Source organism: Nicotiana attenuata, unplaced genomic scaffold (genome assembly GCF_001879085.1).
Source record: "Nicotiana attenuata strain UT unplaced genomic scaffold, NIATTr2, whole genome shotgun sequence".
Taxonomy (NCBI): Eukaryota; Viridiplantae; Streptophyta; class Magnoliopsida; order Solanales; family Solanaceae; genus Nicotiana; species Nicotiana attenuata.
The window spans coordinates 15820-87908 of NW_017672140.1; the positions used below are offsets into that span (position 1 = coordinate 15820).

Consider the following 72089-nt stretch of genomic DNA (forward strand, 5'->3'; position numbering starts at 1 on the left):
ATATATATATATATATATAAATATAAAAGCTATATTCGATATACATTACCTAATATACTTATACTTAGTGCAGAGTATAGCGTAAGTATCTATATTATATATATATATATAAGCTATATTCGATATGACATTACCTAATACACTTATACTTTGTGCATAGTATATCGTAAGTATATATATTATATATATAAGCTATATTCGATATAACATTAGCTAATACACTTATACTTAGTGCGGAGTATAGCGTAAGTATATATATTATATATATAAGCTATATTCGATATAACATTACCTAATACACTTATACTTAGTGCATAGTATAGTGTAAGTATATATATTATTATATATATATATATATATAGACGCACACGCACGCTTCGTAGTACTATTCATCCCTTGTATTACAAAAGTAGTAACGGCTTATATTTATATTATTTAGATAGTAAATACAAAAGTGATTTTTAATTTTGACCATTGTTGACCTGAATAGAGACCAACATTGGTCGCTAATTATACATGAATTTAGTTGGCGACCAAAGTTGGTCGCTAAATTTAAATCAGATTTATTTATATTTTATGTCATATTTAAATTAATTATATAGTTATTAAAATTTTATAACTGGGTCCCACCTTAGCGATCAATGTTGGTCGCTATCTGCCTTCCCTTTAATTAGCAACCAATATTGGTCGCAAATTTTAAATTATATATATTTATATTTTATAATTTTTTTAAAATAATAATATAATTATTAAAATTTTGTAGGTGGGTCCCACTTTAGCGACCAACTTTGGTCGCTAATCTCAGTAAACGTTTGACCAAGCAAGTCTGACCAGTCCAGTCAACAGTTTGACTAATTTAGCGACCAATTAGCGACCAACCATGGTCGCTAATGTGTTTCAACTATTTATTTTATTATTTTCGCTTGTTTGGCGACCAACGTTTTGTCGCTTCTTGCCACAGACCAACTTTGGTCGCTTTTTTCCGTAATTCTAGTAGTGTCAGCTGACTGCACCTTAATTTACAACAACGACAGTGAAGCTATTGTCAAGTCACGAATGACTCTCTCATTTATATAACGAAAGTAACTTAATCTGTAAAAAAAAAAAAACAGGCAGCATTTCCCCTGATTTAATTGCTCCCTCCATCCTACTATAGGTGAGACAACAACACAATACAATTAGCAACCCAAAAACAAGCTATCTACTATTCGGACCTTTAATACAACAAAAAACCCAAATATACCATAACACACCCAATCAACAAATTTTCAATTAGCTTGAAATTGCAACGACAAGCGACCAGCACACTACCCTAACACATGTGGCATTTCTCCACACCCTTTATCCTTCCAAACTCCATAAATCAGCAGCACAAGAGTCCAACACGAGTGGACTAGAAAACAGTCCACTAAAAGTGGAATAAATCGAGCTCACCGCTTTCGATCACGTCCCGTGAGTTCTAACTATTAGGAAACGTATTTATCAACCTTCCTTGATATTTTAAAGCTTAAATACAAAAAGTAGGCACTTTATTAACTATGAAGTACCTTCCAAAACTCAAACTACAAAGGAAAATAGAGGCAATAGAATGATACTTACGTAGTAGGGATCTTTCTAATGTTATTGCTTCTTGATTTCGTGCCCGGGATGTTAATACTTTTTGAAAACATTGTAGAAAGCTTAAGGGTAAGTTTATGATCTTTGTTTAGTCGTGGTCTGTTGAAAAATGAAGAAAGAGACGACATAAGGCATATATATATATATATNTATATATATATATATATATATATATATATCCACTTTTGAAAAGTCAAAGAGGTGCTAGCATGGCACCCTACATTGGCCCTTCTTCCCACGCTTATATCTTTTTATCCGGATGTCGTATGAACAATCAGTTAAGAGCATTGGAAACTACATTACAAGACCTTCAATTTGGTATATAATATGTCCCAAGAAGACCTCATATAACACACGAAATGTATTGCTCAAAAAAGCTTCGTTACAAGGCAAATCCTTAGTCTGTTTTTCCGCAACTTAAATCCGATTTTTCCCAAACTTTATATTTTATATACAAACATCATATATAGTCATATTATGACTTCACACTCATTTTGATCATGATTAACAAGTCTCATACTCATTATACGTCACCTTGGGACGCACAAGGTGTAACAATCTTCCCCCTGTAGAAACATTCGTCCTCAAATGTTAAACTGCCAGAGATCTATAGAATTTTTGGCAATGTCTTCTCCATAACGGTACTACTACCAACTTGTCACGCAGAAAATCCAACTATACAAAGCCACACAGTACTACAATTATCAATAAAACCAATGGCCTCACACGACCATTGATAGTAACTAGCATAAGAATCTAGTATCATATACGTATCTAAGGGTTGTGATGTCTCAGTCCGATCCTCCCCCGAAAGCGGAAACAAGTGAGGATACCTAGACTTCATGTCTTCTTCAGCTTCCCAAGTCATCTCCTCCACATTCTTGTTTCTCCAAAGTACTTTAACTGAAGCTACGTCCTTAGTTCTCAATCTCCGAACCAGTCTATCTAGTATAGCAATGGGAGCTTCCTCATATGATAACTGCTCTATGACCTGAACATCGTCAACTGGAACGACTCTAGAAGGATCTCCGATACACTTACAGGGCATAGACACATGAAATAATGGATGTACAGACTCCAAGTTGGAAGGCAAGTCTAACTCATATGCTAGCTGGCCTACTCTGCATATGGTCTTATAAGGTCCAATATACCGAGGGCTAAGCTTTAATTTCTTACCCAATCTCATAACGCCATTCACAAGTGATACCTTTAGGAATACCCAGTCGTCTACCTGAAACTCCAAGTCTCATCATCGATTATCTGCATAGGACTACTAATGACTCTGAGCTGCTAATAGCCTTTCCCTTATAAGATTAATCTTCTCAACTGCCTGTTGTACCAACACTGGTCCTACTAACTTAGTTTCCCAAACATCGAACCATTCGATAGGTGACCTACACTTTCGTCCGTAAAGAGCTTCGTATAGAGCCATCTGAATGTTAGAATGCTAGCTATTATTATATGGAAACTCAACAAGAAGAAGATGATCATCCCAGCTACCCCTGAAGTCTATCACACAAGCCCGTAGTATATCCTCAAGTGTCTGAATAGTATGATCGGCCTGAATATTTGTCTGGGGATGAAATGCTGCAGTAAGACTTACCTGAGTCCCCAATACTTTTTGGAAGGACCTCCAAAAATTAGTTGTAAACTGAGCACCTCTATCTGAGATAATAGATATAGGGACACCATGAAGTCTTACTACTCCTTAATGTAAAGCCTTGCATAATCCTCTACTGAATATGTAGTCCTGACAGGCAGAAAATGGGCTAATTTTTTAAGTCTATCAATAATCACCCATATAGAATCGAACTTACGCTGGGTACCAGGTAAGCCTATGATGAAATCCATATTAATTTCTTCCCATTTTCAAGTCGGCATCTCTATAGTCTGCAACAATCCACCAGGTTTCTGATGCTTAATCTTAACCTGCTGACAATTAGGACACTGACCAACAAACTCTACTATATCCTTCTTCATTTCGTCCCACCAATATATTTCCCTAATATCAGATACATCTTTTTCGCTCCTGGATGAACAGATTAACAAGAATAGTGAGTTTCTCCCATAACTATTGGCGCAGCCCTGCCACATTAGAACACAAGATCGACCTCGATATCTGAGGACTCCATCTCCTGTAATCTAAAATGGTGTCTTCTCCTTTTGAGGGGCTGTATCTCTATAATGAGCTAGCACAGGATCCTCATATTTGCGTTCCTTCACTTCAGTTACTAAAGAGGATGTTACCGTGTCCTGAATACTAACCCCGGTATCACCTGAATCTAGTAATCGAACAGATTAGCTAGATGATGAATCTCATGGGCTATCTCACTCTTCTCTGGTTGTAAATATGATAGGCTACCCATAGATCTACCACTGAGGGCGTCAGCTACTACATTCACCTTCCCTGGATGGTATAAAATATCAACATTATAGTCTTTCAGTAGCTCCAACCATCGCCTTTGACGTAAATTCAATTCCTTTTGCCTGAAGACATATTGAAGGCTCTTATGATCCATATAGATATGAATATGAATGCCATACAAATAGTGCCTCTACATCTTTAGTGCATGAATCATCGCGGCTAACTCTAAATCGTGGGTCGGGTAATTCTTCTCGTGCTTTCTTAGTTGTCTAGAAGCATAAGCTACAACCTTACAATATTGCATCAGTACACAACCCAATCCAACGCCCGACGGGTCACAATAGGTAGCATAACCATCTTTTCCCTCTATGAGTGTCAGAACCGGTGCTGAAGTCAATATGTCCTTCAATGCCTGGAAACTCCTCTCACAAGCATTAGTCCACTGAAACTTAGTTACCTTTCGAGTCAACTTTGTCAATGGTGCTGACAAAGTTGAATCGTACGAAGCTCTTGATAATGTCGGATGGCTCTATACGAAGCTCTTTACGGACGAAGGTGTAGGACACCTATCGGATGGTTCAATGTTGGAAAAACTAAGCTAGTAGGTTTTTCCGCAACTTAAATCCGATTTTTCCCAAACTTTATATTTTATATCCAAACATCATATATAGTCATATTATGACTTTACACTCAATTAAATCATGATTAACAAGTCTCATATTTATATACGTCACCTTGGGACACAAAGGGTGTAACAATGAGACTAAGGCCTATTATAATGATGGAGAGGCAAAAGGTCGACAAAAATATTAATACCTTCAACAATGGATAGGTTGAGGGTTAGTGAGGCTAAATCTGCATTCTCTAACAACTCGATTGATCATTTTGAGCTCTAGCATTTTATTCTATTATTTGAGATGTTGAATATCTTCATATAATGTGTTACGACTTGCGTGTATGGTTTGTTTTTATCTTTGAGAGATTCAAGGGTAATTTATAAGGATGATGCTAGTTTAGAACCTTAAATTATAAGAGTTGACCAAAGGTTTGGCTTTTGAGTATACGACCTCAGACTGATGATTTGATAGTTCCAATAGGTTCTTACGGTAATTTGGACTTGGGAATATGTCCAGATTTGATTTTGGATGTTCCTATAAGATTTTGACTCTATTTGTCGAAAGTTGATAATTTGAAGAATTGGAGAGTTTATAGGTTTGACCGGTAATTGACTTTGGTGTTATCCGACTTCGATTTTGATTTTTAGACTTTAGATAGGTTCACTTGATTGAATGGGACTTGTTTGCAAAGTTTGATTGTAATCCAAAATGTCTAAGTATGATTCGAACGCGTATGGGAAGTTGGAAAGTTTTAAAGTTAAGAGATGGATTTTGATCTTCGATTCTCGGTTTTGAAGTTATTTGTGGTGTTTCGACTCTTTGGATAAGTTTGGATAAGGTATTTGGGCTTTTTGGTATGATTGGATGGGAGCTCGGGAGCTCGGTGTATTTCGAGTTGGTTTCGGACAATTTTGGGATGGTTTGATGTTGCTGATACTGGCGTGTCAAACTTGCGGTGCTTGTTGCGCAGGCGCAAGGTCGCTAAAGTCTTTAGTGCACCTGTAAGGGGTGCACTTGCGTACTCGGTGCACATCTGCGAAATTTGGCTGGGAAAGGAAGCATCTTACCTGCTATTTGGATGTCACACCTACGAGGTTGCAGATACGGAGTTATGGTCGTAGATGCGATCGTTAGGTTGGAGCTGGTTTCTCGCGGATGCGAGCTTTTGGGTGCAAGTGTGAAGATGCCGTATAATATATTATATTTTGAGTTTTGACTTACTTTTCACTATTTCTAGTTTTGGAGCTCGGGAAAAGGTAATTTTGGAAGTGATTTTTCACCATGATTTTGAGGGTAAGTGATTTATACTTGATTTTGATTATATATCTTGTTCCCTATGGATTTCTACGCTCTAATTATGGAATTTTGAAGAAAATTTTGGGGTTTTTGTCTACAACGTAAGAGCGTATATCTTGGGAGGAACAGTTTACTAAATATGTCTGAGTCATTTCCATCATCCTCTTCCCTTGCAAAGACGAATATGTACCCTACTCAATATAAAACCTTGTCCAAAAAATATGATTATTTATATGAAGTAGATATCCTACCCGATGAAAAAAAGTAACTCCACCGAATTACCTCTCATAAACCCTTCCTCACCTTTTGCCAAAAAATCATTTGCCTCATGGTCTTAAATTCGTTCCTTGGTCGACCACAGACCAAAAGGAGTAAAGGAATATGTTTCTACTTCAAAACTTGACCAAAAAATATGATTACCTATATGAAGTAGATATCCTACCTGATGAACAAAAAGTAACCTCCACCGAATTACCCCTCATAAACCCTACTCAGCTTTTGCTAGAAGATAATTTTCCCCATGGTCCCAAATTCATTCCTTAGTCCAACACAGACCAAAAGGAGTAAAGGAATATGTTACTGCCTCAAACCTTGACCATCATCCTATTCTTGCAACTAGAGAGGTACAATTCATCACCCTTTAAATCCTGGATGATTTTCCCCGACAATAAAATATCATGGTTTTACCCATATCCATTTTGGAGCTGTTCGACTCGCTTTGACATATCATGGAAGGAAAGGTCAACCTGTTGTTACTTGCCTTTCTCTTCTGGATACAAAATACTATGAGTACCAACATGCAAATCCGGGTACTGCAGAAGTTAACTTAAATGCTGAGACTATCTTCATAACTATCTTCCCAAATTTCAACATGTCCCTCTATGATTCATACTTAACCGAAGCATTAAAAATCCAAGTCCAAATCCAGGGAGCTCCACAAGCCAAAGATGTGATCCATGCCACTCTTCATTAGCAACTATCGTGGCGGGTCCAAAATCATGCCATGGATCTCTGCCTTCCCAGAGGAGGAAATATTTTACTCTTAAATAGTGATGCTACCAAAGGAAACACCATGTGCACTCAAATACCCATACAAATTTCTAGAGATGAGCTCGTCAAAATCCTTCTTGATTTCTGGATCGCAAATTATGAAAGGTTAAGAAAACTAGAGGAAGCAATCTGGTAAGCCAACTTTTACCAAAATAAATGATAAAACCATTTCCATAAGCTTTGACCATTTTCATCTTAAAAAAACCCCAATAAAACTATCTTTTCCTGCCAAATATTCCAACCCAAAGATAGAGACCTTGAAGAATACGTTTGTATGATGCTTTTGGACTTGGGTGTGTGTTCGGATTGAGTTTCGGGGTATCCGAGCGTTTCGGCGCTTAATGTTGAAAGTTGGCTCATTGAAGGTTTTCAAGTTCTCTAAATTTGGTTTGAAGTATACTTCGGTGTTATCGAAGTCCGTTTGGGATTCCGAGCCTGGGAATTGGTCCGTATGGTGATTTATGACTTGTAGGCAAAATTTGGTATCATTCCGAGTTGTCTAAATATGATTCGACACATTCGGAGCTAGTTGAAGAGTTTGAAGTTCATAAGTTGATTCAATTTTGTTTTGGTGCGATTCTTAGTTTCGATGTTGTTTTATGTGTTATGAAGGTTTGAGCAGGTCCGTATTATGTTTATGGACTTGGTTGTGCATTTGGACGGGGTCCCGGGTGGCTCGGGTGTGTTTTGGACTGCCCAGAGCTAAGTCAAAAACTATCGATATGCTAGTTTTGGTTTCCTTCATCGCGAATGCGAAGTTGGTGTCCCATTCGCGGAAAAGGAATTGGGGGACTAGGCAATTTACTCTTCACGTTCACTGAACCCTAAGCCTAAGCAAAGGCTAAGCCACCTGACCTCCCCAGCCTGACACAAAACTTACGCGATCGTGACCCACAAAATGCGAACGCGGAGCTTCAGCTCTCCATAGTCCGCGATCGCAACCTCACCTTTGCGAACGCGAAGAACAAAAAAAGGCCAGCCACAAAACACTACGTGATCGTGATGAACACCAGAAAACCACCAACTCCAAACATGAGAGAAACGGTCTGAAACCATCATGAAACACACCCAAGGCCCCTGGGACCCCGTCCAATCACATCAACCAATCCCAAAACATAACATGGATCTACTCGAGGCCTTATATCACACAAAATAACATCAAAATCATGAATCGCACCTCAATTCAAGCTTAATGAACTATTTCAAAATTCCAACTTTCAAACTTACGCCAAACATGCCTAAACAACTCACAATGACACCAAATTTTACAAAAAAGGTCATAAATCACCATACGAACCTATTCCAAGGTTCGAAATCCCAAATGGACATCGATAACTATAAAGTCAACTATGAGTCAAACTTATGGACTTTTAAACCTTCTAATTGCCAACTTTCGCCAATAAGAACCAAAACAACCTAGGAACCTCCACATGCAAATCTTGACATATGCCCAAGTCCAAAATTGCCATCTAGGCCTAACGGAACTATCAAAACTTAGATCCTAGGTCAAATACACAAAAGTCAAACTTAGTCAACACTTGTAATTTAGGCTTCCAAGCTAGGAACTAAGTGTTCCAATTCAACCAAAAACCTTCCAGGAACCAAACCAACCATCCCCATAAATAACATGACAACAAAAACACATACGAAGAGCATCAAATAGGGAAAAAGAGATCAAATACTCAAAATGACAGGTTGGGTCATCATAGGATATGGAGATTCTGGTATTCTTGAGGTTTAGAGTTTGGATATTCTCGTAAGCAACTATTCCTTGATTGCGGACTGTGAAGATATGTTAAGAATTAGACAACTGATGGTATATGTTATGGATAGCTTAGTATGGACTTTTGGAAGGTTATTTACCTATTTGGGGATGATCAAAATTGATTTGGGAGCTACTTGGAGGCTTAATGAGAATGTACATTCTATGTTAGATCGGGTTTGCTTTCTTACGCAACTTTTACCGTAGGTATATCATCGGGCAGAATTGATGTTATTCATGCCCTGGTCTATGTTATGTTTTTCTCTCTTATGCTATGATGGGTTGTGAGGCTACTTAATTATTCACGCGCATGTTGTGATCCTATTTAGGCCTTGTGGAGATATGTGGGCGAGATGGCTCTTGTGATGTTGATTTTCTTATTGCACCTTAGTCGTGCCTGCCTTTTTCTGTATTGTATTATGCCTATTCATCTCCCCCACAGTTATATTTATACACTCTATCGTGCTTGATGTTGACGCACATGTTCTTAGTGAGCACGGGCATTATGGCTCGATGGATATCTATATGTGGATTGATATGTTTGGGATCGGGTTGCACGCCGCAACGGATTTATGTGGGATACCCTTCCTTGTGTTTATTTTGTGTGTTTTGTGTCCCTTTGTGGGAAGAGTTCATGGAATTATGCTTTTGTTGTTATATTAGTTGCACTTGTTGGATAGCCCTCTTATCTTGTTTTCTTTCTATTATTGGATGTATCTGAGTTATTGCTTGCTTGGTGTATGGACCCCGTTGTGTGAGTTTCCATGCAGCCTTTAGTGAGATTTGCTAGCTGAATAGCTTGTACAAGTGAGATAAGATCATTGGACCTGGAATTAGTGCAATAGGACTTGGGTAAGTTATGTTTGGATAAGAATGTTATTAATCAGCTTAGAGTTAGGAAATGGTTCTTGTCGGGCGAGAGAACTCCACAACTTGTTGAGTGGGTGAGTGGTTATGAGTTTCTTACATCATTAGCAGTGTTGTGAAGGTTTAGGACAAATTTTATTTGATATACGGTTTACTACCGGTACCGGGATATATATATATATATATATATATAAGGATCGGATCATATAGGGGATTCCGAATATTGGAATTTGGTTCCATGCCCTGTGGGCTAAGGTCGAAGGAAGAATCTTCAATCAAGTGTTCCTGGACTTATATGGACCAAGGTGGAATTGGTTCACTCACGATTATGGGTATAATGAGTTTATTAAGCTAATTGACGGCTTTGGAACGACTCTTGGCACGTTCGAGGACGAATGTCTGTGTAAGTGGGGGAGAATGAAACGACCTGACCAGTCGTTTTGAGTATTAGCTTCCCTTTATGTGTTTCGAGACTTTTCATAGCTCTATTTGATAATTTTTGAGTTGTGTGTGTGGTCCGTGTCGACTCCAAAAAATTTGAATATGAATTTTTAAAGAAAATATGATTTTTTGGCTTTGAAAATGTCTAGAGTTGACCATGGTCAACATTTTTGGTAAACGATCTCGGATCGGTGTTTAGATGATTTGGTAGACTCGTATGATGATTTTGGACTTGTACGCATGTTTGTTTGGGGTATCGGCTGACCTGGTGACCCTAGACTATTTCGGCGCTCTATGTGAAAAGTTGAAAATTTGGGTTTGGCTTTGAAATTCTTGAGTTTTTTTGTTTGCCTCTTGATTTTTGATGTTAATTTGATGAGTTGAGCTTACGAGTGAGTTCGTATGATATTACTACACTTGGATGGATGTATGGATTGGAGCCCGAGGGGCTCGGGTGAGTATCAGATGCGTTGTGGATGGTTTTGGACAGTTGAGGAAAATGCTAGTGTTACTGAAATATAGGTCTCACATTTGCCAGGAACTATTCACAAATGTGGGCCTCGCATTTGCGATGTCAGGCTCGTGTTTGCGATGACTGGGATTGAGATGGGCAACTTCGCATCTGCGAAGCTTTGCTCGCATTTGCGATAAGGGCAGTCTTCGCATTCGTGAATAATGTATCGCATTTGCAACACTGGGAGTCTGAGGCAGCTTCGCAATTGCGAAGACAGGGTCACTCTTGCGGTAGGGGGACTTTGTAAATGCGAAGGTATTGTCACATTTGCGACATCTCGGAGGCTCAGGAACTATTCGCTTTTGCGAACGGTGGTTCTCTTTTTCGATCATCGCAATTGCCAACAAATGTTCGCAGTTGCGATATCTGCGGCTGGGTAAAAGTTGGGGATTTCGGAACTTGACTCATCTTACACCATATTTGAGACTAGACTCCACAAAAACGATTTTTGGAGAGCATTTTTTTCCTAACTTCACTTGTTTTTATTCAATTTCCATTACTTGAATATGGTTCCTTAGGTCGTATTTGATGCCACGAAAAAATATTACGACATCCGGTTCCGGGGGCCGGGCCCACGGCAGAAGGCCTGGGCTATAGCATACAAAAATATTGGAACCAGGCGGAATTCTAGTTTTATGGCCGTTAAACGCCAAAAATGAAGAATGTCATTACCAAATCTAAGATTTATAAATTAGAAATTGGGCGATTTCGGTAGAAACTAGAGATTTTGTAAAATTGAGATTTAGATCTCAAATGAAGGTCGAATTTTGAAACAAATCACATATTTGGACTCGTGGGATTATGGGTCATCCGGATTTAGTCTCGACTTCGGATTTAAACCTTGTGCGTAGGGTTGAACTTTTGTTGACTTTTGGGATTTTGACAAAGATTGAACATTTATTGATTAGGGATGTTTCCTTTAGCATTGTTTTACTTCCCTAGATGTTATTTGATTAGGTTTTGATAATTTTGAGGAATATTTCTAAGGAAGACGGTATAGGATTGTGAAATTTGATCCGGAATGAGGTAAGTGTCTTGCCTAGCTTTGTTGAGGAAATTTTTTCTAATAAAATGATATTTGGTTCTACATGTGGGGTGATGTATATGCGACGTGACGAGCGTATATGCATGTTCCAGGATTATTCATGCTCGGTGTAGATTACATGATTCTTTTTGCCTTGTTGAACTTTGTGATTTTCTTAACTTATGTTTTACATTATTTCAATGATAATATGAGTACAAATATCAATGATAGGGACCATGCTTTAGCTTATTACAACTTGATTAAATGTGATGGAAAATTTGTGAGATTGTTGACGTAATAAATTCGGTCCTAACAATACCAATACCATGAACACATGTCTATGTCCGTTATTCTTGAGATACTTGGGTTCCATATTTATCTTGAAGATCATGTTTGAGCTTCGTTGAAATACTTGAACAATTGGGTTCTTGAAGTTTATTGATTTGTTTATTGGTGCAAAATCTTTGATTATCGTTCAAGTGGTGTATCATGCTTAATCACTCTTCTTGATGTTATCGGCGTTTTATGTGAAAAGTTGGAAAATTGAGTTTAATGTTGAAATTCTTGAGTTTTTTGGTTTTGCTTCTTGAGTTTTGATGTTAATTTGATGATTTGAGCTTAAGAGCGAGTTCGTGTGATGCTATTACACTTGTATGGATGTCTGGACTGGAGCCCGAGGGGCTCGGGTGAATATCAGATACGTTGTGGATGGTTTTGGACAGCTGAGGAAAATTCTATTGTTGTTGATTTGCAAGTCTCGCATTTGCGAGGACCTGTTCGAAAGTACGGGCCTCGCATTCGCGATGTCAGGCTCGTATTTGTGATGACTGGGATTGAGAGGCAGCTTTGCTCGCATTTGCGATGAGGGCAATCTTCGCATTTGCGATTAATGTCTCGCATTTGCGACACTGGGAGTCTGAGGCAGCTTTGCGATTACGAAGCCAGGGTCGCTCTTGCGGAATAGGACCTTTGTAAATGCGAAGGTATTGTCGCATTTGCGACATCTGGGAGGCTAAGACATTATTCGCTTTTGCGAACAGTGCTTCGCATTTTCAATCATCGCAATTGACAACAAGTGTTCGCAATTTCGATATCTGCAGTTGGGTAAAAGTTGGGGACTTCGAGACTTGGCTCATTTTACACCATATTCGAGACCTAGACTCCATAGAGACGATTTTTGGAGAGCAATTTCTTCCCAACTTCACAGGTTAGTAACTTTAACTTGTTTTCGTTTAATGTCCATTATTTTTAATGAATTTCATTACCAAATCTAAAAATTTTAGAGTAGAAATTGGGTGTTTTGGGTTGAAACTAGAGATTTATAAAATTTTAGATTAGACCCCAAATTGAGGTCAGATTTTGAAACAAATCACATATTTGGACTCGTGGGTTATGGGTCATCGGGATTTGATCTCGACTTCAGATTTAGACCTTGTGGGTCGGGTTAACCTTTTGTTGACTTTTAGGATTTAGACAAATATTGAACTTTTATTGATTGGGAATGTTTCCTTGAGCATTGTTTTACTTTCCTAGATGATATTTGACAAGGTTTTGATCATTTTGAGGAATATTTCTAAAGAAGACGGTATTGGATTGTGAAATTTGTTCCGGAATGAGGTAAGTATTGTGCCTAGCTTTGTTGAGAAAATTTTATCTAATAAAATAATATTTGTTGCTACATGTGGGGGTGATGCATATACGAGGTGACGAGCGTATATGCATGTTCCAGGATTATCCATGCTCGGGGTAGATTACATGATTCATTGTGCCTTGCAGAACTTTGTGATTTTCTTGACTTATGTTTAAGATGATTTCAATGATAAGATGAGTACAAATATCAATGTTAGGGACCATGCTTTAGCTATTACAACTTTATTAAATATGATGGACTATTTGTGAGATTGTTGATGCGCTAAATTCAGTCGTAACAATACCAACGTGTGACGACCCGGCCGGTTGTCTTAAGAATTAACGCCCCGATCCCCTATTAACTGTTTCCCCCAAGCTTATTTCTGCTATTTTGATTTGCCGGGACGTTCGGTTTTGAGTTTCGAAGAGTTCTGGGACACTTAGTCCCTAAATGAGAGCTTAAGTGTTGGAAAATGGTCCATAGTCAGAACAGGGTGAAGACGGCCTCGGAACGGAAATCCGATGGTTCCGTTAGCTTCGTTAGGTGATTTCAGGGTTGGGAGCATGTTCGGAACGTGTTTTGGAGGTTCGTAGCTAATTTAGGCTTGAAATGCCGAAAGTTCGAATTTTGAAGTTTCCGGTTCGATAGTGAGATTTTGATCCTCGGGTCGGAATGGAATTCCGGAAGTTGCAATAGCTCCGTCATGTCATTTGGGATGTGTGTGAAAAATTTCAGGTCATTCGGACGTGGTTTGGTTAGGTTTTTGATCGAAAGCGTGTTTTGAGAGAAAATGAAGTTCTTATGCTTAAATCGGTGATTAGTTCGAGTTTCCGATGTTGTATTAGGTGTTTTAAGGATTGATAAAAGTTTGAATGGGGTATTAGGTGATGTTGGCGCTTTGGGTTGAGGTCCCGGGGGCCTCGGGGTGATTTCGGATGGTTGACGGGAAGATCGGAGAAGTGTTGCAGCAGCTGAAGCATTGCTGCTTCTGGTATTTTCGCATCTGTGGCTTGGGAACCGCAGAAGCGGCACCGCAGATGCGGCGTGGAGGACCGCAGAAGCGGGGTTGGCCAGGCTCATCAGGCTCCGCAGATGCGGTCGGATTTCCGCAGAAGCGGATCCACGTCTGCGAGATAAGGACCGCAGGTGCGGAATATTAGATTTTTAAAGGTTCCGCAGATGCGGTGGAATTTCCGCAGAAGCGGATCCGCATCTGCGAGATCAGGACCGCAGGTGCGGAATTTTAGATTTTTAATGAAACCGCAGACGCGGCTTAAGTTCCGCAGAAGCGGGACCGCCGGTGTTGTCCCTTGACCGCAGAAGCGGAAGCCACTGGACTGAAATATGAAATTCAAGGGTTTTGTTTCAAAAGTTAGAAAAATCAAATTGGAGCTCGGAAGAGGGCGATTTTGAGAGGGATTTGAAGAGGAGATCATTGGGTAACGTTTCTTTAACCCTTTCTAGTTATATGCCATCAATCTATAGTTAATTTTATCATTTAAATTCGGATTGGGGATCAAAAATTGGGAAAATTTTGGAAGAAACTTCTTAGACCGAATTGTTGAGTTTTGAGTGGGTGTTTGACTTCCGATTTGGGAGATTTTTGTATGGTTAGAATCGTGAGAGTGCGAGGGTTCTGAAAATGTAAAAATTATCCGATTCCGAGACGTTGGCCTGAGGGGCGTTTTGGTTATTTTACCTAAATTCGCGTATTAGCTTTAAATTTAATAGTAGAATCAGTTGCTTGAGATGTTATTTACGATATGTAATTGAATTGAATAGATTTGGGCCATTTGGAGTCGGATACTCGTGGCAAAGGTGTGGTTTCGAGTTGATTTTGGAGCCGACTTGAGGTAAGTGGCTTGTCTAACCTTGTGTGGGGGACCTTTCCCCTTAGGATATGATATTTGGTAATTGAATGCCTTGTACGTGAGGTGACGAGCGCGTACTTGAGCTAATTGTTGAAAAATCCAGTTTTACTTTAAATATTTAGACTGAGTTTCTTTCTTATCTGCTTTTTCTTATTTGCAATTATAGACTGTGTTAGCTAGAAAAGCATGCTTAGCTGTTCTAAATTGTCTATTTGTTCAAGTTGCCTTGTTTGCACTACGTGAAGCATGTTAGGCTAGAACTACCTGTTGCCTTGTATTTTTTAGCTTCATTTCTGAATATTCTTCGTGTTGTGACTGCGTATTTACATTGGGACTACGGATGTGGGATTCCGGTAGCTACCCCCCCCCCCCCCTTGTTTGTTTACTTTGGGACTACGGGTTAGATTCCCGGTAGATCCCCCCTGCACATTTACTTTGGGACTACGGGTCAGATTCCCGATAAATCCCCCCTGCACATTGATAGTTGGACTACGGGACGGTATCCCGGAAGATCCTTCGGATATACTCATATGATGGACTACGGGACGGTATCCCGGGAGCTCCTTGGACAGTTGATGAAATGGACTACAGAACGGTATCCTGGGAGATCCTCGTTGGTATTGGTATTGAGTTGTTTTACTATGTGTTGTCTTATTCTCTGAGTGTTAATTGTTGCCTTGTATAACCCGTCTTACTTCATAGCTGTACTCATTACTTCCGTTTGTTTCATGCTGTTGCAAGATCTATTATTATGCTTATTCTCAGTAGGGCCCTGACCTTCCTCGTCACTACCCGACTGAGGTTAGGCTTGGCACTTACTGAGTACCGCTGTGGTGTACTCATGCCCTTTCTGCGCATGTTTTTCATGTGCAGATCCAGGTACCTCCACCCAGGCGTATCACTCTCGAGGTGGAGAGATCTAGCTGAGACTTCGAGGTACTTCTGCCGCATCAGCGGACCAGGAGTCTCTATCTTATTCCAGCTTTAGTAGATAGTCTTTCCTTTCTTTCAGTTGTTTAGACATTCTGGAGCTAGAGCAGTGTATTACTCTTCTATTAGCCTGTGTTTCCCGTGAGTTTCCGGGTTTTGGGGTGATATTGTAGACTTCCGCATTATGGAGTTGTATATGTCGGGCGGCATTTATATACAGTTCCGTTGTTGTTCAGTTTTAATTAATTATTCCGCAAGTTATGTTGTTTTTCCGCATTGTTAGACTTACCTAGTCGTAGGGTACTAGGTGCCATCACGACATGTTCACGGAGGGCAAACTGGGGTCGTGACACAACGTCATGAACACGTGTCCATGTCTGCTATTCTAGAGATACTTGGGTTCTATATTTATGTTGAAGATCATGTTTGTGCTTTGTTGAAATACTTGAACAATAGGGTTCTTGAAGTTTATTGATTTGTTTGTTGGTGCAAAATTTGTGATTATCGTTCACGCGGTGTATCATGCTTAATCACTCTTCTTGACGTTATCCATGCTTCCTACCTTGCTTGGTGTTGATGTATATATGCTTAGTGAGGAATAGTAAATTTCACGAAGGGTATTTCCGTGTTTGTGAGGAAGAGTGAATTGTGCGAAGAGTGTTTCCTTGCTTGTGAGGAAGAATGATTATGCACGAATTGTGGTTTGAAACTTGAATTGTTCTTGTTATTTTATCATATTGGTTTATTTATTCAATCTTGCGCTTAATTATTTGATTGCTTGATCACCAATTAAATACTATCTATGAATCTAGGATTGAACTCGGGAGAGGGAATTCTAGATTGCATATAAGATTGAGTAGAGCAAGATCTTGAACTCGAACATCGGGAACGGATTTGCGATTACGATAGGGATATACCTAATCGCCTTGCTTGGTTACTATACGGGAATTATCAATGCATTCTTGTTAATCCTAATTCCATAGGAATATAGGCATTAGGTTAGCTTGAATAGGCGAGTAGTACTACGGGAGAAGGCTACGAGTAATATTAACCATGTCAATCAACAAACTAGATAAATTAATTAGACAATTCAAGTGAAAAACTCAACGGTATTATTAGCCAACCCATAGCTCTGGAATATTTTCTCCTATTGCATTCGTCTCTAAGATTGCCGACTTATTTTCTTTAATCTCTTAGTTTGCTACTCTAAATTAGTTGTAGTTAATAATCTTTAGAAAATCACTTGAATAGATTAAAAGTCTTAGTTTAATTTAGTAAATAGTTAATCACAAGTCCTGTGGGTACGATATCTGGACTTTCAATCCTATATTACTTGTACGACCACATATGCATTAGGGAGCAACAGTAATTTTTTTGGATGTGATTACCGAAGTGATTGGCTGAGAGATGTTGGAGTGAGGGGCGGGTATGTTAGTTGAACGTGTGGGATTCGGTTACCAATGCCCTATAATTAAGGGATACTTTACAATCATTAAATTGTATAGAATTGGTAAGTTTATATATCAAATTGTAATTAAGTAACTTCTCTGGCGGGAGTAAATAAGTTTCTAACGTAGTATAACAAGATAAATAGTACAAACAATTGAAGGTACTCAAACCCAGTAGCCATCCGTTGGATTTCTTGTAGAACGGAACACTTCTTCGACCAGACATAAATATCAACTTGGTAAATGTTCTTGTGAATTCTGCTCGCGAAGTCTCTCATTCCTTGCACATTCCACCTGGAAATAACAGAAGCATATCATTAGGAACCACTCATTTGCTGCTGACAAAAGTAGTATATCCGAACTGAACAATCACATTGATACGACTGTTAAACTAGAATGAGCTCTATAACTGGACAACTCTAATCAAAAGAAAATGAAAAGAAGAGAGGGAGATGTTCTTTTCAACAATTTCCCTGTTTCACAAGTATAATGAGCAGAATGATTTGCTAAAAGTGTCTGGTGGCAAATATATTCCAGAAGGCAGCAGTAGCAAGAATCTATACCCGTGCCAATGACCCCCAGCACCAAAAGAAACCCAAGGTTCTTGATGAATTAAGTTCTTGTATAATACCTGCGTGCTGCGGCACAAGTGTTCTTAGGCTATTATAATTAGAGGAGCAACTATAACACACACTTAGCGTGCAAGAATATGAGCGAGAAGATGGACTTAAAAAAAGGGGCAGCCCGGTGAACAAGGCATCCCGCGTACACGCAGGGTCCAGAGAAGGGTCGCACCCCAAGGGGTGTGATGTAGACAGCCTACCCTAATGCAAACATTAGTGGTTGCTTTCACGGCTTGAACCCGAGACAAATAGGTCACACGAAGACAACTTTACCGTTGCTCCACGGCACCCCTTCTGGGAAGATAGACTACTTTTCTTTAAAACCCGCATGAAACCTGCCCATTTCTAACCCAGCAGGCCAGCCCACTGCTACAGAGATAAAAAGCTGCAGTCATCCATATGCTATTCTGTTTATACATTGTGTCCCTCAATGAGTCAAACTTTAGCTGGATGTATTCTAGAAGTGCAGATAAATGTGTCCCTTAACGAGTCAGTTAGATGTTATGCGTTGTCCAAGTGCAACATCTCAAGAAAACTATAAGTAAAAAGGAAACAAACAAAGTTTTAAGATTCATTTACAAATACAACTTTTAGATTTATATTCTTCAGATCATATTAGTAGGGACCTTACCTGGAAAGCTTTTAAGATAGAATTGTAATGTCTTTGCTCTGAAACAGCAGCTGCATGTTTCCCCTTGAGAGCCTCACGAACTTTCTGCTCCGACTGTAGAGCAATTTGCACCTTTTCCAGCTTCTGGAACATGCAGCTCACCAGTAAGTGTTCATGTTACTGACCAGATAAATGCCACTAACCCATGTTTCGATCTTTTAATGTTATTGACCAATAAATGATATTCAAAGAGGCACATTAAGAACACTGAAATTTGTTTCTGTTAAGAGAAAAGCATAGAACTTCAAAGTGAAAATAAACTCAGATGGATAGACATAAATATCAAGTTTGTTAATTGTATGTAGCGAATATCTCAAAATATTATTAAAATGTACAAGACAACCTTTCAGATTACTAATAACTCCCAAATATGAGTCAAGCAAAAATGACTGGCAGAAATATAGCTTCCACTGAAAGAAAAAATGGTATATGAAACAGAGAAGATCCGGTACTCCTCTACACACAACTTGCCCACTTAAGAGAAATAGGTAATCAAAGGAAAGCAATCAAGAAGATCTTCAAGCTTTCCTGTAAATGGCCAGTGCAGATGAATAGGTCCTTTAGTTTTAACAGAGATAGTCAGAATTCATAACCAGCATTAACGCAAACAAAAAGATGAGAAGGGAACACTGCACTCAAAATATACTGGCATGGTGTTAGTTTTCAAATAAATATCCCAAGTCGTCTCTTTCTCAGATTGAGAAGTCGTAGAAATCAGTTTCACAAAACCCATCTGCCTATTGAGTTACCCGGTACCTAGTGGGAGGTAGCAGGTATATGGTCGAATAGTCGAGGTGGGTACAAGTTGGCCCGGACACCAAAAAGAAAATCGGTTTTCAGTAAATACAACATTACTCAACTTTTCGGAAAAATACTATCTGAGTGAGATCAGCAATATAATTTTCAAGAACTGCATGAAACATGTCATGTTTACAAAATGGAAAACTAGATACTAGAATGTGGTTGCTAATAAATCAAACGAACATTTACATGTTAGTATCTTATCAGCATAATGGCAAGGTCTCTGGAAATGTTTAGTTGCCCCTTCACATCTCTTGCCACACATTTAGCATACAGACTTTGGTCTATAAACATTCAAATCAAGTCATTAAACAAGTTGAAAGCCGAGAGAACTGATAAAGTTATCTGTGCCTAGATTCTAAATGTTTCTAATAACATACCCAGTATATTCCCACAAGTGGGGTATGGGGAGGGTAGTGTGTGCGCCTTTACCCCTACCTTGTAAAGATAGAGAAGTTGTTTCCTATACACCCTCAACTCAAGAAACGAATATCACAGCAGTTTAGATAAAGAAATACAGTAAAGGAGAATCCGGGTAAAGAAAAGTAGTAACCACAGTCAGAAAAAAGATAACCGAAGCAAAAAAGCAGCAGGTAATTATTAGAAATCTAAGAATAGGAAATATGAGAATGCACTAGTACTACAGGTATACAAAAGCAATAAAGGTAAGTAAAATATTATAGAATATATATTAAAAATTGTAAAACATTTTGTACTTAATTTTGGAAATACTTACCTTATAAGCTATACAGAATTATAACCTACGATATACAATATAGCATGTGACTCTTATATAACTAGTCCCTCTTGTACATTGTTAATCATCATTTCAATATGAAGTCTTCTCCCTTCTTTAACATGGTATCAAAGCTTCAGTTAGCCTAGGTAGAAACCTAAGAAGCTTCTACCGATAGAAAGCAGCATTACACGATCTATGCCGCCAATTTTTTCCTTCTTTTTCTGATGACCATCCTAACGAAAGCACTCTTATTTTTAGTGATGTTGACACCGCGCCGATTAATAATTACCTATTCATGTGGCAGTGCCTCCTCCGAATCACTAATCAATTTTTCAAAACTTTTTTAGTAAAGCATATTCCTAAACTTCTTCTTTATATTTTTTTTAAAGGATCAAAGTATTGGTATTGATTTGAGTTCCTCCTCTAAAAACTGAATTTCTGCTTATCATTTCAGAAAAGTCTACTTTTCTTACTTTTCTTTGTGGTACCCCTCCTTTGAACATTGAATTTATTGTTCTGAAAAAGTTTTTTTCTCTCATTATTTCTCACTGGACCGAGAATAGATTCTGTGCTCTAAAAATTGAATTTCTAACTGTTCAGGGGAAGTCTTCCACTCCTCTTTCTTTGGGGTATTGGTTTGAGTAATAAATTCCTCCTTTTGACATCGAATTTCTAGCCACTATTCTAAAAAAGCCTCCTTATCTTCCACCTGATGGATTCACAATAGAGCTATCGGGTTGTTTGGTATGAAATTTTTCAATTTTCTCGTGTTTGAATGGCTTTAATGTTTTAGAAATATATAACAACAACAAACCAGTGTAATCCCACAAGTGGGGTCTAGGGAGGGCAGTGAGCACGCAGACTAGGGGCGGATCTACCGTAGGGGAAGCGTTGTCACGTGACACCGCTTCCTCGGAAAATTTTACTAAACATGTATATATAATTAAAATGCAGAAACAGAAATAGGTTAAATACAGTAAAAGTGACACCACTTGACATTTATAGCTATGTGGCACATTTGGTCAAGAGCTGCAACTCTTTAGGGGATGTAACGGGTTCGAAACTAGGCAACTTTTATTTCATGTTTTATATTTATAAATGCATCATCAACGAAATAGAAAAAAATGTTTTTTGGAGTTTGAACGACTGACCTATTAGGTGTTAAGAGCATTAATCCAATGTGTCAAGAGTCACATGTTGTTAATCTAGGGATAATAAATTATTTGGCTGATATTCCAAGTTGTTCGGCATTTTTTCTTCCTTTTTTCTCCTTTCATTTTCTCTCTCGGCATGAAATTGATTAAGAATGGTTTGTGAAATCAAATGAATGATGAATTTTTTGTGAGATTGTTTGGTTCTTTATAAAAAAATATTTAATATTATTTTTAATGAGGTTATTTTGATTTCTAATTAAAAATGAAAATTCATCGATAAGAGTTGTAGTAATATACATGAGTTGTGTTCTATTAGTATGATTTGAACAATATTTTTTCAATATGGTGTTGTTACAAGTGAATTATTATTTGCTTACTATTTACAATTGTGACACCGCTTACGAAAAATCTTGCGTACGCCACTGACGCAGACCTTACCCCTACCCCGAGGAGTACAGAGGTTGTTTCCGAAAGACCCTCGGCTCAAGAAGACGAACAGAGACAATAAATTAGTACCATCACTGGGTTGTACGAAAATGACTTCCTATCAATAGGAGGAAAAACATTTTTTGAATATTCTCTTTCAACTCTACCTACACCACCCCACACCCCCCTGGTTCCCAACCCCCCACCTACCACCCTGTCGTGCAATTTAAAAAAAATTCAAAATAAACTAAAAAACAAAGAGAAGAAAAATAAATAAATAAATTCAACTGAATTAACAAACTGAAAAAAATAGAATAATTAAAAAATTCAAGTAGATTAACAAAGTAAAAAAAAAAAACAGTAGCACATGAAAAAAAAAAAAGAGAAGATAAACAAATAAATAAATTCAACTAAATTAATAAACTGAAAAAACAAATAGACAAACAAATAAATAAAATAAAAGCTGAAGAGGCAAAAGAATACGAGAAGAAAAGAAAAAGAAATCACAACAATAACGATATCACAACAGAGAAACAAGAAGAGAAGGAGAAGAAGAAGAAGCAGCAGCAGCAATACTTGGAGCTTGAAGAAGAAGAGCAACAGAAAGTCCCAACCTTAGTCGTAACTCACAGAAGAAAGTCGCACCAATGGTTTTCTTTTTGACACACTAAAAAGTCCACCTTTTTTAAATAAAAAATAAAAAGTACACGCTTCCCTAACTTCAGTCGTTGCACACGCTTCACGCTTAAGTGGAGAAAGCGCTCACTTCAATAAAGCCGCTTCGCGTCAGTGATCTGAAGCGGACTACCCATCACATCGCTTTGCTTCTCGCTTTAAGCGACGAAGCGCTCGCTTTCCAGTTTCCCCAACTCTGCTCCACACTGACCCCCACCCAGAGGCGGAGCCAGAATTCAATGCTTGTGGGTTCAGGATTCTAGATCGTTTATGTTACTGGGTTCTAAATTAACAATTTATACATATTCAATGAATTTTTTAAGACAAATACATTTTTTGGACCAAAGTTATTGGGTTCGGCCGAACCCGCAAGTGCTATGCTAGCTCCGCCCCTGCCCCCACCCCCGCCAACCCTTCCGCAGTGTCATAAAAGGCGCACTTAAAGCGCACTTAATCCCTGAAGCGAGGCACAAAACATGTTGAGCGCTTCGTCTTACTTAACGGGCGCTTCAATGTCGTCATCAATGCTCTAAGGCATACTGTTCCGTGTCAATGAGCTTAATCCTGAAGAGGTGACACTAAAGAACTGATATTTTACTTTATTGTTTTTTTTTTTTCAATTTTTTTGTCCATATATTTGTTATTGATGTTTATAAGTATTAGCCTTGGACGACACATACATATTTGTATTTTTTTCTTTGTTTGTGCCTTTCTTCATTAAAGCCCATGCTTTATTTGCGTTTTGCGCTTAAAACCCCAATCGATCTTAGAGCTTTTTTGCACTTTTTACCTTCGATTACACCAGTGACTTAAAAAGCGACAAAGCGATCACTTTAAGCGAGAAGCGACGCGAAGCGATGCCTTGTCGCTTTTCCATGCCTGAGGCGAGGTGACCACACGAAGTGCTCGCTTCAGTAGAAGAAGCGCGAAGCGAGAAGCGACAAAGCGCTCGCTTTTGTGGCGGAGGGGGTCAGTTTTAAGAAAAAAAAGTTTGGGTCTGTTTTTTTATTATACAAAACAGACCCCTAACCTAAGTAAAGACCATTTCTCTCAAAATCAATTGCTGCTAGGGTTCAAGACTTCAACAGTGAAGCTCGAGGTAATTTTTCTTCTTTCTTCTTTCTTCTTCTTCTCCTTTCTTCTTCTCTTTTTTTTCTTTCTTCTTTCTTCATCTTGTTCCCGTCCAGGCACCTGCTCGTAGCTAGGGCAGGTGCGAAATTTTTTTTCTCCTTTTTTTCTACTCATTTAGTATTTTAGCCTTTATTAATTAATTTGTATGTGTATTTCAGTTTATAAAGTTAATTTTTATGTGATTTTGCTTGTCCTATGGTTTATGGAGGAATTGGCGGTAGTGGTACCTACTTTTAAGTTTTTAAATTGAACTTTTTGATTATTTATATTGTGTCTTTGCAAGGTTTACATTATGTTTTTTTAAGAATTGCGGTTCACTTCAATGAAGCGTGCACTTCGCTTTTGAAGCGAGGCGAGCCCCTGTCGCATTTTTTGCGCTTCTCGCTCTCAAAAACACTGGATTACACTGCTCTTCCCTACCCCCGGACCACCACTCACTCCTCCCCCCATCCCTCCTCCCAGCATCGACGCTCGCCTTCGGCCAACCCCTCCCGGCCCACCAACTCCCTCAACCCCTCCCGGCCCACCAATTTGCGTACACTCTACCCTCCTCAGACCCTACTTGTGGAACTACACTGGGTATGTTAGTGTTGTTGTTGTTGTTGTATATTCACTAGCAAGACACAAAGTATTCCAGCGACTATGAGTAGCAAATTACAATGTATTGAATATCTTTCCTTATCATATGATCTAGATTTATCTTTGAATATTTTATCTTCTACAAACTTTATTCTTGAGTTCCAACTTGGTTAAAATCTTTCCACTCGTGTGATTTATAATTTCTTTGTCTTTGCTTAGTTTCTTTTACACTGCTACAGAATAGTTGATGGATCTATACTCTGGTCATCTTTCATGTTTTCTTAATTCATCACCCTTTAAACAATAAAAATGTCTAGAGAGTTCTGCTAATTTCCTATAAAAGTACGCATGTTATTGCATTTTACTAGTGACATTTATAAGACATTGAAAAAAATACTGAAAATTAACCGAACCATACCGATACCGAAGAGAAACCAACATGATTGGGACGGTTTCGAAAAGTCTAATTTTGGTTATACATAATAAAATAATCGGAAAAAAATGGTATGGTGCAAATTTTATAAAATAATCGGCCGACCGAACCATTGACACCCCCTGGGCAGAGGTAGGCCGAAAAAGTATTAGAAAAGTGATTAGACAAGATAAGGTGAAACACCAGTGACCGAGGACATGGCCCTTGATAGGAAGGTATGGAGATCGAGGATTGGGGTAGTAGGTTAGGTAGCCTAGTGTTTTCCTTGTTCATACCGGTAGTATTAGTACGTACTCCCGTATTTTGTTCATATTAGGTTTTTAATATTACATTTTATTCCCTTCATTTCGGTTTACTATCTTTTTATTTATGCTGCTTTTCCATATTTCTACGACGCACCAGAGTGAGGTTAGTCTGTTAGGATTTAGTCTTAGACTGCTAGTGGTTAGTGTTGAGTTCATACTACTCTTTTGTTCCTATTAGTGACGGGCTTTATCTACTGATTATTATTTTGCTTTTTATCTATTTTCTGGTTCTTGTTATGCTGTTATTTTTTCAATGTTTTTTATTGGTGGTACTAATATATTGCCTCTTTTCGTCTTCTTGAGCCAAGGGTCTATCGGAAACAACCTCTCTACCCCCTCGAGGTAGGGGTAAGGTCTGCGTACACACTACCTTCCCCAGATCCCACTAGTGGGATTTCACTGGGTTGTTGTTGTTGTTGTTTCGTGTTGTTTTTCTTTTCATTACTGTTGTGCTTATGCTTTCCTGAGCCGAGGGTCTATTGGAAACAACCTCTTTATCTCCACAAGGTAAGGGTAAAGTCTGCGTACACACCACCCTCTCAGACCCCACTGGGTATGTTGTTGTAAATCCTTTAATTTCTCTCCTAGAAGTAGGAAGGTTCTATTCTAATAGTATGTTTATCCTTTTAATAATATTTAGAGTTAATGTGTTTTCATGTGCACTGGGCCAACTTATTGAAGAAGTATGGAGTGTCTAAAAGTTGATGTTGTAAACTACATTTGGTGACTAATCATATACGTTTTTTGCAAAATCTTGTCGATATTGTGGCCCTTTAAGACATGATCGCCGAAAGAAGGGGGATTGGATGTGGAACGAGAGATGCAAAAGCTATATTAGAATTCTTTTTACGCTACAACCATTGTTGAACAAGCAGCACTGCATCAGCAGAGGTCTCAACCTTGGCAGATGCACTGCCATTTGTTCAACAATGGTTATGCTGTCAAGAGAAACTTTCTTACTGCTGGCTCAACTTATTTGTTGCTTATTGCCCTGGCTTTAGTACTCCCTCCCAGAAGAGTCTTGATTCTCCTTTTTTCTTCTTTCAAACTGGAATTAGTAATCAATATCAATTCCAACAAATTAACGAATTCTCTGTTTCTGTGTGTTCACTCAATTCACCATAATTATGCTATATTACATTAGTTGTCAATATACAACAACTCTCCAACTTTTCCATGTTAAGAACTGGCAATACTTTGTGAAAACCCCCACAGGCAGAGCCTATTCTAGATCTTGATTTTCAATCCACCATCACTGATCACTCTATAAAATATGCATTTGAATGAGGAGAAGCATAGATACCTGTTGAACCCCGTGCAGAATTCCTTCCATGGAATCAATCAATTTCTTTCGACCAGCAGGGCTAGTAAGAGCACCTTTAAACTATACAAAGAGACACAATAGGTGACAAGATAAAAGAAATAAACACTGTGTACGTAATGGATCAGCACATGAAGGGAGAAGATGCAAACAAAGTTTGGATATCAACAATGATCAATATACATTGTACATGGTAGAAACCTAAGAAAACTATCAGAGAAGCACAAAGTGCGTAAGATGGATTACAAAGTATTCTTTTCAATTTAATTTGTTTTAAGTCAGTTGTGATGCATAAAAAGAGGAATATATACTCAGAAAAGCACCATAAGTCTTTCCACTCATCAAGAGAACAAACAATCAACATAACTCACTCACTCACTCATCAACTACGTCACTACCAGCTAAAGACAACTTTTCAGAAAATAAGAAGAGAGCCACTAAGAAAGACGGAGAAAGAACTAAGCCAATCAGTACTCATTAAACTAAGCCATGGTCCAACAATTTACAGATTTTTAAAGTGTTTAGGTTGCGTATTATGTAACTAAGGAGTAATATCGACTTATTAAGTGCAGGAAGATGAGTTTCCATTTTGATTCCATAAGCATTTTGTAAAGGAGATTAGAAAGTTTACTGAAAGTCGAAGCAAAAAGAACGAAACCAATGGTTTAAGCCAAAGACAAGGTTAAATAGATTTTGCAGAGTTGTCAGAGATTAGAAGGAGAAGGAACTTTTCCTTTTCTATTTTAGGGTGATAAAATAAGGGAATGGAAACAGATTGAGCTTTCCAAAAACATGCCAGTTGGATGCTCTAATTCCCAAGTGGGGTATCCTTGGGTGCAAAAAGTAAGGACAGTGGAGAGTGGAGAATGGTTGAGAAAGTGAAAAATAGGTTACTGGATGGCATGAAAGAGACCTACCGAAAGGGGGAAAGGAGACATTGACCAAGAGCACTTTATCCAGCATTTGAACTAAAGGTAAGATTTTAATGATATACAGTACTAAGATAGTACCGTTAGAGATTATCCAGCACTCAAACCTACTACATCTCCTTATTGACTATACCGAGAAACATCTAGATAGGCTAGAACAGTTGCAAAGAAACTTTCTGTGAGAGAGACTCGTGTCGGGAGTTAAAAAGAGTTTCACTAGGTCAATTGAACAACAGTTACAGCTCCTATGAAGTGGGGATCTCGGAGTTGGAAATCTGAGGATGTTCAAGAGCGCTCAACTAGGTAAATGGATGTAGAAGTAGAGAATGAAAGAAAGCATTGTGGAAAAATATCACTGCTAACAATTATGAGAACAAACGGGATGATGAAGAACAACCACAATACGATGCCTATGGAGTATCTTTATGGAGAGGCATTGTGAAAGAGCGAAGAAGGGGCACCACAATTAGCTTTGGCAAGAAAGCTGGAATGTGGGATATGCTCAAAGTGATGCCTTCCTGGCAACCAATATACTCAACATCGAGCAAGAATACAACAAATTTTGCCTAGATTTCAAGGAATAAGGAGAAACAATAGTATGGGATTTGAACTTCTGAATAAACAAACATGCAAGACTGAGATATGAAAGAGCTGAATATTTAGGGAAACATCATATAAAACAAAGAATGTCAGTCATGCAAAGTGAAAGATTTATGGTAAGAGAAAAAGAATTGTGTGCTCGGTGTTAACTTTTTCTATAATGACTATTAAAAAATGAGAAGTGATAAACATACAAGCTCAAATCACGATGTAAGAGAAGCACAAGTTGAAACCATGCTTTATACCGCAATGGAGGCTAACGGGCTCACGAAGATGCCAATGAATTTGGAGAACTGGGCCACAAATTTAAAATGCTTACACTGACTAGCCTTAGTCCGATTGAGACCCAAGAATCTCAAAAAATTTAAGAAGTCCAACAATCCATACAAGATTTTAGGATTTCTTTTCCTTAAAGATTAGGATTTCTTAATTCTTGTTTCCTAGTAATTTGATTCTTTGTTTTAGTATGATTATACTTGTAGTTCTAGTCAAACTAAGATTGTTAGTTGGTACTCTATACCTACTAGAATTCTTTGTTCGATTTTAGTTAGGATAGTTTTTTCTTAACTTAATTCTTATTCTAGTTTAATTAAGATTAGTTTTTCTTAATCTCATCAACTTTCCTTATTGTATGGCCGATTTAAAGGGCTCAACATGCTGAAAATAAACATTGGTGATTGGTTCTCCTAAGCTCATGCTTCGAAAACGTGATTTATATTTTGTTTGTTTCTTCTTCCGTTATTCAATGCTCCTTGCAATCTTGCAGTATTGAAGAACGAGAGGGAACGAGTAGTAAGATTCTTTTCATCTAACATTCTTCTCACGTGAGTTTGAAGAACGCTTTTGCTAGTATTTTGAAAAACTTCAGTGGGGTGCTTTTATTTTCTCTCTTCTTGTACTGAGAGGTCCAAAACCTTGAAAGTACATCAAGAAGCGAGTGTTTCTGCATACCTAATGTGAGAAATAAGGATACGGGAAAATATTATTAAGATGCGTAACATAATTGCCTTACATTGAGCCCTATTATATGCATACTTCAGACAAAATATAATATTTATTTCCTAATGTGGGACACTAAGTATATTATTATATACACTAACTATCTAATACTACCCCCCAAGCCGGTGCATATAAGTCATATGTACCGAGCATGTTACAAATGTAACTAATACCTAAGTTGCTTGGATTCGGGTGCGGGCATTCTATACGGGCACGGATCCGAGTGTCGGATTCAGCAAACTCTAAATTTTAAGATTCGGGGGTGCGGATCCAGGTATGAATACGGGTGTAGAGATACGGCTAAAAAAATCAAAATTATAAAAAATAAAACTATAAAGAGAAAAAGAAAGTCATTCAAGGCTTTCCACCAACTCTCCATCTATGTAGCTGCTACTGTCTACCAAAAGTCCGAACTCAGATACAACCCCTTGAATTCTTGGTTATTCTTAAACACAAAGCAGCAACTATAAGACAAAAGTACAACAATATTGAAGGTATGTCATTTCCCATGTCTTAAATCTGTTTTATTTGTAATTTTGAGAATTCAAAATCTCAACCCCCCCCCCTCCAAATTTGTCAATGGACTCAGGACAAAGTATGCGAAGTTAGTTGACCGAATATCCCGCTCCCGTCCCGTGTCGAGACGGGTGCGGCACCAAAAACGAAGAGTCCACACAACTTAGACTAATACGAGGACCAATTAGGGATTTGGTGAAAATATCTGCAAATTGATCATTTACCTTCACTGATTTTGTAACAGTATCTCCTAAGAGCATCTTTCCCCTAACAAAGTGACAGCCAATCTCAATGTGTTTAATCTTCTCATGGAATACCGTATTTGATGTGATATGGAGAGCCGCTTGATTATCACACAAATTCCATCTAACAGATTTCGCGAGGTTTCAATTCTCTAAGCAACTATTAGATCCAAATTTAGCTCACAAGTTGCTATCGCCATTGCTTAATGTGGAAAGAGTAAGAAACTTGAATAATTTCATTCATGTCTTTGAATGTCATATACATGGCTTTATATACAAGAAGAGGTTAGAAACAGAATCATCTAAATCCCATAAAATCTGGGATTATCCAGAATAAAATAAAAAAAGAACCAGAATTTGAAATTCTAGATTACAACAATTTTCTCTAAAATCTTAGAGGATCAGATCTTGATGTGGAGAATATCTTCCTGGAAATCCTCTATCATTCAACACTCCCCCTCAAGCTGGTGAATGGATATCTTCCATTCCTAGCTTGCTTATCAGGTCTTGAAACACACCGTTTGGCAGTCCTTTTATTAAAACATTGGCCAACTGATCTTTTGTAGATACAAATGGCGTACAGATGAGTCCACTATCTAATTTCTCCTTAATAAAGTGTCTATCTACCTCAATATGCTTAGTGCGATCATGCTGTACAGGATTATGAGCTATACTTATTGCTGATTTATTGTCACAATATAGTCTCATAGGTCCTTCCCATCTTATCTTCAAATCATCAAGGATTATCTTTAACCATAACAACTCACAAACTCCCATTGCCATAAATCTGAACTCGGATTCTGCACTTGATCTGACCACAACATTCTGTTTTTTACTTCTCCAAGTCACAAGATTTCCTCCTAAAAAAGTACAGTATCCAGAAGCTGACCTTCGATCCACTAATGAACCAGCATAATCCGCATCAGTATAAGCCTCTAAAACCATGTCTCCTCCTTCTGAATAGTATTCCTTTTCCGGGACTTCCTTTAAGATATTGTAGAATCCTATTGGCCGCTTGGAGATGCATTTCTCTAGGGTCATGCATAAATTGGCTAACGACACTTACAGCAAAGGCAATGTCGGGCCTTGTATGGGACAAGTAGATCAATTTCCCGACAAGCCTTTGATACGAGCCTTTATCTACCACAGAATCTTCTGGGGCATTACACAACCCATGATTATATTCAATTGGTGTGGCCACTGGTTTACACCCTAATTTCCCCGTTTCTTTTAGCAAATCAAGCACATATTTTTGTTGGGAAATAAAGATTCCTTGTTTAGAATGTGCTACTTCAATTCCCAAAAAATACTTTAATTTTCCAAGATCTTTGTTATCAAATTCCTTGAGTAAACAACTCTTCAAATTGTGTATCTCCTCTGAATCATCACCAGTTACTATGATATCATCTGCATAGACTAGTAGAGCAGTTAACTTTCCTGTTTTTGAGTGTCTTATGAACAAGGTGTGGTTTCCTTGACTCTGCCGATAGCCTAGCTTGATCATAACCTTTGTATATCTTCCAAACCATGCACGGGGTGATTGCTGTTGTCCATAGAGTGCCTTCTTCAGTCTACATACCATTCCCTTCTTGCTTTCAAAACCAGGTAGTACCCCATCTAGATCTCCTCATCTACATTTCCATGTAGAAAAGCATTTTTAACATCAAATTGTTGTAGGTTCCAATTAAAAATCGCAGCCAATGACAATAAGATGCTCACTGTGTTCATTTTTGCCGCTGGGGCAAAGTCTCCAAATAATCAATTCCATAGGTCTGTGTGTAACCCTTTGCTACCAAACGTGCTTTAAATCTTTCTATAGACCCATCTAACTTGAATTTCACGGTAAACACGCATCTACACCCTGCCGGCTTTTTCCCTTTTGGTAATTCCACCATTTCCCAAGTTTTATTCTTCTGCAATGCTTCCATTTTCACCTTCATAGCTTCTTCCCACTCTTTGTTACCTAATGCTTCAGACAAATTTTTTGGAACAGGAATTGTGTAGAGGTTACTGAGAACAGCTTTATGGCTTGGGGATAGGTTTTGATATGTCAAGGAAAGGCACAAAGGGTGTTGTGTGCAGGTTCTGGTTCCTTTTCTAAGTGCAATGGGAAGGTCAAGGTCATTTGGTTGGTTATGTCCTTCTTCATGATCAGTTTGGTTTGGTGTTTCTGATGGTTCAACAGGTTCAGGATAGGTATTAGGAGCAGTAACATGAGGAGATAATTGTGGCAGAGTAGTTTGATTAGTTAGCCTCTTTCTTCTGGAATAACCCTGCAATGGTGGATTACTTTCTTGAATTCCTTTATCTATATCAAGATTAGAGGACTCAATAGGTTCATTAGGATTTAGAGACTCAGATGAGTGAAGAGATGGTAACTCAGGCAAGGATACAGATAAGGATTTGTCATGGCTAGGAATAGACAAATCAAGCAGTGATAAGTCTAGAGATCTTTTTCCATCCAATGACTCCCCCTGAATGTAAGAATTTTTAAAAAATGACTCACTTTCATCAAATGTGACATCAGCTGAAACAAAAAACTTCTTGGTTGATGGTTGGTAACACTTATATCCTTTTTTAGTAGGAGAATATTCAATGAAAACACACTTAAGAACACGTGGATCTAATTTGCCTCTATTTTGAGAATGAATGTGAACATAGGCAATACTCCCAAAGATTCTAGGAATTAATTTACTGGAATTTTCGAAATTCGGGATCCCAAAGATTCTAGGAATTAATTTACTGGAATTTTCGAAATTCGGGAAGAAACTCCTAAGAGTATCAAGTGGGCTCTTAAAATTCAGAATTCTTGATGGTATTCTGTTACTAAGATATGCAGCAATTAGGACAGCTTCCCCCCAATACTGATTTGGAACCCTTTTGTGAAACAATAGTGATCTAGTAATGTCAAGTAACAAACTGTTTCTTCTCTCTGCTATCCCATTTTGTTGAGGAGTATTGACACATGAAGATTCGTGAATAATTCCCTCCTTTTTGAAGAAAACAGAGATGTTTTGATTGAAGTAGTCCTTGGCATTATCAGAAAGGAATCTTTTACTTGTCACATCAAATTGGGTTTTAACCAGATTAAAACGGTAGGAAGAACGTGGCTGACATCTAATTTTTGCTTTAACAAATAGATCCACGTTAACTCTTGTACAATCATCAATGAATGACACAAACCATCTAGCACCGGAAATATTAGGAATGGAAGAGGGTCCCCAAACATCACTATGAATAAGAGAAAATGGAGTCTGACATGTTTTGTTGCTTATTGGAAAGGAAACACGTTTATGTTTTGCAATTTCACAATCTTCACAATGAAAAGGCTCAACAACCAAATCTTTGAATAAAGATGGAAACATTAGCTTGATCACATAAAAAGAAGGATGACCTAAGTGGCGATGATAGAGACAAACTCTCTCTTTATTGGACATAACAGATTTAGACAAGAATGAACTAGATAAGGAATTCTTAATTGTATCTCCACCATTGTGAAAATCCAGAAAATAAAGACGACCTTTCTCACTAGCACGCCCAATCATCTCCTTCGTGTCTGTTTCTGAAATGCACAATATGAAGAGAAAAAGGTTACTTAGCATTTGGAATCTTTGGTGACTTTGTGGACAGAAATGAGATTTGCAAATAACTTTGCGACATGAAGAACATTCTTAAGTATCAAAGACTTTCCCAGTTGTATGTCTCCTTGGCCAGCTACAGTGATAACTGAACCATCGGCTATAGTTATTTTTTTATAACTAGGGCAAGGTGAATATGATATAAAGAGATGGGAGGGACAAATCATATGATCAGTTGCCCCGGAATCAACCACCCACATTGGATAAAATTTGTCTCTAACATTAGCAACAAAAGTTGAAGAAATACCTGCAAAGGCCATTGAACAACTACCTGCCGAAGATGATATCTCCAGAAATTCCAGCAATGTCTTCAATTTCTCAATATCTTCTTTGTTGAATTCTGGGACTAATGGACTTTTTTCATCAATCTGAGGGCTGCTAGCAATGTGTGCCTGCTTTCCATCAAAAGTATTTTTGGTTGGAGGTTTACCATTGAGTTTCTAACATCTCTCTCGTGTGCCGGTACTTTTTGCAGTAAGTGCAGTAAAGATTGTCCCTGTTGACAAGCGGTTTGAATGAAATTGCGGGCTTGACGGTGCTCTCCAATTGTGAAACTCTAGACTCCTTTTTATTTGTCCCTTTTGTCATAAGAGTTGATCCTTCATTTATTTGAGTTTCAAGCATAACACTCCTCCGTCCTTCCTCTGTCCATATAATGGCCATTGTCTCATTCAATGATGGCAGATCTTCTATCCCTAAAATTTGCACTCGTGCAGAATCAGATTGTGCATTTAGCACTGCAGGAAAATCATAAATCCTTTCTTTTTCAATAAATCTTTTCAAAATTACAGCATCGTCTGTGCAACGCATTTGAATGCATTGATAGTGATCCATCTCTTGCCATAAACCCTGTAAAAGGTTAGAATATTCAGTGACAGATCGAGCTCCCTCTTTTGTTGCAGATAATTTTGTTTTTATTTCATAGATCCTGGCAGCATCATGAACTTTAGAGTATGTCTCCTTCACTGCATCCCAAATTTCCTTAGCAATATTCAGAAACATAACGGTATCACTAATTTCTGGAAGCATGGAGTTCCATAACCATGACATCACCATTGAATCATGTTCATCCCATGCATCAAACTTGGGGTCTTCTTTGGATGGTCCTGTACCGAGGAGATGTCCTAATTTCCCTTTACCTTTTAGAAAGGTACGAACAAGCTGAGAGCATTTTAGATAAACTTTCCCATTCAACCGATAAGAGGCTTGAATATTTTGTAAATCTCCAGTTGAAACTGAAGAGCTATGCTCTACAGTGGCAGAAACATTTTCAGAGACTGGAGTATTCGCAATAGTACTCTTTTCGGACATGGTTTTCAAATGGTTTCAACCCTTGGGCGGATAAAGAGGACAAATGTGATGAAAAGATGGATGAATGAAAAAAAAAATCAATCAATAATAAGCCTAACGCTCTGATACCATGTGGAAAGAGTAAGAAACTTGAATAATTTCATTCATGTCTTTGAATGTCATATACATGGCTTTATATACAAGAAGAGGTTAGAAACAGAATCATCTAAATCCCATAAAATCTGGGATTATACAGAATAAAATAAAAAAAAAAAAATCAGAATTTGATATTCTAGATTACAACAACTATCTCTAAAATCTTAGAGGATCAGATCTTGATATGGAGAATATCTTCCCGGAAATCCTCTGTCATTCAACACTTAATATTCTGCGTCTACACTAGATTAAGCAACCACATTATGTTTCTTGCTCTTCCAAAACACCAAATTACCTTTACTATACTATATCTAAATGTAGAACATCTATCAGAAGGTAACCATACCCAATCAGTGTCTCTGTATCCAACGATTTCCTCATGGCCTCAATCCTCGAAGAGCAGTCCTTTGCCTGGGGATGATTTTATATGTTCGAAGAATGCGGACAACTGCATCCCAATGCCAGTCGCAAGGAGAGTTCATAAACTGACTTATAATACTCATAGAAAGGGAAATTAAATATCATCTCTGCTAGATAGCTTGTGTAGTATGTTAAGTGTCCCACATTAGAAAATAGATAGTGTGTGTGTGTATATATATATATATATATATATATATATATATATATATATATATATATATATATATAGATAGATATATATATATATATAGACGCGCGCGCGCGCGCGCGCACACACACACATATATATAGGGATCAGTGTAGAAATATAGTTTTATATGTATACATCATGTATGCAGGGTTGCCCATAAAATTGATTTCACAAAAGGGATAAAGGTTCTATTTTGCTTTGTACTATACCTGTGAGCTTATGGAATTCAGTAACGATGTTTCCTTTAGCATCAATTCCTTTATCTCCAACAATATGTTGTAAGTAGCATAGTATTTGTGGGTTTGACGATGCTTGGCCTGCATATTCAGTGTTAACAAAGTGATTGACAAGGAGCTGAAATGTTAGTCATGGTCAAACGATGGTTTAAGTCACTAACTATGCTTGTACCTGGATATCAGTATAAAGTTCTGAAAAACGGAGTTCATACCTGCGTCAAAAAAGCTCTGTCGGAAGTATGATGTACCAGGCATATTAAGATAAATCCAACAATACTCATGGCTAATAACAGACACACGAACAAACAAATCTTTTTGAAGTTTATCAATATTTAGTAAAAGAGACAGACAATGGGACGTTGAATAGGATCAATGTAGTGAAGACACCATGTAGACTACAAAATAGCATCTTTTATTCTTCCGAAAGAAACATTATGCTACATTCTAGAAAACATAACTAACCAGTAATAAAAGAGCTTGATTCCCGAGATAAAGAAAATTCTATGGGAGTGAATATATTTGATGCTCAATTTTCAAGAGAGGTGATGAGGAGACAATTAAAATATGTCATATGATTTATGAGTTTAATTTAAGGTAGGTACCCATTGAGAAAATGGACCTTGAGCATAACTTGAACCTCAAAAGCTAACTCAAGCAGTGAGAATTGCACATCTTATGAGGAGACTGCAATAGACATTCTTACTGATTGTGGATTCTCGCATGCCTACGACTAAACATCTGGACCATGTAGTAACCTAACTGGGCAGCCCAATGTCGGGTAACCCAACATCAGAGAGGGGTCTTACTCTAACACCATGTTGAAAAATAGACATTGGGCATAATACGACCCCAAAAGCTAGCTCAAGATTGATGAGGATTGCCCGACCGTATAAGCAAACTATAAGTAATATACTTAACCAATGTGGGACTCTAAGAGCATCAAACTAAGTTCAAGAGCTTTCACGTTTCTTGGAGAGAGGGAGGGAGGGAGGGAGGGAGGGAGGGCGGGAGGGAGCGAGGGAGCGAGGGAGCGAGGGAGAGCGAGAGAGAGAGAGCAAGAGAGAGCGAGAGAGAGAGAGAGAGAGAGAGACGGAGGGAGGGAGGGAGGGAGCGAGGGAGCGAGGGCGCGAGGGAGAGAGAGAGAGAGAGAGAGAGAGAGAGAGCCAACGAGCATGCTTCAACCACTTAAGGATAGTAAATGTTGTTCCACCACCACTTGAATGTTGTGGTTAGTGAATGAAAACATGAGCACAATTCGCTATCTGCAGTAATCAGTGTGCTTATGGATAAACTCCTACCAGAAATATGATATCATGACATAACGACCTCTGAATTAGATTACTTTCCCTTAAACAACTATGCGAGACTACCTTAATCGTGATTCAAAATGTTTGACATAGATACAATATCAAAAACTAGGAACTAAACTTCTCATACCAGGATCAACTCAAATAAATAAACAAAAAACAATTTGATGGGCTTTATAACAAGAGTTGTGGTAATTGATATGTGAAACCATCTAATTTTCTACTCTTTGTCCTGGTATCTTTCTTTAACTATAAATATGATGAACAGTTCCGGATCTCCAAAACTAGTGCTCCAGCTAGTTAGTATAATGCATCTGGAACAATTATACAGGTCTCTGATGGCTAGAGTGCAGCTTTTTTTGTGCAAATACAGGATAATACGTTCAAACATCAAAAGTTGGACTAGATGATAGAGGAGATGATAAATGATCTTGAAATCACAGTGTCAAATTTCTCATACCTAAGGACAATAGTAAATACATGAAGCCAAAAAATGCAGGAGAAAGACGGAACTTGGAACTGTTGGTTTATTTGACTCATGCCGCACTTAAACTTTTTCACATATCTAAGGTGCTCTTTAACTGAAAACAGAAACAAGCAGCGAAAGCAAAGAATCCATTTGTATAAGAAAGTCGCGGTGGCTGGTACAAGTATCATCTTTACAAAACTTTAAGTGATAATTAACCAGTTAACCATCTTCAACAATTAGTTCTAGAAACTTTCCCATCGTAAGGAAATGCCTTATTTTGTTTTTCTAGAATCAAATAGGGAATGTCTTATTGACTAAGTAAGATTTAGAGTGTTCAACTCCCCTCCAGCCACCCTGCCCCTTTTTAAAGCAAAACTGCAGGCGTTTACAACAATGTACTTGCCTCCTATTTGTTTTTACGAATAGTGAGAAACTTCAGTAGTTTTATTGGAGCAGCAGAGTCAAAGTTTGAGTTTTAAGACACATTTATATATGGAACGAATGATTCCAGACAACATAACATTTGACTCTATGCTCCCAAAGTATATGCAAGTTTTCCTCATCTCTTTCCAATTAATATTTTTAGGAAATAAGGTACTAGAAGGAACATTAATACATTAAGAAAAGGAATTGACATGAGCAATGAAAAAAAAGATGAGGAAAGAATTCTTGATACTTCCAGTAGTAAGACAATGAATGCACTAAATTTGAAATCAGCCATATTCAAGGGTGTCCATTGCAGTTATCAAGGGCGAAAAGCGCAAAAAAGCTCTAAGGTTCGTTGGGCTTTAAACGCAGAGCACTAATAAAGTGTAGGTTTTAATGAAGAAAGGCGCAATGGAGGAAAAATACAAAGATGTATGTGTAGTCCTAGACTAATAAGTACAAGCATAAATAACATATATATATGGACAAAGAAAATGAAATAGATAACGATAAAGTGATCAATTGTTTAGTGCCACCTCTTCAGGATTATGCTCATTTGCATGGAAAAGTATGCATTAGAGCACTGATGACGACACTGAAGCGCCCGCTAAGCGAGGCGAAGTGCTCAACATGTTTTGCGCCTCGCTTCAAAGTGCGCCTTTGACAATAGTGCATTGCTCTTGCTTATACAATATCAGAAGACAACTGAAGTTCAACATTACCTAAATAATCAAGAAGCTAAAAAGACCATTGAACATAATCCATCAGAATACATCTACACCCCACAAGCTAATTTGCTCTTATGCAGTTTTCATCTCCAAAATCATCAGGAGGGATGCTGGAGAATCAGATCCCACCTCCTGCTTAGCTACTTCACAACAGTAAAACTCTGAGACGTTTATAAATCTCAAACAGAAAATCCTCTATTAAATTTTGTGCACAGGTCCTTTTTCACTTAAGAAAGTTGAACCATTTATAAAATAGTAAGGCAGCAATCACAGAAATTTACATTAACAAACTAAAACCAAGATAAACAGAGGTGAAAAGCCAATCCAGGGTTTTCTAAATCAATACCATAACCGATTGCTTCTATCCATATCACAGCTAAATGCTACTCTATCAATATCACAGCTAAAAGCTATTCCATTAATTCTTGAAAGCAAAAACCTCTTCACAGATTTAAGAGCTTACCAGATTTGGGCTATGATGAAACGAGGTTTCATTGATAAATGATGAAACTCTTTAAAGAATTCAAGTACCCAGTGTTGTCAAAGGCGCGCTTAAACCCTGAAGCGAGGCTCAAAACACGTTGAGCACTTCGCCTCGCTTGGTGGGTGCTTTAGTGTTGCATCAAAGCTCTAAGGCATACTTTTCCTTGCTAATGAGTGTAATCCTGAAAAGGCGACCTTAAACAATTGACATTTCACTTTATCGTGAATTTTTTTTCAATTTCTTTGTCCATATAATTGTTAATCATGCTTATAATGATTAGTCTTGGACTACATGCATATTTTTACTTTTTCTCCCATTGTGCCTTTTTCGTTAACGCCCACGCTTTATTTGCGCTTTGCGCTTAAAGCCCCAACAGACCTTAGAGCTTTTTTGCGCTTTTCACCTTTGATAACACTGCAAGTACCTTTAGATAAGGTTAGACTCCCACATAATCTTTAGCTTGAATTTGTTCCGGATAAAAGTTTTCAAAGAGCTAGAGTTTACTTGGTTTGTAAGTCAATAAAACAGTTCTACACCAGGGCGACATGCACTGCTCCTTATATTTCTTTTCTTGTTAAGGAAAAAATAAACATTTTTTAGAAAGCCTGACTCCTTATATTTCTGAGCATACTAAAAAGGGATTTCTAAATTCAACAGGGAGGAAAAGTTTTTTGCACAAAAGGGAAAAGCAGTAATAGAGGAACATACTGAATGAGTTCAGCTTGTGATGGCACATACTCGAGCAGCCGTTTCAGTGACAGAGTTGACCGCAGCTTAGCTGCAAGTTCCTATCAAAGATTAACTGTAAATCTTACCTTAAGTACAAAGATGCTGTGTTTTAAGTAGAAAGATGCTGTAAGATTCTAATCTTACTTTATGAAAAAGAAGATGATGTAAATTTAAATAGAAAGATGCATCCCATGTAAATTGAAAGGTGAAGCTACAAGGACAGACAGAATAACTGCATATCACACTGTTGCATATCAAGGACACTATCATACTTGAATTAGCAATCCTGATCCAAGAATGTCTTTCGGATTTGATGTTTTAGGTTCTAAAAGCACCGGTTCTGGAAATTCAAGTTGATGATTACTTCGGAACCAAGTTCAAACTACTTAGCCTGGGCTTCTTCCGTTGAGGTGTGGTGCAAGGGTCAAGGTGTTCAAGATCACCTAACCAAGAAGGCTAGTGATGGAGATAAAAAGGCCAAAGCACTCCGGGAGAAAATTGATTTGTTTCGTCCATCCCAGACATGTTATTCAGTTTGGCAGAAGGCTCGTACTTTATACACTAATGACATATCTCATTTTTATGATATAATATCTCGGATGACAAACTTAAAGAAACGGGAATTCGACATATCGACCTACTTGGAATAGGTACAGGTAGTTATGGAGGAATTTGAGAAGTTGATGTCAGTCACTGCTAGTGTTGAAAAACAACAGTAGCAACGACAAAAGATGTTTCTAGTTCTTACACTTTCTAGACTTCCTAATGACCTTGACTCTATGCGTGACCAAATTTTGGCTAGTCCTTCTGTTCCTACAGACCTACAGTTGATGAACTATTCTCTTGATTGCTTCGTCTTGCTGCGCCACCCATTCACACAGCGGTCTCACCACAAACTATTGAATCCTCTATTCTCGTACTCGGACAGTGGAAAATCGAACATGTTGAACTATGGAGAATAGACGAGGAGGAGGTCGTTTTAGAAAATCTCGACCTAAGTGTTCTTATTCTAATAAGCTTGGATACACTCGTGAGGTATGTTACTCTTTGCATGGTCGACCACCTAAAAATGTTCATATTGCTCAAACCGATACTGCAGGTAACCAGGGGTTTTCTTTATCTGAAAGGGAATATAATGAGTTCTTTCAGTATCATGCAAGTAAGCAAACACCTCCAAGAGTAGCCTTTGTTGCTCAGATTGATACTTCTATTGCAGGTAATTCCTTTGCTTGTGTTTCCCAGTCTACTACTCTTGGACCGTAGGTCATGGACTCGGACGCCTCTGATCATATTTTTGGTGATAGGTAACTTTTGTCAAATATTGTTTATTCACGGTAGTTATATAAATAACCCTAGTCCCACATGGAATAGGAGTAGAATATGTATTGTGTATAGTTATAAATAGGGCTATTGTATAACACTTAATAGAATATTATTAAAAGATTTTTCTACCGTGCATTCTCACATGGTATAAGATCATTAGTGAGAAATTTATCGATGTGCATCACTCCAGCGACTTCCGGAAATAAAGACCTCATCGCCGTGCAATTTTTCGGTGACTTAAGAGGTTGTCCGCTACAAAATCCTTTTTCCTTGGTGTTGTGCAAAATCCAACACCACTACAAGGTCCCTAAGACAGATGACCAAACAAAGAAAAAATCTCCGGCAAAGGCCCCACCATGCGCTCTCATGCGTCGGCCAGAAAAGATTTTCCGGCGGCGCGTCTGTCCCATGCGCCAGATTAAGCTTATTTCCGGCCATTTTTTGGCCGAGCTTCTTCAGGACAGCTGGATCGCGAGGCTTTTCCAAGCCTACCCATCAAGGTTACACCAGATTCTGACGACTTCTCTTATTTCTCAGTGTTTTCTGGTGAACAGTAACAGTTGACATTAGTTTCTCTTATACTTTTGGAGTTAGCTAGGGCTCACGGAGGTTGTTAGAATTTTGGTCGTAACAAAATTGGAACCGATACTTTGAATGGTTGGATGGCTTCTTTACCAGATTATATTGAGTTCCTTTACTACAAAGCATGTAAGCACACATCTTCTAAGATAGCTTTTGTTGTTCAAACAAGTAATAGCGTGACTTGTGGCTCCCAATCTTCATCCTCCGAATCTTGCGTCATTGATTCAAGTGCATCTGATCATATCTCTGGTAACAAATCTATTTTCACTACTATTTATGTTCTCAATTTCTTCCAACAGTCACAATGGCTAACGGGTCTCAAACCATGGCAACTGGAATAGGTCAAGCCGTGAAGCAAGTCTACTTCCTTACCTTTAGATTTAGTTCTTTATGTTACCGGCAGTCCTTTTAATCTCATAGCCGTTAGTCGCTTAGCCAAATCAGTTAAATGCTCGATTTTATTTTTGATGACCTTGTTTTTATATAAGAACGCAGTACGGGGCGGATCATTGGTACCGAGCGTGAATCAAATGGACTTTATTACCTTATCCTTGCAAAATCACATGGACTCACATCTACACCTTATCCTATTACTAATTCACCGGATTTATTACATAAACAGTTGGGATATCCCAGTTTGTCAAAACTTCAAAGAATGGTACCTGGTTTATCTCACTTGTCCACATTAGAGTGTGAGCCATGTCAGCTCGGTAAGCATACTCGCTCCCATTTCCCTCCACGTCTTGATTATCGAGCAGTCACCTTTCGCTTTAGTCCATTCAGATGTTTGGGGTCCTAGTCAGGTCAGTTCTACCTTGGGATTCCGCTACTTTGTTAGTTTTATTGATGATTCTTCCAGGTGCACTTGGATATTTTTAATAAAAAGTCGATCTGGATTATTTTCTATTTTCCAGACCTTCCACGCTGAAATTCAAAATCAATTTGGGGTTTCAATTAGCACATTTCGTAGTGATAATGCCTTAGAGTATTTGTCTTCCACATTTCAGCAGTTTATGAACTCTCATGGGATTATTCATCAAACGTCTTGTCCATACACATCTCAACAAAATGGGATAGCTGAAAGAAAGAATAGACATCTCATTGAAACTGCTCGTACCCTGCTCATACAATCTCACGTTCCATTGCGTTTTTGGGGGATGCAGTTCTTACGTCTTGTTATCTTATTAATCGTATGCCATCCTCAGCTATCCAAAATCAAGTTCCATTCTCTGTCTTGTTTCCCGTTCACTTTTGTTCTCTCTTCCACCTCGTGTCTTTGGGAGCACATGTTTTGTTCATAACCTTACTCCAGGAAAAGATAAGTTAGCTCCCTGTGCTCTTAAGTGCGTGTATCTGGCTTATTCAAGAACGTAAAAGGGATATCAATGCTATGCATCTAACCTCCAGCGATACTTTATGTTTGTTGATGTTACCCTCCTTGAAAGCCAATCATACTTCACAATCTAAGTAATTACTTAGATATTTCTGAGGTGCTACCAATTTCATCTTTTGGAGATTCGGTCATTATCTCCCATTCATCTTCCTCTACAGCTCCAGCTCCACCACCTACAACTCCAGTTCCAGCCCCACCACCTATAGCTCTAGTTCCATCACTAATCTAGTTTAACCTTCTACAGCTCCACCACTCCTGGCTTGTCATCATCGTCCGCACCCAGCATCAGACCCGGTTGATTCACAAACTGCACCTAACTCTACTCCTATTGCGGATTTGTCTCCTTCTAGTCAAACGATTATACTTTGGAAAGGTATACGATCCACACTTAATCTTAATCCCCATTATGTCGGTTTAAGTTACCATCGTCAGTCATCACCCCATTATGCGTTTGTATCATCTTTGTCCTCTGTCTCCATCCCTAAGTCTATAGGTGAAGCAATGTCTCATCCAATATAGCGACAGGCTATGATTGACGAGATGTCTACTTTACATATGAGTGGTACTTGGGAGCTTGTTCCTCTTCCTCCGGGTAAATCTACTGCTGGTTGTCGTTGGCTGTATGCCGTCAAAGTTGGTCCACATGGTCAAGTTGATCGACTTAAGGCTCGTCTTGTTGCCAAAGGATATACTTAGATATTTGGGCTCGATCACAGTGATACTTTCTCTCACGTAGCTAAAATAGCATCAGTCCGCCTTTTTTCTATCCATGGTGGTTGTTTTCCATTGGCCTCTATATCGGTTGGACATTAAGAATGCTTTTCTTCATGGTGATCCTGAGGATGAGGTTTATATGGAGCAACCACCTAGTTTTGTTGCTCGGGGGGGTCTAGTGGCCTTGTATGTCGGTTGCGTCGGTCCCTCTATGATCTAAAGCAGTCTCCTCGAGCTTAGTTTCGTAAGTTCAGCACAGTTATTCAGAAGTTTGGCATGACTCGTAGAGAAGCTGATCACTCTGTGTTTTATCGGCATTCTGCTTCAAATCTCTATATTTATCTGGTGGTTTATGTTGATGATATTATTATTACCGCAATGATCAGGATGGTATTACTCAATTGAAACAACATCTCTTTCAGCACTTTCAGACTAAGGATCTGGGCAGATTAAAGTATTTTCTGGGCATTGAGATCGCTCAATCTAGCTCAGCTATTGTAATTTTGCAACGGAGGTATGCTTTACACATTCTTGAGGAGACAGGAATAACAGGTTGTAGACCTGTTGACATTCCTATGGATCTGAATTCTAAACATCTGCCAGGACGGGGGAGCCGCTTAGCAATCCTGCAAGATATAGGCGGTTGGTTGGTAAATTAAATTACCTCACAGTGACTAGACCTGATATTTCCTTTTATATGAGTGTCGTGAGCCAGTTTATGGATTCTCCCGGTGATAGTCATTGGGATACAATTGTCCGCATTCTTCGATATATAAAATCAACTCCAGGCAAAGGATTATTATTTGAAGATTGAGGCCATGAGCAAATTGTTGGATACTCAAATGTTGACTGGGCAGGATCACCTTCTAATAGACGTTCTACATCTGGATATTGTGTTTTAGTAGGAAGTAATTTAGTGTCGTAGAAGAGCAAGAAACAGAGTGTGGTTGCTCGGTCTAGTGTAAAAGCAGAATATCGAGTAATCGCTGTTGTAACATGTGAGCCAGTTTGGATCAAACATTTGCTCAAGGAATTGAAATTTGGTGAGATCAGCAAGATAAAACTTGTGTGTGATAATCAAGTTGCTCTTCATATTGCATCAAATTCGGTGTTCCATGAGAGAACTAAACACATTGAGAATTAAGTGTCACTTCGTCAGGGAAAAGATACTCTCAGGAGATATTGCTAAAAAGTTTGTGAAGTCGAATGATCAGCTTGCAGATATTTTCACCAAGTCCCTCACTGATCCTAGTATTAGTTATATATGTAACAAGCTCGGTACATATGATTTGTATGCACCAGCTAGAGGGGGAGTGTTAGATAGTTATGTAAATAACCCTAGTCCCACATGGAATAGGAGTAGAATATGTATTGCGTATAGTTATAAATAGGGCTATTGTATAACACTTAATATAATAGAATATCAATAATAGATTTTTCTCCCGTGCATTCTCACAACAGTCTCTTCCTAATGTTATTTTAGCCAATGGAGTCCAAATAAAAGCAAAAGGAGTTGAACAAGTTAATCCTCTATCCTCTGACACTTTAGATTTTGTTCTTTATGTCCCTAGATGTCCTTTTTTTTTTATTTGCACCGGGTGTCCGAGTCTCTAAGAGCCCCGACTAATCCCGGGGGTGCACAAGCCCTCGGCAAGGAGTTTCCCGCAAGTGCACCACGGTTAATTCAGGTTTTACCCAGTCCGATGGCCCTCAGAAATTGTTTGCACCCAGTGGGTTTCGAACTTGAGACCTTGAAAGGGAGCAAACCCCAAGGCTCAAGTCTATTGCCACCAGGCCAACCCCTGAGGGTTTATGTCCCTAGATGTCCTTTTAATCTTGCATCTTATAGTCGTTTGACTTGTGCCCTCCATTGTGGTATATATTTTATTGATGATTCTTTTGTTAAGCAAGATCGCAATACAGGATAGACGATTTGCACAGGTCGTGAATCACAAGGCCTTTACTACCTTAACTTACTCAATCCCTCCACAGCATGTCCAATTACAGATCCTTCGGACCTAATTCATAAACGTTTAGGACATCCGACTTTATTCAAGCTTCAGAGATGGTGCCTAGTTTGTCTACATTAGATTGTGAGTCGTGTCAACATGGGAAACATACCTGAGCCACCTTTCCGCGTAGTGCTAAGAGTAGTGCAGTCAGTTCAACCTTAGGATTTCATTATTTTATTAGTTTCATTAATGATTACTTAAAATGTATTGGATTTTCCTAATGAAAGATCGTTCTGAGTTGTTTTCAATATTCCAAAGTTTTTGTGCTGAAATTAAAAATCAGTTTGGTGTTTCTATTCGCACTTTTCGTATCGATAATGCTTTAGAATACTTATCCTCTCAGTTTCAACAGTTTATGACTTCTTAAGGAATTATCCATCACACATCTTGTCCATATACTCCTTAGCAAAATGGGGTAGCACAAAGAAAGAATAGGCATCTCATTGCAATTGCTCGCACACTCCTCATTCAGTCCCACGTTCCGCTGCGTTTTTGGGGCAATGCAGTTCTTACAGCTTGTTACTTGATTAATAAGATGCCTTCATCTTCCATCCAGAATCAGACTCCACACTTAGTATTGTTCACTAAGTCACTCTTATACTCTCTTCTCCTCGTGTTTTTGGGAGTACATGTTTTGTCTATAACTTAGCTCTCAGAAACGATAAATTAGCCCATCATGCTCTCAAGCATGTCTTCCTTGGTTATTATCGAGTTCAAAAGGGATATTGATGCTACTCACCTGATCTTCGTAGGTATCTTATGTCAGCCGATGTCACATTCTTTGAGTCTCAACTATACTTATTTTGATCATCCTGATATACCTGAGGTCATAGGTCTACTATTGCTTCCCCTACATCCCCAGCCACAAGGCCACCACTCTTGACTTATCATCATTGTCCGCATCCCGCATCAAGCCCAGATGATTCACGACTTGCACTAGATTCTGCACCTACTGCAAACTTGTCTCCTTCTAGTCTACCGATTGCACTTTGAAAAGGAATATAATCCACACTTAATCTTAATTCCCATTATGCCGGTTTAAGTTACCATCGTCTGTCATTACCCCATTATGCTTTTGTATAATCTTTATCCGTTTTTTCTCTCCCTAAGTCTACAGATGAGGCACTTTCTCATCTAGGATGGTGACAGGCTATGGTTAACGAGATGTCTGCGTTACATGCGAGTGGTACTTGAGAGCTTGTTCCTCTTCCTTCAGGTAAGTCTACTGTTGGTTGTCGTTGCGTTTATATAGTCAAAGTCACCCCAAATGGCCAGGTTGATTGGCCTAGGCTTGTCTTGTTGCGAAAAGTTATACTCAAATATTTGGACTTGTTTACGGTGACACTCTCGCCACCATGGCTAAAGAAGCATCTGTTTTCTCCATCTATTACTGTTGTTCGTCATTGGCCTCTTTACCAGTTAGACATTAAGAATGTTTTTCTTCATGGTGATCTTGATGAAGTAGTTTATGTGGAGCAACCACCTAGTTTTGTTGCTCAAGGGGAGTTTAGTGGTCTTGTATGTCGATTGCACAGGTCACTCTATGGTTTGAAGCAGTCTTCTCGAGCCTAGTTTGGTAAGTTCAACACAATTATTCAGTAGTTCGGCATGACTCATTGTGAAGCTGATAACTCTGTATTTTATCGGCATTCTGCTCTTAATCTGTGTATTTATCGGGTGGTTTATGTTGATGATATTATTATTACTGCAGATTGAAGTATTTTCTAGGTATTGAAGTAGCCCAGTCTAGCTCAAGAATTGTTATTTCACAGCGGAAGTATGCCTTAGACATTCTTGAGGAGACAGAAATGATGGGTTGCAGACCTCTTGACACCCCTATGGATCTGAATGCTAAGCTTCTGCCAGAATAGGGGGAGCCTCTTAGCGATCCTGCGAGATATAGATGGTTGGTTGGCTAATTGAATTACCTCACAGTTAGACCTGATATTTCCTTTCCTGTGAGTGTTGTAAGTCAGTTTATGGACTCTCCCTGTGGTAATCACTAGGATCCGGTATATAAAATCAGCTCCAGGCAAAGGACTACTATTCGAGGATCGAGGCCATAAGAAGATTGTTGGATACACAGATGCTGATTGGGCAGGATCACTTTCCGATAGGCGTTTTACGTCTGGATATTGTGTTTTAGTGGGAGGTAATTTGGTCTCTTGTAAAGTAAGAAATAAAATGTAGGTGTTCGATCTAGCACATAAGCAGAATACCAAGCCATGACTATGGCAACATGTGAGCTAGTTTGGATCAGACAGTTGCTCAAGGAATTAATGTTCGGAGAAATCAGCTAGATGGAACTGGTGTGTGATAATCAAGTTGCACTTCATATTGCATCAAATCCGGTGTTCCGTGAGAGGAATAAACACATTGAGATTGACTGTCACTTTGTCAGAGAAAAGATACTCTCAGGAGATATTATTACAAAGTTTGTAAAGTCGTATGATCAGCTTGCAGATATTTTTACCAGCACCAAGTCCCTTACTATTTCTCGTATTAATTACATCTGTAACAAGCTCAGTACATATGATTTATATGCACCAGCTTAAGGGGAAGCATTAGATAGTTAGTAATATTAGATAGTTAATAATATGTGTAGTGTCCCACATCGGAGAATAAATATTTGGTATTATGTAATTACTGTAGATAAATAGGGCATTGTAAAACACTTTAGTGATAATTAATGAGACTTTTCCGTGTTGTACAACTCACGTGACCTTCGGCTATCTAACAAATAGTCCAAGTTTGCTGTCGACTTTTCCTCGATGATTGAAAACTCTACAGACAAAAGCAATTAATACCCAGAGATGTCCACTTGACATTATATTTTTTAAAGCTGAAAAGAAAGAAAATGCATCAAGATCGGGTTTATCTTGAGGGATGCAAGAAGTGTAGAAGAAGAAACGAAGATCCATGTTAAAGACCAGAGCTGGGTAAGGCATTAAAGCCTATGAATACTAAAGCTTTATGATATTTACCAGAACTAAAGAAACATCTTGCAAGCCTTTAGTTCTCTGTTTCTTTAGGGAGTATATATTTTTCCTATCATAGGGAAATAACTATGCATTTAACTCTCAAATTGGCATCATTCAAAGAGACAGTAAAAGTTAGGGTGTTGTAGTATACTACTAAGGACTTTTGCAGAATGCAAAGTTATTAGTGGACCAAAATCCACATATATGTTGACCGGAGATATGAAAAGAGAAAAATCTTCACATTTTTAGATGGCTTTATCTCCTTGATTTCACGAGACAATTTCTATCATCCTTTTTTTGTCTTCATTGATCAGTTATTGTTGATCAATGACCGCAACGAACGCTTGGCCTAACTATACTTCATATGCATCCAAAGCAAGATTTGGTCCTAGTTTTTTTCAATCCCTTAAAATTTCTAGATTACTAAATACTAACTCTTATACTCATACTAACGAAAGTGGAATTCTGAAGGAAGGCATGAAAAATTAATGTCCTAGAAACAAGGAAAAGTCAATGAGAATATAGATTTCCACTCACCTACTTAAGAGAAGCTTAAAACCCTTGAGCCATAAAATTTGACTTTTAGCTAGATCTTCATCAGATTAACTGAAACACTTATACATCGAATCCACATTTATCCTCTACATTTACCACTGACTTCAAGCTTTTGTCTGCTCTTAAACATAGTCCTCAGATGGATTTCAAATTAGTCCAATTTGGAGGTGATTTCACTAGTTTTGTTTTCTGACATGTGATTTCACTTGTGTGAAACAGTTGAAAAGAATTCTTTTTCAGAAACATGCATGTAATTTAAAGCTTATAATCAGTTGAAAACTGCAAATAACACCAGGCTATAGAAGACAAATGTCAAAAGCATCCTCTTAATACCAATAATGATCTTCCATTCCTACCATAACCATCAAGGCTAGCACAGAGAATTTATATCCTCAAGATCGTACTTTCATCTTAGATTACCTTCTTTGAGCCAAAAGCTACCTTAGATTCTTGGTGTTTCTAGACATCCGCTCTAAACAAGTGTGGATTTATTACTTCCTTTTTGGGGGTAAAGCACAATCTAGTAATTACAATATCAGTCCTTACCAACTAGTAATTCTTCTTTTTTAAATAAGCTTATCGACTAGATTCTTCAAAATCCGAGTAACAACTAATATCTCCAAACACAAAATGGAAAGGGGCATACTAATGTAGGAGTGACATACAGAAGACTCACAAAGCAACAAGCCAAGACCACAAAACATTGACTAAATAAAAAAGTTGATTTAATTCAGGGTCCATCAAGTTCTTTATAACTTCGGTGAAACTGAAGCAACATCTAGGTATGTGTAATGAACATTCAAGCCGCACAAACAAAGAATAAACTTTTGTCTGTGGCATGTCAGAGAAAAGCTCTCAAATTGGTCAGCCACGAGAAATTAGAGAGGACTCAACTCAAAAGTTCGATTATTCTGTCAAGTTCGGTAGGAAATTTAGAGTAATCTACAAGAGTTTAAAGTATGGTAATTGGAAAGCAAAAATTACGAATCAAATCATAATCAAATTCCAAATAAAATCAATCTCCAATTAATAGTAACTCTCATACAGTCTTACCACTCCTCAAGTTGGAGCATACATATCATAAAGTCCAAGCTTGTTACAAATGTATTGAATCCAAGGTCCTCAAGGATTTGTTAGGAACATCTGCTAGCTCGCCTTCCAACTGACAAAGCTTGTGGCTATGCATCCGGGGTCAATCCATATGCCCCACAAATTTTTACATACACTTAAACTCATGTCATTAATTAAAATGAGCCAATTGCTTGATGTTTATTGATAATAATTGATTATGACGTTTGAATATTGAAGCGGATGTTGATTTGGGTGGTGGAAGTGAGTTGGAGGTGACACGGGTGAATATCATAGCAAAAAGGAAACTTATGAAATTTAAAAGTTGGATCAGCTACAGGTCGATCACGCTATAGTGTGTCCGCATGACCCACCTCGTGGAACATGATATAGTGTGTCCGCATGACCCACCTCGTGGAACATGATCTAGGATGAGGGAGTTCACAAGGTGAGGCAACACACTTGAAGGCCACTGAGTGGCAAGTGCATGAAGCCCATGTGGTAGGCTGACATGAATGGCAAGGCCACACGATGTGAAGAAGAGACTTTAATCATGCGATGGCACCATAGCTAACTGGTATCAGGCCTTAGCACAATAAAAGCTGAGAGTCGGGTTTTGTTCCCAATTCTCGAAGTTTTGAGCAAGGACGCAACTTCTATAAAGAATTTTCCCCAAGGCTTGATCCAACCAAAAAGGTGAGATCATTAAGTCATTTGGATTATTTAATGCACATTAAAGTGAATCTCAACCTCCAAAAACATATGATTTTGCCTAGAAACCCAAATTCCACAAACTTTCTTCAAAAATCAAGAAGTTGGGATTTTGCTACCTTGAGGTAATTTCGCTTTCTTGGGCTTGTTGTATGAGCTATAATAATATAGGTAGACGATATATGGTGGAGTTTGGTCATTGTTCAAAGGTTGAGATATACTCACTTAGGGGGATTTATGGAGGTTGTTATGATGTAATGTTGAATCCAAATAGTGGTTTGGTGGACTAAATGGTATTGAATAATCATAAATGGTATTAATGACCTAAAGGCAGGATGGGAATAGAATGGTTGAATCAAGACCTCACCCTAGGTTATGGTTGGATGGCCTAGAGCCAAATTCCAATAGTTGACTTGGATTCCTTAATCGTTGAATGGCATGAGTAGAGAGATTAGAGAGGATTCAACTCAAAAGTTTGATTATTCCTTTGAGCTTGGCTGGGAATATATAGCAACTACAAGTTTTTACAGTATGGTAAGTGTGTAATTACAAATAAATAAAATCAATCCTAACTAACGGTAAATCTTGTACAAACTTAACAAGCCAAACTCATCTAATTTTTAATTTAATATAGCAAATAACATCTCATTGAATCACACGAAGTTGGAGTTGAAACTACAAACTAGGCTAATTATTTGAAACTAGGTTTAGATAACAATAGTATCACCATCGAAAATAACGAAACATAAATCCACATGATAGGATACAACATTTACATCAGAAGCTTAAACTCAATACAGGAAAGTGATAAAGGAAAAATTATAACCACTTTTGCCAAATTTATGAAGCTGAATTAGAAAAGGAAAATAGAATGATAAAGAAAATAGTTTTTGGATTTCACACTGATACTGTTTTCTTCTAGTTGAAAATGGACCAAGTGCCCATTTTACACATTTTCCTTTAAGAAACAAAACTTAATTCCATGACTTACCCTCTTTGCAGAATGAAGCTTCTCACTGGAATCCCTAAAAGTATGGTCCAAAAGGTTTCCCTCTTTGCCTCTTTGCAGTAGTTGGTCAAACTCATCAACCTTAGTTTGTAATGTAGCATGATCACATTGGAGTTCAGATTCTTGTGCCTAAAAGAGTCCATTGGTCATATGCACATTTTAACCATGGCAGAAGGTTTTAAACTGAAGCAACAAATCATGGCCCACCTTCGACGATAGGATCCTGTGAGCAGCGGGATCACGCTCAATTCTTTCTTGTACAAGCTTTAGATTATCATCCTTTTTCTGATTCCAAACGAATCCCGGTATTTATTAATTGCAGATTGATAAACATGACCGAAATTCAAAAATCAAATCCGATAGAGTAGCTTCTTACCACTTCTTCCATTAAATTATTATTATTATACAGTTACTCTTTCTGAATATTCCAATGGTACCTCCTGCAAATTGCATACAACAGCCATTGGGACTCAAAAGTAAGATTATTTCGTAATCAAACGCTAAATCAAGGAGATCAATTGAATGGTGATAGGATTACTTACCCCCCTCTCTCTCTCGCAAATCTCTCTTCTTTCTATGTCGAGACGGGTTTATCTCCGAAAAACACTTTTAAAATCTTTATAACAAAAAAAAAAATTAAATATCTGTATTAATTATAATTTAATAGTATATCATATTATTTTAAAAAATTTAGTTGTTTATTAGTCCCTCTGTTTCAAATTAGATGAGGTATTTTCTTTTTTATTCAATTACAAAATAAATGACACATTTCTAAATTTGAAAACAATTCAACTTTAAACTCTTAATTTACTCCATTTACCCTTAATAAGAAGCTTTTATAATCACACAAATGTCATGGTCCCACAAAGCTTTTACCACTTAAGTTTTTAAGACCGCCAGTTTTAAAAGTATTCTTCTTCTTCTTAAACTTCGTATCGAGTCAAACTAACTCATCTAAATTGAAGCGGGTGGAGTATTTAATATAGTATACAGAAATATAACAAAAGTTATACAAAATCAAGGGATACACATTACATACTAATAAAATAAATTATTTATTCCTTATTTATTCTTTATTAGTATTAAATTAGCAACTACTTAGTACTATACATTTACTAATATGACTTGTTATTAACTTATCAATTGGCATAATATTTTAATTACTTCTCTTTTAATATAATATAGATATAAATTTTCTTACTCTCGAATTCTTTTTTTTTTTAACTTATGTTGTAATGTTCAGAATTCTTCGGTTGACTAAATTTATCTATAATTTTCTTGAGTGTTACTTATTTTTATTTTATTTATTAATTAATTCAAAATATAAATATTATAAAATTATCTTTATCCCCCTCTTTTCGTACATGCTTTTCTACTATGATATTTGATTAGTTTTCTCATTATGTATTTTACTAAAAATTTAAATAATGTACATCTTTTTCAAAATTATAATTTTAAATTCATCAAAATAAACTTTAAAGAGATAAGCCTTCTATTATTTTTATAAAAAACATACCAATATTTTTAATAATTATTAATTTGTGTTTTATATATATATATATATATATATATATATATATATATACACTTATCTTAATTTATTCTTGTATTCTAGTATGAGTAGCTAACTTTAAATACTAAAGTTGTGGACCTTAAGTGTATGTAATGTTAACGGAGGTTTACCATTGAATATATATATAATGGTTGGTTGAATTCTATTCATTTCTCATGCTTCATTTATTGTTGATGGTTACAAACATTGACTAGTGTCGTTTTACTCTATCTTTACTTGGAAAAGTGGGTTAGGGTTTGGTAGAATTGAATATCAAGAAATCAAGCTTTTAAAGCTTGTTTAATAGAATCGCTTAGGGATAAGTGGGTTCTACTAGGCATAAATTGGTTGTTCTTAATTGTAACTCTTTTATATTTGAAAAAATCATAAAAAGGATATACTACCTAATTATTGAAAAATATTGGGTAGTCATTTAGGAACCATTTGCATATCAAAGGGCCTTCCATTAGAAATATATCATATTAACACCGATAGCATTACATTCCATTAATGGGGACACAACCTTGGTTTCTTAATCAAATTCTCTTAACAAAATAGCTTTTCTTGACAATTCATAATTATAAAACTCTTTTTAAACTAACGGAGTAGAACTACGGCTTAAGTCAAGTTTCACACTATTCAAGTAACCTTTTCACACTTATTCCTTGTGGGATTGACCTCAACCTAATTGGGTTATTATATTTGACATCGATCGCCTTACATCATTTATATAGGTGTAATTTGAGCGTACATCTATTGCACACCTCCCAGGTACTAATCCAGTGCAAAAAACATATGCGACCGCATAATATGTTTTGCGATGGTAATTTCACCGCAGAATCCTCAGGTATTAAACCCTACCCTCATTCTCTCTCATTTCTGTCTATCTACTCTAAAAAAAAAAAGCAGCAAAAAAAAAAAGCGAAAAACACAGAAAAAGAAAAGAGAAAGGCTCACCTTGCTCACACGATTCACATCAAAGAGACTTGCTCAATCTTCCCACGATCTGGTATGTGACTTTCCGACCCTCCTCTTGTTCAGTTGATGTGAAGATTGCTGTGTAATTTTACTCGCCTCATTCTTCAGTCTCATCCATGATACCCTTCTCTCTCTACCTTGCTTCCTGTTTTTCGTACTAGGAATCTACATTGGGAGGAAATATGTGCTAAAATTAGGGGGGGTTAGAGTTGGGGTTACTAATTTGAATGTAAGTGTTAGTGATTGTTGGAAATACACAGTGGGAATTGATGGGTGGTACTTAAAATTGATCTAACATTGTTTTTTAGGTAATTATTTCGTGAAATTGTGCATTAGCTGTGTAGTATAAAAAAATATGAGTTGTGCAATGTAGTCTGTGGGCGATTTCTTCACATTTCTATGTGGAGAAGATGATCTTTGCGGTCCGCATAACTGTTTTGTGGTCCACAGAATCATCGCATAATGTATGCTTGGGTGTTTTGTAGAAACCAATGTGCGGTTGAGTCTGCGGTCGCAGAACTGGTTTGCGGACCGCATAACGATCGCATAGTCCAACAGAATAAGCTGAGATTTGAGGCCCAAAATGCGATCGATCTGGGATTACTAACTCAGTCTGCAACCACTTCTGCGGCCCGCATAAATTTATGCTTCTAATAGGGCCTATTACGCGCACATTTTGCGGTCACCAGATTTATTCTGCAATCGCATAAGTGGTCCGCAGAACATTTTTTTGTCTCTCATTTCTTTGCCATATGGCACGCATGTCTTACCATGCACTACATCACGTTAATTAACAGGAATGACACCAAAGAAATCCCTAACATCGAGAGCACCCGCCACTCAAGGGAAAGAGGCGGGCTACAGCTATAAGCCCACAATCACAACAATTCCAACGCAAGTGGCCTGGCACATCCAGGAATTCATCTGAGCCTGCCTCCCAGTTTAAAGAGGAGGAGGCACAGCTTGACCTTGTGCCACTAGTTGAACTCCAGGCCGAGGCACATAGAAAAATTAGTGGCGATCTCAGGTTTCTGATCACCGGGTTTTGGAATAGATACAGAGACGGCTAAGCAAAAAGAAGGATCATCAAAGAAAAACATCTAAGTATGAACGGTCTTAAAGAACACTACCTCCACGTGCTAGACACCATACAAAAGAGGGGATTGGAGTTCTTCACTAAGGCTCCAGGAGATTACAATGAGACTATTGTTAGGGAGTTCTATGCTACATATGCCGCATCCAGGACCAATGAACAAAAGAGAAGCCGTGTACACTCTACCTTGTCACAGTCCGAGGATTTGTAGTATCTTGTGGTCCCCAATCAATCAATGATGCATATTTTGAATCCTGGGAATCAGGCGTGGCAGAATATGACGCAAAATTGAAAATAAGGAATCTGAGCGTGCTTGTGTAGCCTCTATCACAGCCAAGGGAAATCCACCCTGGATTGCATCAGGCCAGAAGTTTCACAAGAGGGATTTCACCCAAAAGAGTCGGTATTGGCTAAGCTTTATCTGTTCTCATATAATGCCAACGAGAAATGAGACCGACATCAGTCTAGAGAAGGCGATCCTCATTGCTTCTATCATGTCGGGTTTCAAGATTGACGTGGGGCAGCTCCTATTCCCTAAGATTGGGATCAGTTTTTAGAGTTTTCTTGAGAGAGTTTGTTCCTCAGGCCCTTCGGGATTCTTGGCGCGTGGAGTTTGAACGGCTGCGCCAGGGTACTATGTCATTGTCGGAGTATGTCATTCGATTCAGTGATTTGTCCAGGCATGCACCAACCTTGGTGGCCACAGTCAGGGAGCGAGTCCGTCGATTCATCGACGGGCTCAACCAGAGTAATAGATACAACATTGCTAGGGAGTTGGAGTCAGACACTCCGTATCAATATGTGGTTGAGATTGCATTGATATTAGAGGGCATGCGAGACCGTGATATGGATGATAGAGAGGCAAAGAGGTCTCGTGGCACGGGAGGATTTAGTGGTGGTCACGCTGCAACTTCAGCCTGTCATGGTAAGGGCTATGTGAGCCGTCTAGTTCACTTAGCACTTCCAGCTTCTAGTGGTGCTCTGGTTATTCTGAGATCTCAGGTTGCGCACTTTTCTCAACCACTTTCTAGTGCACCTCTTGCACGGGGTGCCTTCAGCGGTCAGTCTAGCCGACCAGGCCTGAGCTAGTCGCAGTTACCACGCCCTTCGAGAGCTTGTTTTGAGGATGTTCATACCCGCCATGCCTTTCGAGAGATTGTTTTGAGGGTGGTGATACCTGCCACATGGTCAGAGACTGCCCCAGACTCAGTTGGGGTGCACCTTCCTAGACTACTCAGGCTCCACGGATTCAGTCAGGTCCGCAGACTTCGCAGGCCATGGTTGCTGCCCTAGTCGCCACTCCACCCACATAGTCAGCTAGGGGTGGGGGATGGGCGGGTAGAGGTTGCCCTATAGGGGGAGGCCATGCCAGATTCTATGATCTTCCGAGTAGGACAGAGGCAGTTGCTTCAAACTCAGTCATTATAGGTGTGGTTCTAGTTTTCTATAGAGATGCATCAATCTTATTTGATCCGGGATCTACTTATTCATATGTGTCATCTTACTTTGCTCTATTTTTGGAGGTGTCTTGTGATTCCTTGAGTTCTTTTGTTTATGTGTCCACACTTGTGGGAGATTCTATTATTGTGGACTGTGTGTATAGGTCTGGTTTAGTTGTTATTGGTTGTTTTGAGACCAGGGTTGATCTGTTGTTACTTAGTATGGTAGACTTTGATATTATCTTAGGCATGGACTAGTTGTCGCCCTATCATGCTCTTGATTGTCATTCCAAGACTGTAACGCTGGCTATGCCAGGTTTACCACAATTAGAGTGGAGGGGTGCATTGGATTATGTTCTTAGCAGGGTTATCTCATTTCTAAAGGCTCAGCAGATAGTTGTGAAGGGGTGTAATTCTTATGTAGACTTTGTGCGAGATGTCAGTGCTGATACTCCTACTGTTGAGTCAGTTTCGGTGGTGAGATACTTTCCAAATGTAATTTCAGTAGATCTTCCGGGCATACTGCCCGATATGGCCATCGATTTTGGTATTGACTTGTTGTTGGGCACTCAGCCCATTTCTATTCCACCATATCATGTGGCCCTAGCAGAGTTGAAAGAATTAAAGGAGCAGTTGCAAGAGTTGCTTGATAAGGGATTCATTCGGCCTAGCGTGTCGCCGTAGGGTTGCTCCGATCTTTTTATGAAGAACAAGTATCCATTACCGCACATTGATGACCTATTTGATCAGCTACAGGGTGCAAAAGTGTTCTCCAAGATTGATTTGCGGTCAGGATATCATCAGTTGAAAATTCAAGATCCGAATATTCTGAAGAGTGCCTTTGGACTCCGTAAGGTGACTACGAGTTCCCCGTGATGTCATTTGGGTTGACCAATGCCCCAGCAATATTTATGTACTTGATGAATAATGTTATTCTAGCCTTATCTCGATTCATGCGTCATCATGTTTATTGACGACATCTTGGTATACTCCTGCAGTCGGGAAGATCATGAGCAGCATTTGAGGATCGTGCTCCAGACCTTGAGAGAGAAGATGTTATATGGAAAGTTCTCAAAGTGTGAATTATGGCTTGATTCGGCGGTTTTTTTGGGTCATGTGGTGTCAAGTGAGGGGATCAAAGTAGATCCAATGAAGATTGAGGCGGTCAGAGTTGGCCTAGACAATTTTCAGTTATTGAGATCCGGAGTTTCCTTGGTTTGGCTGGTATTATCGTCGTTTCGTAGAGGGTTTCTCATCTATTGCTGCACCCATGACCAGACTGACCCAGAAGGGTGCTCTTTTCATTTGGACCTAGGAGTTTGAGGTGAGCTTTTAAAAGCTCAAGACTGCTTGGACCACAGCCTCAATGTTAGTGTTACCTACGGGCTCGAGGTCTTATATTGTATTGTGATGCATCACGTATCGGCCTTGTCGCGGTGTTGATTCAGAATAGTAGGGTGATTACCTATGCGTCTAGACAGCCGAAGACTCGGGAGAAGAATTATCTAGTCCACGATTTGGATTTGGTAGCCATTGTTCATGCATTGAAGACAGGCGGCATTATTTGTACGGTGTTCCTTGCGAGGTCTTTACCGATCACTGGAGTCTTCAGCATATGTTCAAATAGAAAGATCTTAACTTACGGCAGCAGAGGTGGTTAGAGTTACTTAAGTACCATGATATCACCATACTATATCATCCCAGGAAGGCCAATATGGTGGCTGATGCCTTGAGTCAAAAGGCGTAAAGTTTGGGTAGTTTAGCATATCTACAGGTAGCAGAGAGGCCATTAGCATTGGATGTTCAGGCCTTAGCCAACCAATTTGTTAGATTGGATGTCTCGGAGCCCAGTCGAGTTCTTGCCTTCGTGATTTCCTATTCTTCTCTATATGACCGTATCAGAGAGCATCAGTATGAAGTCCTCATCTGCCAGTCCTTAAGGACACAGTTCAGCAAGGCGATGCCAAGGAGGCTACTATTGGGGATGACGGTGTGTTGCGGATGCTGGGCCAGTTATGTGTGCCCAATGTGGATGGTTTGTGTGAGTTGATTCTTTAGGAGGACCACAGTTCGCGGTACTCCATTCATCCGGGTGCCTCTAAGATGTATCAAGACTTGAGGCAGCACTATTGGTGGAGGAGGATGAAGAAAGACATAGTGGAGTATGTAGCTTGGTGCCTAAATTGTCAGTAGGTGAAGTATGAGCATCAGCGATTGGGTGGTTTGCTTTAGCCGCTTGAGATTCCTGAGTGGAAACGGGAGTGTGTCGCCATGGACTTCGTTGTTGGGCTCCCACGGACTCGGAAGAAGTTTGATGTAGTATGGGAGATTGTGGACAGGTTGATCAAGTTGGCTCATTTCATTCTATTAGTGACTACCTATTCTTCAGAGCAACTGGCTTAGGTTTATATCCGCGAGATTGTCCGACTTCATTGCTTACTGTTATCTATAATCTCTGACCGGGGTATGCAGTTCACCTCACGTTTTTGGAAGGCTGTAATTTGTGAGCTAGACACACAAGTTGAGTTCAACACAACATTTCACCCTTAGACGGATGGACTGTCCGAGCGCACTATTCAGATATTGGAGGATATGGTAGGTGCCTGTGTTATGGATTTCGGGGGTGCTTGGGGTCAGCTCTTGCCACTTGCGAAGTTTGCCTACAACAAAAACTATCAGTCGAGTATCCAGATGGCTCCGTATAAGGCTCTATATGGGAGACGGTGTCGTTCTCCAGTTGGGTGGTTTGAGCCAGGAGAGGCTAAGTTATTAGGCATGGATCTAGTTCGAGATGCTTTGGAGAAGGTCAAGATGATCCAGGATCCGCTTCGTATAGCCCAATCAAGACAGAAGAGCTATGCGGATCGGAAGGTTCACGATGTTTCATTCATGGTTGGAGAGCGAGTCTTGCTCCGGATTTCACCCGTGAAGAGTGTGATGAGGTTCAGAAAGAAGGGCAAGTTCAGCCCTAGGTGTATCGGACCTTTTGAGATCCTTGAGAAGGTTGGAGAGGTGGCCTACAAGCTTGCCTTGCCACCTAGTTTGTCAGCGGTTCATCCGGTGTTCCATGTCTCTATGCTCCGGAAGTATTATGGTGATCCGTTCCATGTTCTAGACTTCAGCACAGTTCAGTTGGATGAGGATTTGACTTAAATTGAGGAGTCCGTATCTATCTTGAACTGATAGGTCCGGAAGCTGAGATCAAAGGATATTGCTTCAGTGATGGTTCAATGTAGGGGTCATCCGGTCGAGGAGGCGACCTGGGAGACCGAGCACGCCATGCGAAGTCGTTATCCTCATCTCTTCACCACTTCAGGTATGTCCTTATGCACGTTCGAGGTAGAACATTTGTTTTAAGAGGGGAGAATGTAACAACCCAATCAGTTGTTTTGTGTAATTGTGCCCCATTACCCCTTTTATTGCTTCACACTTGTGTGTTTGTCTCTTTATGACTTACGGGGTTGGTTAGTTTCGTCCGGGATGCTTTCGGGTTAATTTGGACCCTTGATTCTTGACTTAGTAGTTTAAATGTGAAAATATTGACCAAACTTTGACTTTTGTGGAAACGACATCGGAACTGTGCTTTTATGACTCTGATAGCTTCATATCATGATTTCGGACTTGGGCATATGCCCGGAATTGATTTTGGAAGTCCGTAGGTTGAATTGTGTTGATTTGCCGAAATTTGGCGATTTGAAGTTGAAATGTTTGACCGTAGGTTGACTTTTAGCTACCGAGCTCCGAATTTGATTTTGGCACTTGTAATAGGCCCGTTATGGCACTTAGAACTTGTCTGCAAAATTTGGCATCGTTCGGAGTTGATTTGATAGGAATCAAACGCTTAGTTACAAGTTTAAAAGTTCTTGAAAACTTATTTGAAAATCGTGCATTTTAGAGTTCAATTCGTAGTTTTAGATGTTATTTTTGTGTTTTGATTGTCCGAGCGAGTTTGTATAATATTTTTAGACTTGTGTGGATGGTTGGTTTGTTGCCCCGAGGGCTCGGATGAGTGTCGGACATGATCCAGAGAGGTTTGGATTAAAAATTACAGGAAACTGATGTCTGGTGCTTTGGTGTCGCAAATTCGAACACCAGGTTCGCATTTGCGAAGGTGACGGGTGAGGGGTTGATGTCGCAATTGTGACCTCCCATTCGCATTTGTGAAGCCAGTAGGAAAATCACAGAGTTCGCAATTGCGAGCAATAGTTCGCTTTTGCGAAGGGCCCCAGTTCGCAATGGCGAAGACTATATTGCAATTGCGATTAAAGCTAAGTCTTTCAGGGTTCGCAAAAGCGAGCCTTGGTTCGCAATTGCAAGGGTTCGCAAATGCGAACCCTGTGTCGCAAATGCGACATTTGCAACTGGTTAAAGGGTTGGGAGACAGGATTTTTGAACTTTTTCTCTCATTTTTGAACCATAGACTCGGTAGGAGACGATTTGGAGCGGGGATTTTCACCTGCAAACCTTAGATAAGTGATTTTAATATATTTCTAATCATATTTCATCAACATATCTTAGATTTTAACATCAAAACCATGTGAATCAAAGTAGAAATTTATGAAACTTTGTCATGTTTTTTAAAAATAAGAAATTGAATTTTGAGAGTCGATTTGGACTCGAATTTTGAAACTAATCACATATGAACTCGTGGGGTCATGGGTAGACGTAATCTACCATTGGACCCGTGTTTTGATCGGGCGGGCTTCGGGTTGACTTTTTGAAAAAACTGTAAAAATCTTAACTTTACCTATTGCAGTTGAATTCCCTAGCATTGTTTGATGTTATTGAGTCGATTTTGGTTAGATTTGAGCCGTGTGGAGGCAAATTTCAAGGGAAAAGCTATTTCCGAGTTTTGAATTGGCCTATTTGAGGTAAGTGTCTTTCCTAACTTCGTGTGGAGGAACTACCCCTTTAGATTGGTATTGTTTGATTCAATTGTGCTAAGTGAAATCTGTGTATGCAAGGTGACGAGTGGGTACACGGGTTGTACGTAGTATTTGACCGATTTAGGTTACTTAGACTATTTCCATGCATAAATTGAAATGCCCTATTATGTTCTAAACTTTCACAGTCACATTATCCTTAATTATGTTAGAATATCCTTAGTTGTCTTAGTTGACTTGTTTAGTAATTGTTCTACATCCTGCTTGCTAAATTGCTCTCATGCTTTAGTTGAACTTGTTGTCTTCTTTATTGTTACGTGATATTTATTCATTGTTAATTATCATTGTTGAACTAATTATTTATGTTATCATTTACTTGTTGATCTTCATCAATTGAGACTAATTGTTGAATATTATCTCCTTTACCGTGAAGTTAGTTTTATATAATATTGTGGTTATACATTATTCCTCTCACTGTCGAGTTATTTGGTGTTGAAGTTGTGGAAGTCATAATTAATATATTGAGGTGATGTTAGTTATTGTAGAACATCTATCTTATTGATAAATTTTGATCCATTGCTGTTGTTGATATTCTCGTATACTTCTGTTGGATCCATGGCCTACTGTTGTGGAAATATTGATATTGTTGTTATTGGCAAGTTGTGGTATATGGGCACTTATGGTGCGAGTTGTTATTATGATATGATATTGATGCGCATGCGGCGGTATAAAGCTTGGGTTGATGTGCATGCAGCGGTATAAGGTGGGACTTATGTACGTGTTGCTTGTAAGGAAACTACGTGAAGCCAGGCATCGTTATAAGGTGGGCTAAAGCGCGTGTAGCTATTTTGGGAAAACTGTTTTCGAAACCTATTTTCAAATGTAAGGCTCACGCGACGATATAAGAAAATATTGTGATTGAAATTGAGAAATATGAATACGAGGCAGTACCTCAGTTGCGATTCTTGATTATACGAGGCGGTACATTGGTTTGTTTTCACTATACACGAGGCGCTACCTCGTTGTGTTTCTTGCTAGTTTTTCATGTTGCGGAAGGAATATTTCCCGTTGCTTCATTCTTTATTATTCTAGCAGTCGTAGTCCGTACATGGTCGTTGTAGTCCTTTAGTATTTTCTTTTATGTTATTTCTATTGTTAACTTCCGATACTAGTTCTTGCTATTACCTCTTGTTCCGTATCAGTTATTTTCCACTTTTTGTTACTTATCCGTAATACATTTTTATACTGACTATTTCAAATCCTAGTAGGCGTCTTGACCTGGCCTCGTCACTGCTCTACTGAGGTTAGGCTTGATACTTACTGAGTACCGTTGTGGTATACTCATGCTATGCTTCTGCATATTTTTTTGTGCAAATGCAGGTACTTCAGCTTGTGCCGGTCGATAGAGATTTTCTGCTAGCTGCTTTTACCGGAGACTTCAAGGTATGCCTGTTTGGCGTCCGCAGGCCTCGGAGTCCCCTTCCTTTATTCTCAGTTACTATTGTATTTTCTCGCAAACAGTGATGTATCAGATGTTTTAGTTATTCCATAGTGCTTATGACTTTGCTCCACAGATCTTGGGGATTGTATGGTTGAGATTATGCTTTTAGTAGTTATATGAGTTCATCAATTTGGGTTGATTATTTTGTTATTTATATTTGCTTAATTGCTGTCGAATAATAGACTTACCTAGTTGTAGAGACTATGTGCCAACACGACTTCCTACAGAGGGAAAATGGAGTCGTGACATTTATATATATATATATATATATATATTTTCTTTTTCTTTTCTATAATAGCTTCCTAAAATATATATAGATATTTAATTATTTTTAATTCATATTAAAAAAGAATAACTAATTATTAACTAACTTAAGTAAATTTATACTAAAATTTGACACTTACTGGATTTTGTTGTGAGACTTGGTAACATCACAATGATTTACTAATATATATATATATATATATATATATATATATAATAGGAGAGGCAAAGACATCATATTAAGCCAAATGGAAACATAATAAAAAGCCACTTGACAAATTTAATTAAGTTAGGTAATAATTAATTTCTTTTTGAATTTGTATTTCTAAAAATTTAAATTATGCATTATTATGGTAAATAATTAGTACTCTTTTTGAATTGAATATATATATATATATATATATATATATATATATATATATATATATATATATATATATATATATATATATATATATATCCACACTTTGAATTTATTTGATAAAATTAAGTAAAGAAATAATACTCAAAAATATTATTGATAAATTTAAATATCAAAATAATTACGAGAAAGTCTCAAGTTAAATTTCAAGAGTAATACAAAAGTATATTTATTGTATTATGTTAAACTGTAATTTACTAAAAGTTCATATGAAAATTTAATAAAATTAAGTAATGAATAATACAATTAGATAAACAAGGAACAACAAAAAGGAAAAAAAATATAAACTTGTGAGAATATATAAAAATATAAGACTTATAATTAGATTTATGATGAGAAAAGCCATATATTACACATAACTAAATCATAATAAACAGATAGATATGAATGAAGAATACTAAAAAAAAAAAGAATTTCAAGTAATAGCGTAAAAATGTATATACTAATTAAATTTATGTTGGAAATTTTAGTTCATAAATTAATAACTCCATAATGAAAACTACAAAAATATAAAGATATTGTTAGTGTCACGGCACAATTCCCACTATACGCCGTGATAGCGCCCAACGTCGCTGTAAGACAAGTCAACAGTGAACTATCAACTTAATTATTCATTTTATTGCTTTTAAAATTATGGCTTTTTATTAAATAAGGAAATCAATGCAAAGAGAATCATGGATATATAAAATATTAGTAAAACATAAAATAAGAAGGTGACAACATTAGGCAAAAACCATAACCATCTACTAGAAAATTCTAAAATCCTGATTCACAAGTGCATGAACAATCTAGTATAATATACAAACCACTATAGCTACTGTCTAAAATGAAATAGACAGAAAAGAAAATATAACAGAAAGGAGACTCCGGGTGCTGCACAAACCACTATAGCTACTGTCTAAAAAGAAAATATAACAATCTAGTACAATATACAAATCACTATAGCTACTGTCTATAATGAAATAGACAAAAAAGAAAATATAACAGAAAGGAGACTCCGGGTGCTCCAGATCGGCATGAAGAACAACTCACCACTAAGTCTTCGGATAACGGGGATGCGCGCCCGAATGGCCACGAGATGTACCTACCTCAATACCTGCACAATTAGTGCAGAAGTGTGTATGAGTACGCAAATCAATGCGTACCTAGTAAGTATCTAGTCTAACCTCAAAGAAGTAGCGATGAGGGGTCGACATCGACACTTACTAGTGGTCAATAAATAAATTACAAGAACTCTAATTAGGCATGAAATACAACAGTAACAGTGGAATAAGAAATGGTAAATAACATGATCTTTTAACATAATGATAGTTTAAAATCCCCAAATATCATGTGTTGTCTCAAACCATCAAATAAATATCAAATCTCAAGCCAAGAAGAAAATATAATGTATATTCGGACTCATAGCAATATTATGACAAGTTATGCCAAAGTCGTAATTGTCATGCCAAAGTTGTACGTCCCGATCTATAATATCATGTACATACACTACCGAGGTCGTACAACCGATCTATGGATGCATCTTAAACATACTACCGAGGCGTACGACCTGATCCACAGGTTGAGAGAAACCCTTCAAACTACGGGTAAAATAACTACATCACAAGGATGGGCACAAAAAGGGAGCATAATTTTTACCAACAAATCAAGTATTCCGTCAAAATCAAGGTAACGAAGCTCGACCTAACATGATCTCTAATCAATTTAAATTATGAATTTAAGTAAGTAAACTAACAAGTTGAGTTCAAATCATACAAATAGTGCATGATAAAGTCCTAAGTCTATCCGAACATAAACACGATTTTAGCTACCTGTACTCTCATCACCTTGTGCGTACGTAACACCCATAATTAGTAGCAAATAACAATTTAAGCTCCTACGGGAAAAATTCTCTCTTAAAAGATTAGACAAGAGACTTACATCACTTCCAAGTTCACTTTTCGTCCCTCAAATCACACAAATAGCCTCAAAATAGTGCGAGCAACTCGAAACTAGTCAAAAGTCATACAAACTAATCAATATATACTCAAAAGTTCACAATTCATCTATTAGAGTAATTTTTTAATCCAATTAGGAAAGTTCCTAAAAGTTAACCTCGGGCCCACGTACCCGGATTCTGGAAATTTTCCTAGATAAATGTTACCCATGACCTTACGAATTCAAATATATAATTTATAGCCAATTCTATCATCAATTTCATGGCCAAATTCCACTTTTACCAAACCCTAGGTTTTCTAACAAAGTCCCATAATTTCCCCAATTTTTATATTAAAATCTACCCACAATCTATGTATTAAACTCACATTACCTTTAAAATCAAGGACACATCCTCAAGTGTCTGAATAGTGCGCTCTGCCTTGCCATCTGTCTGAGAATGAAAAATTGTGCTGAGGTTTACTCTTGTGCGTAATCCTTTCTAAAAGAACTTCTAAAAGTTCATTATAAACTGAGCACCACAATTTGAAATGACGGACAACGGAGTCCCTTGCAATCAAACGATCTCCTGAATGTACAACTTGGCAATCTTCTACTGAAGCTGTGGTCTTTACTAGAAGATATGCGCTGACTTGATAAGTCGATCTACAATCACCCAATCAAATCATACTTTCAAAATGAGCAAGATAATCCCGTTATATAGTCCATATTTACCATCTCCACTCAAGAATATGTGTGTTCTATGGTAAAACACTAGGCTTTCTACTGCTCAAATTTCACTTCTGACACTTGGTCACAAAGTCTATGACATTCTTTTTCATGTCGTTCCACCAATAAATCTCCTTCAGCATGATACATCTTTGGGGAACCTGGGTGGATAAAATACCTGAACTTATGGGCTTCTAACATGATCCTCCCTATCTAAGTTCATATATGTCTAGGACACATAATTCGTCTTGGTACCTCAAAGTACCATCATCTCCCCATTTTTCAAAAGCCATCGTCTTATGCTTGTGAATCTACTCTTTCAGGTACAACAAGTAGGGATCATCAAATTGTTTCTTCTTCATTTTGACTACTTAGGAGGAACAAGTCCTGTTCTGGACAACAATTCTACCACCTTTGGAGTCCAAAAGTCGAACTCCTAGCTTGACTAAGCGGTGAACGTCTTTCACCAGAGTTCTCTTGTCTGCCTCAATCATGAGCTATACTTCCCATACCTGATTATCTTTTTAAGGTAAATCATGAAAACACTTATAGTATTGATGTGAGCTAAGTCTTTGACCAGTACACCGAAGATTAGAGTCTCATGCAATGACACTACCCTCGTGATACATAACTAGGCATGATTTTATAGTTTTTATATCCCATTCTAACTACGTGGGTTTCAAATCTCCAACTTAACTTGCTGAAGATATTCTCATCTCCCCCTTAGACCAAAGGTTAAGGTCTTGTACTTGCGGATCCTTCTCTTTTGTTGGGATCCGAATAACCTTCCTTATCTTCTGCAATTCTTTGCACTTTATGTCAATGATGACTCATTTTCCAACTTACTTATGAGCAATCTTTCTTACTAGGAAAAACTAGATTATTCACATAAACGGAAAGCTAATGTATTCACATCTATCATACACAATCTTAATGATTTAACTCTGCTCACACTGAAAATCTTGGGGGAAACCCCTTTTCGACAACTCTTAAAGGCTATTCTTCTATAGTTTGCTCTCTTACTGCCTAGCTGATTTTTTTCTTCCACCGTCACTGTACTTTGGGTTTAACTTAAACTCTTAGGGTTCTAACACGCGTTCGGTGTTTCAAACTATTGCGCACTCACTAGTGTTAACCTGGCTAAGTAAATCAAATCGTACCTCTTCTAGCTCTGCAGAAATTGCTAATTCACTGTATCTACTCAAAACTTACTCACTATGATATTACTAACCACCTGCTAGCATCATGTTTTCTTGTTCTTCTTTGAATAACTAAAGTGAAGCATAAGGTTATTCCTAACTTGCCTTATCATTCGACCCTATTCTATGGCCACACACTATTTTTTTAAAACTTTGTACATGGATCACACTTAGGGAAATTTCATCTGTCTTAAACGAAATTGAAATATCTAACCCCAAACTTTCTATACACTTCAAAATCATATCAGACTATAAACATTCAGGGTAAACACTTAGTCATATAACCTAAGGGGAACTGTCACATTCTTTATCTCAGAATAATAGCTGCTTCTTATAGTAACTTGCTAACGTGGTACTTTCTAGTTCTAATATGAATAAATATGAACACATTTAAATTATTCCCTGAAATTCAATATCGGTTGCTCTTGATTATTAATTCGTACATCATATCTTCTTAGTCATATGCATGAGTCGTACGAAAAATATATTTTTGGTAATATCATACGTTTTTGACTCCAAGGTATTTTACCCTTAGGTTCTTTTTCTGCCCAAAACTATAGTGATCAATTCTAAGCCAGCTGCGGTAAAATTCTTTACCTGTTACTCCGAAGGGTCTGACATCTAAATTATCATCATCCAACCTGTGGCTCCATTTCCAAGAATTAAAATGAAATTGTTCTATGAGGTAAACATATATGGATACACTACCATACACAAACTTGTCCTTCGGAGTATGCCATCATCTGATAAATAACTTCCTGCACCATCCGACGAGTTTTAGGTCTTAATCCAGACCTAAAACATGCAAAGATTTCACTATAATCACTATTACTTACATTTTCTCTTAGTACCTTAGGCATCACTTTATACTCACAAGTCACCAGAATTTGGGTACACTAGAAATTGAGATCTGGTAATTAAATAACATAATACTAGCATACTCAATAACCATAAACCTGCTAACTGAAAGACTGTATAACTGAGGTGAACTGATAACTATAAATCATGATAACTGCTTTTGTACTTTCTACTATCCATTGCATCCCACTTTTAACATCCTCCCAATTCTCATTTGTTATCGACCTGTAGTCCATATTTATATCCCAGTAGGCAATCATCCTCTCTAGGACCTTGGGTTTTTCCTTCCCGTCACTTAGGCATTCGATACATCTGGAATTCAATAGGAAGAGAATGTTACCTATTGCTTTAAGTTTCATGGAACGATCTAGAGTAGAAAGAAATAAGACAATCCGAAATGTCTTTGTAGTTAACCATTTATATGCATGGCCGACACATACATATAAAGGAATCTCCATTGGACACGACTTCATAAACTCCCTAGGACACTTGAACTTAGTGCTCTGAACTAAGCTTTGTCACACCTTGAACCATGGCCTGGGCGTAACACGGGACTCGGTGCCTGACTACATGTGACTGAGCGAACCAACTGGATGGCTGGATCAACATGTTATATAACTGTAAGCTGAATATAAACATACAACATACTGATCTACTAAAGAGTCTAATAGAAATATCATAAATACAGAAAGTACTGAAAAGTCGAAAGGCTAACACATAAAAGTCGGCTAACATCTGACTGACTGGACAATAGTCTGAAGCCTCTAAGAATACTAAAATGCTAAGTGTTTACCGGGACAAGGTCCCGAGCATACCTTACTAACTTAAATACTATAAAGATTGAAAAAAGAGGGATATTGTAACGACTCGGTCGGTCGTTTCGAAAGTTATAGCCCCGTTCCACCATTTTCTGCTTCTTTTGTTTTCTACAGCTATATTATAATATACCAGGTTAGTTGGTTGGCCTCCGGAGTTGTTTCGGAGTTAATTGAGACACATAGTCTTTTATTTGGAAGGTTAAGTTGGAAAAGTTGACCGGATGTTGACTTATATGTAAACGACCTCGGATTTGAGTTTTGATGGTTCCATTAGCTCTGTTAGGTGATTTTGAACTTGGGAGCGCTTCTGAAATGTGATCTGGAGGTCCGGGGGTAGAATTAGGCTTGAATTGGCGAAAGTTAGAATTTTGGCAATTTTGAGCGGTTGTGGAAATTTTAATATCGGGGTCAGATTGGATTTTCGGAAGTTGGAGTAGGTTCATGGTGTCATTTCTAACTTGCGTGCAAAATTTGAGGTTATTCAGACTTGGTTTGATAGGTTTCGACATCGTTCGTGAATTTTGGAAGTTTAGAAGTTCTTAGGCTTGAATCCGGGGGTAATTTGATTTTTCGATGTTGTTTTGAGTGATTTGAAGGTTCCACTAAGTTCATATCGGGTTATTGGACTTGTTGGCATGTTTGGTTGAGGTCCCGGGGGCCTCGAGATGATTTTCGGGTGGTTAACGGACTTGAAGTTGGTGTTGAAGGATGGCTGAAGTTGTGCTGCTGCTGGTGTAATCGCATCTGCGGAGTGGTCACCACAGGTGCGAGCCTGTAGAAGCAGGTTTTTGGGCGTAGAAGTGGAAGGGAGTAGGATGGGCAGAGTTCGCAGGTGCGAAGGATTTGCCGCACCTACGATGGTCGCAGAAGCGAGGAGTTTAGCGCAGGTGCGTGTTTTGTCCGCAGGTGCGATGTTGATTCCGCACATGCTGTGAGCACGTGATTTTTGCCCTATAGGAATTACTCCCATAAAATACAAGAAAAACAATTTTTTCCATTTTTACAATTTTATAGGATTCTGTGGGAATTTGTGCTAATTGTTTGCATTTCTGTGCATGTTTATTTCTGTTAAAATCATAAAAATGCCAAAAATATCATGCATTGCATTTAGGTTTCATTTTCATATTTTTAGGATTAATTAGTAAATTATTTGTTTTATTAAAAATAAAAATCACAAAAAATGGCTCATTTTACATTTTTTACCTTTTAATTTTTAGATTGTTGAATATTTTTATAAATTTTGCAATAATAATTAGTTTAATTTTACAAATTAGATCAATTTAGGATTTTAATTAATTATAGAAAAAGAAAAATATACAAAAGAAACAAAAGAAAAAGGAATTGTGAAAAAGGGTTTAATTTATGCTTTGAATTTGGGCCAAATCTCTGCCCCAACCCGTCCAAACCAAGACCAAACCCAATCCCTACCCGGTCCAGTCCCGTATTGGCCAAAATGACCCCGTTTTTGTGGCCTTGCATCTCAGCCGTTGGATTCTCACAATCCAACGGTCCGGAACTAAGGCTTCATTAATATTTAAATGTCCTAAATCAGCTCCCCCCAGTCCAAACCCCCTCCATCCCTATCTTCGTCTCTAACCTCAAGAACCCTAGAGACCACCGCCCTGAAACCTTCCGCCGGCGGCGACGCCATAACCAATTCTGATTCCCCCCAAATTTACACCCTAGATTCCCCGTCACCTCCTCTCTCACAATATCTAAACCATGTCCCTCAAATCCCTCCCAAACTCCCCCAATTTTAGATCCAAGATCGGATCCCCAAACCCTAACTTACCCAAACTCTCCCAAATTTGCATCCTATAGTCCCTAGGCCTCCCCAAACCTAAAGCCCTTGATAATTTCCCCAAACAAACTCTAGAATTCGTCGAATTTGGAATCTAGAGTTTGGCCTAATTCCGGAATTTGGAGTTTTGTTGAAGTTTTCTGCTCATCAGGGCCTGAAACTTGCCTTGACAGAGCATTCTTGATAAGGGTGTTCATTAGGGTGAGTTTCAAGCTTCGATAAAGTATCTCGAGCCTGGAACAGTCATTCATCTCTGCTTCCCTTGCTAATACTCTCCGATTTCTTTGGTTAGTCATTTATTTTTTCTTTTCTTTTGTTGTTATTTATTTATTTCTGTTTTCGTCTCCTTTTGATTCTTTTTTTCCTTTGTTTTCTTGTTCAAATCCATTTCTGCTTGCATGTTAGGGCATATTAGTTTATAGTTGGCTAATTTAGTAATATTAGTTTAGCAGCACAATTAATTCCATTTTTTTTATTTTTCTCCTTGCCCCTGTTCCTTTTCTTTTGTTTTTTCTTTGAAAAAAAAGGTCCAGAACATCTTGTGAGTTGTTTGTTTCGGATTGGAAAGTGGGCTTGCTAGTGCAAGAAGCCCAAAGGATTGTTGGGGTCTGCTAATGCAGAATCCCAAAGAAGCATTGAGCAT

The 72089-nt window shown here is 38.1% G+C and overlaps 1 protein-coding gene across 4 annotated transcripts; it reads right to left on the reverse strand.

Annotated features, from left to right (window-relative positions):
• Nucleotides 1-17433: 17433 nt before the first annotated feature.
• On the reverse strand, nucleotides 17434-52621 carry LOC109212015 (coiled-coil domain-containing protein 93). Of its 4 annotated transcripts, XM_019375623.1 has the most exons (10): nucleotides 52539-52621; nucleotides 52373-52436; nucleotides 52204-52281; nucleotides 51979-52125; nucleotides 39628-39707; nucleotides 35678-35717; nucleotides 35479-35586; nucleotides 26272-26352; nucleotides 18687-18809; nucleotides 17434-17726 (listed from the first exon to the last, which is right to left on the reverse strand). In XM_019375623.1, the coding sequence occupies exons 2-10, from the start codon at nucleotides 52382-52384 to the stop codon at nucleotides 17664-17666; spliced, it is 732 nt and encodes a 243-aa protein (XP_019231168.1). In that variant the 5' UTR covers nucleotides 52385-52436; nucleotides 52539-52621; the 3' UTR covers nucleotides 17434-17663. The 4 variants fall into 4 exon arrangements, with proteins under 4 accessions (XP_019231168.1, XP_019231169.1, XP_019231170.1 ...); XM_019375624.1 differs by lacking the exon at nucleotides 26272-26352; XM_019375627.1 differs by lacking the exons at nucleotides 17434-17726; nucleotides 18687-18809 and adding an exon at nucleotides 25489-26016.
• Between the last annotated feature and the right edge of the window lie 19468 nt (nucleotides 52622-72089).

Excerpts from the sequence above, each read along its gene's own strand:
- LOC109212015 (XM_019375623.1), bottom strand. Across the intron at positions 35,718-39,627 it reads TCACAAGCTGAACTCATTCA|GTATGAACTCCGTTTTTCAG; the intron begins GTATGTTCCTCT and ends TTTTTGACGCAG. Across the intron at positions 18,810-26,271 it reads TTCTGCACGGGGTTCAACAG|AAGCTGGAAAAGGTGCAAAT; the intron begins GTATCTATGCTT and ends TGCATGTTCCAG.